This window comes from Anomaloglossus baeobatrachus (assembly GCF_048569485.1).
Source record: "Anomaloglossus baeobatrachus isolate aAnoBae1 chromosome 5 unlocalized genomic scaffold, aAnoBae1.hap1 SUPER_5_unloc_2, whole genome shotgun sequence".
Taxonomy (NCBI): domain Eukaryota; kingdom Metazoa; phylum Chordata; class Amphibia; order Anura; family Aromobatidae; genus Anomaloglossus; species Anomaloglossus baeobatrachus.
Window position 1 is genome coordinate 1,486,904 of NW_027441795.1, and position 72,089 is coordinate 1,558,992.

Here is a 72,089-nt window from a genome sequence, read left to right on the forward strand (position 1 = left end):
GCTTACACACACCACAGCGATGTAAGACAAATGAACTGTTATTTTTTCTCTCTGCTTATCTGTCTATCCATCTATTAACTCAAGCCAAGACAGTTACTTTTCTTTAATGACTGTAACTTCAAACTCTTATCTGAATAAATCCATAATATGTTTTTGCACCTATTCTCGCTCCAATCATTATATACTGGCTTTGCAGTTGTCTCCTTAAACCGGTTTTTTAACACTCCAGAATACTCAAATGCCTCTGCAAAATCTCTTTTACCACATTCGATCCATTATTATCCAAATGTTCTGATAAAGCGGATCGTTTAATCATCAGCCATTTTTTTAATGGGTTTCAGAGTGGACTACGATTTTAGCTCAAGGAGTATTGGTAGGCCGTTCTCAAACTTTTGTTAGGGTAGCCCCTGGAATGGAACCTATACCTTAAATATTTGGCTTTCAGGATGAATTCACCTACATCCGAGCAGTTATGTCTCAGATGCATTTATTGGCTCTTGGAGATGCCCAGTTTTAATGGAAGGGGATGTGAGCTGTCCCATCTTAACAAAGCATTTGTAGAGGTGGGTTTGTGATAAATCGTTAATATAGCTCCCATCAGGGACATTGAAATAAGAATATCCAAGAACGATTGTGACGGGGTATGCGACAGAGCAGTAAGGGACACCAGACCGATGAACAATCCAAGAAGATTTAATGAGGCAGGGAGCATAAAACATCCAATATACAAATGGTTTTTTAGAGTCCACACAAAGGAAACAGATCTGGGGCAATCCGACACCAAGAAGAATGCAACAGTCCTCAGATGCGTTCCCTAAATCCAGCAGCGTGGCAGCTGATCCTCAATATCCAATTGTCCATGTACGGGAAAAAAGGAGCTGGCCTTAGCACAGGTCCTCGCCCTTCACCCAACAAAGCATAACTAAACTAAAAAACGTGTCTGAATCTCCCACCTCTCCTTAGATCCACCCCCTTAACATTTGCTACTTGTAGCTACTAGTTAGAAAGAAGTTCCTAGACACAGTCTACGGAGATTGTGTACTAGGGAAGCCCCCTGCAGAGGAAAACAATGTATATGCAACCCCCACCAAATCAAGGACAGTAGCTACTGCTGAAGCCTGATTGCAATATGATACAGGCTGGGGGGATATAATGTTACAACCCCTTCCCCCCTCAATTTGTGTACGGACTAGTGACCTCAACAGGTTGCTTGTCAAGTACACGTAAACATGGCGGACCTGACTCAGGGCTCCTCTTGCCTGGACAATCCATCTGCATTTTGGTGTTGGCTGCCCCTTCTATATTGTATTGTAAAGTTATAGGGTTGAAGAGCCAGGCTCCATCGTAGTAAGCGTCCATTGTCCCCAGAGACTCTGTTTAGCCAGGTGAGGGGATTGTGATCAGTAACCACAGTGAATTCTCGTCCATACAGATACGGCCTTCGTTTCCTAAGGGCCTATACTACAGCCAGACATTCCTTCTCAATAGTTGCATAGACCACTTCTTGGTCCAGCAGCTTCTTGCTGAGGTAGGCAATGGGGTGCTCCTCCCCGGCTGCATTCACCTGGCTGAGTACAGCTCCCAGTATATAAGAAGAGGCATCCGTTTGCACAATGAATCTCCTCTTGTAGTCTGGAGCAGCCAGAACAGGGTCGCAGACCAGGGCGTCCTTCAGCCGGTTAAAATCCTCATCAGAGGCTGGAGTCCAGATCACCATCCGAGGCATTGTTTTCTTCGTGAGGTCTGTAAGGGGCTTGGCCACACTGCTGAAATGAGGAACAAATTTTCGGTAATAACTGGCAGTGCCCAGGAAAGCCATAACTTGTTTCTTGGTTTGGGGTACAGGCCAGTCCCTAATAGCCTGGATTTTGGCAGGTTCAGGACGTAACTCCTCCTACTCGATGCCCTAGGTATTGGACTTCACCCATCCCCAATTGGCATTTATCAGGTCGAATGGTTAGGCCTGCTGCGAGAATCCGGTCAAGAACAACAGCTACTTGATTCAGATGTTCTTCCCATGTGTGGCTAAAGATGGCGATATCATCCAGGTAGGCACAGGCGAAGTCGCCACATCCCCGAAGGATCTGGTGCACCATTCTCTGAAAGGTTGCCGGGGCATTTTTCATTCCGAAAGGCATGTTTAGAAATTCATACAGACCAAAGGGTGTTATAAAAGCCGACCTTTCTCTACCTTCCTCTGTCAGGGGAATTTGCCAGTATCCCTTACTGAAATCCAAGGTGGTGACGTATCGTGCCCCAGCTAGCCGGTCTAGAAGTTCATCAATTCGGGGCATTGGGCAACCATCACTGATGGTATGGTCATTTAGTCGTCTGTAGTCCACACAAAATCGAGTACTCCCCATCTTTCTTGGGTACTAATACAACAGGCGAGGCCCAAGGACTATGGGAGGCCTGAATCACCCCAAGCTGTAACATCTCCTCCAGCTCATGCTGCATGGTGTTTCTAACTGATTCTGGTACCCGGTAGGGAGCCTGTTGTATGGGACGGAAGCCCTGAGTGTCCACATGATGTTGGGTTACTGTGGTTCGACCTGGTCGGGATGAGAAAGCAGCCTGTCTCTGATGGAGCACTCCCAGCATTTGTTTTTTCTGTAAGGAATCTAAGTGATCTCTCAGAGGAACCTGTTCCACAGTGGATGGGGCTCTGGCTGCTTCAACAAGATCAGGTAATGGGTCCTAATCCTCCTGACCATCTTCTGAAGCCAGCCAACAGCTTGCTATCATAGGTAATGTCCGATCATGATACTCCTTAGTCATATTCACATGGACAGTCCTTTGTCTTAGACCCTGATCATCTAGAGCAAGAAGGTAATTGGTGTCATTTAGTTTTCTGAGAACGCGGAAGGGACCCTCCCATGTTGTCTGGAGTTTATTTTGCCGATGGGGAACAATCATTAAGACTTGTTGTCCCTCTACAAATTCTCGATAGCGTGCTTTGCGGTCATACCATGTCTTCTGTCTGGTTTGAGCCATCAGGCACATGATCCTGAGCCAAACTAGCAAGTTGAGCCAGGGTTTCCCGAAGCTTGAGGACATATGGAACAACAGGGGTTCCTGTATCTTCAACTTGCCCCTCCCAATATTCCTTTAGCAGAGTTAAGGGTCCTCTGACCTTCTTCCATAGAGTAGTTCAAAGGGGGAAAACCCAGTGGACTCCTGGGGAACTTCCCGATAGGTAAACAGGAGATGGGTTAGGTACTTCTCCCAGTCAGAATCCCTGTCAGTGAAGGCCCTTAGCATATTTTTCAGTGTTTGATTAAACCGTTCACAAAGTCCATTGGTTTGAGGATGATATGTTGTAGTTCGAATTGCTTGTACTCCACAGGTGCGCCACAGACACTGCACTAACTCTGACATAAACTGGGAGCCTTGGTCCGATTAGGATTCCCAAGTGAAATCTTCTCGGGTGAAAATAGTAACAAGGGCCTCGGCCACCTTGGCTGCAGAAATACTTGACAAGGCCAAAGCTTCTGGATATCGGGTGGCGTAGTCCACAACAGTGAGAATATACTGCTTTCCGGATTTACTTGGTTTAGCCAGAGGTCCAATGATATCGACAGCTACTCTTTGAAAGGGTTCTTCTATTATAGGGAGTGGTTGCAAGGGTGCCTTTTGGGTGATCTCCGGGTCGCCCTCTACGCTGACATATGTCGCAAGTTCGACAGAAATGCGCCACTGCTTGAGAAATTCCAGGCCAATAGAAAATTTGAGTCAATCGTCTCTCGGTGCGGGTTTTCCCTTGATGGCCGGCAGTAGGAATGTCATGAGCAAGGTGTAATAGGGAAATTCTATAATAGGAAAATTTCTGAGGAACAATCAGCTGTTTGCTATAAGTCCAGGGCTTATCTAAGGAGTCAGTGTTGGTAACTAGATATAGAAGTCCATTTTTTCTGATAATTTTTTCCCCATTTTCTCCTAACTGCCCTACTTCAGCCCGAGCTCTAAAGCTAGCCAGGGTGGGGTCAGTCTCTATCTCTTGTTTAAACTGAACTTTATCCCAAGTGACATTCAGATGAGTCCCACAAGAAGAATCACTCACTGGCTGTGAAGGCGTTTCGGGTGGCTTCATTTCCATTGATGGGTTGAACACGTCCACATCTGATGCTCTCTTTGCTTGACTTCTGGTTATCGCACCGACAAAGTGGCATTGAAGATCAGAAGAACGGGCGGCTGTGGCTCGCACCCCATAGACTACTGGTAGGGAAGTCAACATATCAGAGTCACTTGGCAAATCATCAGGGCCTGAATCCAGCTCTTCTCCTACTGAGTGTGTCTGTAGATAATGGACAGGCAAAGGGGGTCTGTAATTGTTCTGCCTCCGAATACCTGGACAGTGAGCTTGCAGATGACCAGGCTGCCCACATCGATAACATCTGCACTGCGTCTCACTCCTTCCAGTTTGCCTTCTGGAGAAGTAGGTAGGAGACCTTGGTGACTGATATTGAGGTGCAGGTGCTGGAGGTGGTTGTCTAGGAGGTCGAGGAACATTGGGCACTGAAGGACAAGGAACCTCTGGTATTGGGGAGCTGGTCATTTTTTCTCCCTCCACTAGCAGCTTCTTCCACTGAGGTTTGATAGTGAGCACCTCATCAGCTAGAGCAGCAGCTTGTTCCACTGTCTCTGGTCTCCTCTCACGCACCCATTCCCGGATCTCAGTAGGGCACTTGGCATAAAACTGTTCTTTTAGGATGACCTGGAGGAAGGTCTTCCAAGTTAAGGCCCCCTCTCCCTCCAGCCAGCGATGGCATACTTGTTTCAGTATGTGGGCATACATCTTGAAAGACACTTCCCAATCACAGGCTAATGTACGGAACTGAGTCCTATAAGTATCTGGGGTCACGGCATAATGTTCTAGAATGGTCTGTTTTATCTCCCCATACTCACAATTCCACTGAGGATCCATAGCTCTATAGGCGTCGGCAGCTCCACCCTCCAAGAGGCCCACCAGGTGTCTGACTCGCTCTCTTTCTGGGATTTCCATTAATCGGCACCGATGCTCAAAGTCCTGGAAGAAGCCCTCAATGTCACCTGCAGCTTCATTAAATGGCTTAAAGTTCTTGCGGGACACTCTGGAGAATTCACTCATAGTTGGTTCTGTGGTTACAGTTTGTCTGAAGCCTCTAGCTGCTTCCACAGCAAACCTCCTCTCCAGCAATGCCCTCTCTTGAGCTCTGCGAATAGCATCCATCTTATATTCAACGGTGACCTCATCTCCAAGCAGTGCTATCTCCTCCTCATACCACACAACCCATTGACTTTTTTGGGTATTTACCTGCAGCTCCCCTCTTTCCTCCCCTTGCTGTGGAAATCCTTCCTCGGTGCCATCTTGCAGGCAAGCGTTTTCCAATGCCTCAATTAGTTGCTCCTTAGAGAGTCCTTTGTAACCGACTCCTAATTCACGGGCCTTTGTTTGTAGTCTCCCCACAGTCCAGTTCTTGTATCCTGAGGTTCTGGTTTCAGACGTTGATGGGACGTTGTCCTGCGACAGCAGTAAGGGACACCAGACCGATGAACAATCCAAGAAGATTTAATGAGGCAGGGAGCATAAAACATCCAATATCCAAATGGTTTTTTAGAGTCCACACAAAGGAAACAGATCTGGGGCAATCCGACACCAAGAAGAATGCAACAGTCCTCAGATGCATTCTCTAAATCCAGCAGCGTGGCAGCTGATCCTCAATGTCCAATCGTCCATGTACGGGCAAAAAGGAGCTGGCCTTAGCACAGGTCCTCGCCCTTCACTCAACAAAGCATAACTAAACTAAAAAACATGTGTCTGAATCTCCCACCTCTCCTTAGATTCCCCCCCCCCCTGTAACATTTTCTACTTGAAGCTACTAGTTAGAAAGACGTTCCTAGACACAGTCTCCAGAGAGTGTGTACAAGGGAAGTCCCCTGCAGAGGAGAACAATGTATATGCAACCACCACCAAATGAAGGACAATAGCTACTGCTGAAGCCTGATTGCAATATGATACAGGCTGGGGGGATATAATGTTACAACGATAACTCCAGGGGATCAATAACCGACATAAAGGTCAAGCCAATAGAGTTGATATTAAGGTCTCTGACAAAAGATATAAATTCCTCTCGTGTTCCTTTCCACAACAAAAAGACATAATCAATATAGCGTACCCATAAATCAATATGGGCAGTATGACGACTTGTGGACTCAGCAAAGACAATGGTGTCTTCCCACCAGCCCAGGAACAAGTTGGCATAACAGGGAACACAAGGGCTCCCCATTGCAGTGCCCTTGAGCTGGTGGTAAACAGTGCCATCAAAGGTGAAATAATTATCAACTATTGTTATGTAGCTTTTGCCTAGCGGCATTAGATCAACTGATTTTTGGATATCATGTCTAATTCTCCAGTTTTACTAGTTTGCATTTTATTCCCCTGATGACTTTTTTTTTCACTTGAACCAGCACTCCTCCCATTTGGTACAGGCGTTTTTAATTAGCAGCGGTTCTGCCTTTTTTGCTCTCAGTTCACGTACTGGAAGCGTGTGGAAGGTGAGTTGTCCAGCTAATTTCACAGGGTGTTGGTGATGTGTGGCGGCCATTGTTGTGGTGGTTTTGTATCAGTGAGGCGGTGTGGCCTGGACTTATGGGGACTCAGCCTTGCAGCATGGGTGTTGTGAGGCATTAGGTCACCTGCCCTGCTGGGCACTGTCCCTTCAGCAGTGGTTGGCACACAGCGCCGCACCGTTTAAGGATTCATATAAGTTAAAGACCCACTCAGAGGTTCGCCGTGACGTGGCAGGGGGTTCATACAGTCTGATCACAATGTTAAACCAAGAACCTCATATTCAGACATTTAAATTTTTGCCTAGCGGCATTAGATGAACTGATGACTTTTGGATGTGCGGTTCATGTTTAATTCTCCAGTTATGCTATATGTGGAATAATTGTTATACAAAACAAAATGGAGTAAGGATGTTACAGTTGCTGCGAGCACTGGAGACTAAGTCCAGATTTCTTGCTACTGCACATGTGCGAGCGCCGGAGACTAAGTCCTATCTTGGAGCCATTGCACATGTGCGGGTGACATCATCGCTGACACGAGGTCACATGTCTCTGACACCTTCTATGCCGATTGGTCGCTGGTCATGTGCTTGTAATGCCTTGCTCGGTGATAGGCCAGCATGACGTCACTCCTGTCGTTCTGGCAGCGGATTGGCTCTGGTGTCCTCCATCTTGGATGAGGCACAGAGTCTATATAAGACCCTGACACACGCCGCATGGCGCTCAGTCCTCTTGGTTCATGCATAAGAGTAGACGCTCTGTGCGCGTTCCTCTAGGCATTCCTCTGTCTATGCTAGGTGAGCGCTACCGGCAGGGTAGCGTTCTTATACCTTACAGCTTCGGCTGCTGTCCGTATCCTTACCTCTTAGGGGAGCGGACATAGGCAGGTGCCTGAGGCACATGGTCTGGCTGGGCCTTGTGGTTCGACTCGTAGGTGGACGTTGCCGCTAGGGTAACGTTCCTTATACTGCGTCTGGCAGTTCGTATCCTCGCACACTAGGGGAGCGAACAGAGGTAGGAGCTTTGTGCGGCTTACGCTGCTGTTCGTCTCTTTTGCACCACTAGAAGAGCGGACCTAGGCAGGTGCCATATCTAGTGGTTCGTGTCCTCGCACACTAGTGGAGCGAACGCAGGTAGGAGCTTTGTGCGGCTTACGCTGCTGTTCATCTCTTTTGCACCACTAGAAGAGCGGACCTAGGTAGGTGCCATTTCGCACACATTGCCTTGGTCTCTGTGATTATTAACAGAGATCATTCCACACACCCTCCAAGTAAGGGAGGAATTGCTTTACTTACTTATTTTATCCTTCTGTGAGTTAACAGAGGTATTGCACTCTGCCATAGTCTGCAGCAGAGTCTTTGCACGGTGGACCCTGACTGTCTGATACTCCTTTAGGTTATCAGACAGCCCCCCGTAACAAAGGATGAGACAAGGTCATTGTGTGCACAGAACTGATGAAACCTTGCAGAGATGACTTACTTCACTGCTTTTATCCCTAATTCATGAGGAATGGATGAGTACAGAGCTTCAACAACAATACTCGCCAGTAAAGTACTCTGATCCACCATGATCCCTTCAGTCCGTTTCGTGAAGTCCATTATATTACATATATGAGACAGCGGCCTGCAACAAAGGGATTAAGAATCCAGATAAATGCCTACATTGTGTCCCATGTTAACAATACCTGATACTATAGCTCTGCCCCTAAGGTGAGATAACATCTTATGAACTTTGGGTAACATATAAAATGTAGATATGATGGGAAATCCGTAATGAGAAAGGAGGACTTATCTCTGCCAGTAAGGCTGTCAGTAAAACCTCCTGAAGATGTGCTTTGGCATCTGGAGTGGGATTGCCAATACATTTTCTATAGGTGCCCCTATCTTTAAGGATATCCTGGCAGATATTCCGATAGTGGTCCGTGTCCATGATCACTGTGTTGCCCCCTTATCGGAGGGCTTCACCACAACAGATTGATCTTTCTCTATGAACACAATGTGTACACTTCGCCTTTGGAAAGATTATGCCGCTCCAGATTTAGTCCATTGTAATCCTGTGAAGATATTGATATTTTTTTTTATGTCTCTAGTTACTAAATTCAAAAACATGTCAATAGCCGATAGATCCATATAGATCCATATATAAAGGGACATTTTCTTACTCTGATTATTAAGAGTTGTAAAGGGTCCCCTTCCACTTGCCTCTGCTAGAGGGGTTTCCAAATCAGCTAGTAATGAGACGCCGGGCCACATCGTCTGATTCCACAGATTCCCCTTTCTTTCTCCTCAACTTTCTGATAAAAATATTAAGGTCTTTAATAAATTCAAAAGTCACAAAATCACTGGTAGGTACAAAGCACAGCCCTCTACTGAGAATAGACATGCCTAAGTCACTCAGAGACCGGCCAGAGCGGTTAATAATCTGTGACTCTATTCCTTGTTTCATAGTGGGAAGTCTAAAATACCTGTGCGATTCAGATTGGTATGAATTGGTGATATCTGTTGTAATTCCTACCCCTGTGGAGACCCCTGACCGACTGCTGTCTAATGTCAAGATTGATTCTGGAAATGTGATAAATTTATAATCCTTTATAATGACCTAAGAAGACATTTGGAAACAAATAGTGCCGCCATATAGTAGTTGTCCAGTAACTGGTAATAATCATCTCATGTCCGGTCTATTGGGCTTCAATGCAGGAAAAAAATCCCACGTTACATTCCACACATGAAACTGTCTAGAAAAGACGGCGCAGGGAAATTGTGCCAGAAGTGAGGAGCGAATAATGGGGGAAGCGTGACCAAGAGTCGGTGTAAGCAAGAGACCGGGAGACCCTGCTACCAAGACGTACAAAGAGAGCGATGGACCCCCAGGACTGAGCTCAGGACAGAGAAACCAGAGAGAGCTGGACCCCCAGGACTAAGCTCAGGACAGAAAAACCAGAGAGCGCCGGACCCCCGGGACTGAGGGCAGGACAGAGAAACCAGAGAGCGCCGGACCCCCGGGACTGAGCTCAGGGCAGAGAAACCAGAGAGCACCGGACCCCCGGGACTGAGCTCAGGGCAGAGAAACCAGAGAGCACCGGACCCCCGGGACTGAGCTCAGGGCAGAGAAACCAGAGAGCGCCGGACCCCCGGGACTGAGCTCAGGGCAGAGAAACCAGAGAGCACCGGACCCCCGGGACTGAGCTCAGGGCAGAGAAACCAGAGAGAACTGGACCCCAGGGACTCAGCTCAGGGCAGAGAGACCAGAGAGCGCCGGACCCCCGGGACTGAGGTCAGGGCAGAGAAACCAGAGAGCACCGGACCCCTGGGACTGAGCTCAGGGCAGAGAAACCAGAGAGCACCGGACCCCAGGGACTCAGCTCAGGGCAGAGAGACCAGAGAGCGCCGGACCCCCGGGACTGAGGTCAGGGCAGAGAAACCAGAGAGCGCCGGACCCCCCGGGACTTAGCTCAGGGCAGAGAAACCAGAAAGCGCCGGACCCCGGGACTGAGCTCAGGGCAGAGAGACCAGAGAGCGCCGGACCCCGGGACTGAGCTCAGGGCAGAGAAACCAGAAAGCGCCGGACCCCGGGACTGAGCTCAGGGCAGAGAGACCAGAGAGCGCCGGACCCCTAGGACTGAGCTCAGGGCAGAGAAACCAGAGAGCACCGGACCCCCGGGACTGAGCTCAGGGCAGAGAAACCAGAAAGCGCCGGACCCCGGGACTGAGCTCAGGGCAGAGAGACCAGAGAGCGCCGGACCCCTAGGACTGAGCTCAGAGCAGAGAAACCAGAGAGCACCGGACCCCCGGGACTGAGCTCAGGGCAGAGAAACCAGAGAGCACCAGACCCCGGGACTAAGCTCAGGGCAGAGAAACCAGAGAGCGCCGGACCCCTAGGACTGAGCTCAGGACAGAGAGACCAGAGAGCACCGGACCCCCGGACTGAGCTCAGGACAGAGAAAACAGAGAAACCAGAGAGCACCGGACCCAGGGACTGAGCTCAGGGCAGAGAAACCAGAGAGCGCCGGACCTCCGGGACTGAGCTCAGGGCAGAGAGACCAGAGAGCGCCGGACCCCCGGGACTGAGCTCAGGGCAGAGAAATGGGGCTGCAAGGCCTAACCCAGATGTGGCAAGGGGGGAACACAATAATATACATGAGGCTTCGGTACGTACATCTCGTACACACACGGCTCTTCTCCGTACACCTCGTACACACGCGGCTCCGCTCCGTACACCTCGTACACACGCGGCTCCGCTCCGTACACCTCGTACACACGCGGCTCCGCTCCGTACACCTCGTACACACGCGGCTCCGCTCCGTACACCTCGTACACACGCGGCTCCGCTCCGTACACCTCGTACACACGCGGCTCCGCTCCGTACACCTCGTACACACGCGGCTCCGCTCCGTACACCTCGTACACACGCGGCTCCGCTCCGTACACCTCGTACACACGCGGCTCCGCTCCGTACACCTCGTACACACACGGCTCCGCTCCGTACACCTCGTACACACACGGCTCCGCTCCGTACACCTCGTACACACACGGCTCTGCTCCGTACACCTCGTACACACACTGCTCAGCTCCGTACACCTCGTACACACACGGCTCTGCTCCGTACACCTCGTACACACACTGCTCAGCTCCGTACACCTCGTAAACACACGGCTCAGCTCCGTACACCTCGTAAACACACGGCTCAGCTCCGTACACCTCGTAAACACACGGCTCTGCTCCGTACACCTCGTACACACACGGCTCCGCTCCGTACACCTCGTACACACACGGCTCCGCTCCATACACCTCGTACACACACGGCTCCGCTCCGTACACCTCGTACACACACGGCTCCGCTCCGTACACCTCGTACACACACGGCTCCGCTCCGTACACACACGGCTCCGCTCCGTAAACCTCGTACACACACGGCTCCGCTCCGTAAACCTCGTACACACACGGCTCTGCTCCGTACACCTCGTACACACACGGCTCTGCTCCGTAAACCTCGTACACACACGGCTCTGCTCCGTACACCTCGTACAGATGTGAAGCCCCGCCGGTGTTGTGTCGGTGCATTACCTTCAGGGACTCCACTCAGCTGGATCTCCGTCACTGGTAGGAAATCTTCTGTTTTTGATCGTGACGCCACTCTCAGTATTGCGGCCAGTAGGGACCGCCACTGCAGGTTGAGGGTCGCCTGGGGCTGATGGTGTGTGCAGTTAGATGTAGGAGCCTCCTGAGAGTGAGGCAAGCCCCAGGGCCCTGTGTAGGTTTGTAGTACCACAAGTCGCAGAATGACCACACAGGCAGGATGTCTTTCAGGGTTTTTACTCACTTCAGGTGGCAGGGTGAGTAACCCGGGCGTAGCTGAGATGAACCAGGTGGGAACCAGGTATCCTTCAGGCTGACTTTATGAGGGTGACTACTGACTCGCCTTCCTTAGCCCTTGGTGGTTTGGGGTGACCCCGACTTTGAGTCCCTATGGGGGTCACCCAGGGAAGATGCTGCAGCCTCTCTCCCCTTGTTGTTTGCCGTTTGCTTGTTCCCCGGGCCAGGCCACTCCAGCCTCTTGCCTCCTATGACCTATGGGCCCTCACTGCGGTTACGTGGCTGCGGCTTTTGTAGTGTTGTGGTGTGGGCTTTAAGAGCCCCACACCGGCAGGTTTAGCAGGGAAAGGTGAATCTATCCTCGCTTCGGGATCTGCCGCCCGGTTGGGCCTGGTGCTCTCTAGCAGTCTCCTTACTTCCCACTCCGTGCACTCTCTAGCTGAAGCTGGCTTTCAGGCAGCACTCCTAGTTGACCGTTCTCCCCCGTCTGTAGCCACTGCGCGGGCGCTGTTAGACAGCAACAGCCCCACAGGTCTGCTCCTCACTGAGCCCTATGGAGTTCTGCTCTAACTGACTCACTGCTCCTCCTCTCCTGTTCTTGCCTACGCCACCTAGCAACCAGACTCTCCACCACACCCCTTGAGAGGAGATGGAGGCTCTACCCCCTCCACTATTCCAGTGAAGGTGAAGGCTTGCCCCCTCCTGGGATCCCCAGGGGTCCTCTCATGGGTACATGTGTGAGACCTGATCACTATGCGCCTGTGTTCCACACCCCTGTCAGCCTTCTGGATTACCTGTGTTGTACTGTCCCCAGCATGGGTGCAGTACTCAGTGGTGCCTGACCAGGTCAGGGGCGCCACATTCCCCCTTAGTTATCACCAGCACGTCCTCGGGCTGCAAGACAACATTTTAAAATGCATAAAACATTAAAACATGTAAAACATTTTTAAAACCACCAGGTATCAGACATCACCTCCCTCCACCCACAAGTCCGTTAACCCACCCAAAACCCTCTCAGGAGGCAGGTCACCGGTCCTGTTGGTAACCAGGTCTGGGCCATCCGTTTCCCCAGACCTTTCCTCCAATCTTCCTCTCCCGTTGGCCGCGACTTCAGCCACTTCTGGCAGGATGTAGAGGCGGCTTTCATGGGCTGGTGGTTTCAGGGTATACCTGGCCTGGTGGATCCGCGCCGTCAGCCTCTTCTGGCAGGATGCAGAGGCGGCCTCCACAGTTGGTGCTGGCCAGGTACCCTCTTTGTGGTGGTGAGCCAAGGCCCCATAAACAGGCGTGCTCTCTGGTCGCAGGTGAGCCAAGGCCCTTTTCTACGGACGGGCCCCCCTGGTTGCAGACGAGCCAAGCCCCTAAACAGGCTGGCCCTGGTGGTGGTGCCACTGGTGTAACTATTTACACTGCGAGAGTTTGTGGCTATAGCAAGTTCATAGCCTTAAGTTTATTTCTCACAATAGTTTTTGTGGGCGCATTTCTTAAACGTTGCAAACAAAACTTGTCAAAACTGGTCAAAACAGTAACTTCTTACTTTCCTTTACTTTACTCCTCTTGTTCACTAGGGCGTGGGCACGTTGGGCACTGGCACCTGTGACTTTCTTGCTCTCCGTCGTCGTCCGTGGTTGTCTCATCTGTAGGATCTTTGTCTGTGGTTGTTGCATCTGTAGGATCTTTATCTTTCCTTTCTTGGTCTTCGTCTGTTTCTTTTTCTGTATCTGTTTCTTTATCTCTATCTTGTCTTTCTTGTCTTTCTTGTCTTTCTTGTCTTGGACATGGTGCTACGTCTAAGGCATAGTAGCCCCTTTCTCCTTGATGTAAGGTGAACTGTACTAAGTCCCCAACCTTCAAATTTCTGCCTGAATGTCCTCTGGGCAGGTGGGCTTGAACATCTCTTCGATTTACAAATATGCCCTCTTTTATTCCCTTTACTACAATGAAGCCGTATCCGCTTTTCAAATTGAAGTCCTCTACTACTCCTCTGTAAAGGGGTCCTCTAGCCTGGGCTTGGGACCTTCTTAGGCACCTTTTCTCCTCCAGGTCTCTGGCTGTGACCTCCCTCTGCTCTGGAGACTGTGGTGTTGGAGGACGCTTTGTTCTGCTGCGCCTTGTCTTGCGGGCTGGGTTCATGCTTGCAGGCTCCCAGGTGAGGTCTTTGGGCTGATCTTCATCTGCTGACGGTGTCAAGTCTTCCTCCTCCCAGCGGGAATAGGGCAGCATCTCCGGCTCTGGGTAGGGGTCTGCTGCGGTTGGCGTCGGAGTCAGCTCCTCAGCTTCCTGGCCTCCTCTCCCCCTTAGTTCTTCGCTGCACTCCTTTGGTGGCAGTGCTGGGGATGGGCTCTCTTCAGCTGGTCTGGGCGGTGGACTCTCTGGCGCGGCTGCAGGGGTTGCCTGAATCTCCTTGGGGGTATGCGGAGGGAGCAGGTACCGATCCACCATCTCCTGTGGGAACTGGGCCTCTAGGTCAGCCTTCAGCTTCCAGTATTCAGGGTCCTCTCCTATCAGGGTCTTCCTAGCAGGGACCTCTCTGGACTGGGGAGCGGTGTCTGCTCTGGCCTTGCAGGCCGGGGAAAATAGTGATGCAATCTCTTGGCGGGCCGCGCCCTGTATGGCGGCGGCCTGGTCTTGGCGGGCCGCGCCCGGCATGGCGGCGGCCTGGTCTTGGCGGGCCGCGCCTGGCATGGCGGCGGCCTGGTCTTGGCGGGCCGCGCCCGGCATGGCGGCGGCCTGGATTAGTGTCGCTGTTGCAGGGGGCTCTGTGCAGGCTGGGCTGGACGTCGCTGCAGCGATCGGAGCTTGGCGGGCCGCACCCGGCGGGGCTGCGGCCTGGTTCAGCATATCACTTGCGGCGCGGACGAGCGTCACTGCTGCGTTGGGGTCTTGGCGGACCGGGTTCAGCAGGGTGGCAGCCTGGGTCAGCGTCACACCTGCAGCACGGATGAGCACTGCCGTGGTGGTCGGGGCCCTGCGGGACAGGCGGGGCATCGCTGCAGCGGCCTGGGCTTGGCGGGCCGCACCTAGCGTGGCTGCGGCCTCACTCAGCGTCGCCGCACCGGGCGCCTCCTCTGGGACCGCGGTCGCAGCAGCCAGGGTCGGGGCTCTTGTTCTAGCCGGGGCAACACCGGACTCACCCATCGGGGTCTGAATCGTCGTCGCCGCTCGATCCGGCAGGCTCCGCGCGGCTCGCTCCTCATAGGTCCGGACCGCTGCAGCCTTCTCCAGAAGCTCCTTGCGTTCCTCATAGAGCCGTCGCATAATCCTGGCCTCCAGCTGATCACAGAAGAGGGCAAGCTCCCGGCACCACCAGGCAGCAGAGCCTGGTTCGGGGTATCCGTGTCTGGATTCCATTTCTGCTCTCCGCAGCAGCAGGTTTGTGGCTTCCCTTCTCTCTCGCCGTTTCTGGACGCTTCCGCTCTCATAGCCGGCAAGGTCAGAACTCTGCAGGGGATCTCTGGGTAGCCACACCTCTTCGTGGGCGGTAACTTCTCCCAGCGCGGGCTGCTGTTGTTTTTCAGCGCGCTTTTCATGGTGGCAATATGGCGGCGCTTCCAGTTCTGAACAGGTCTAGTCCTTATCCTGTTCGTGACGCCAGATGTGAAGCCCCGCCGGTGTTGTGTCGGTGCATTACCTTCAGGGACTCCACTCAGCTGGATCTCCGTCACTGGTAGGAAATCTTCTGTTTTTGATCGTGACGCCACTCTCAGTATTGCGGCCAGTAGGGACCGCCACTGCAGGTTGAGGGTCGCCTGGGGCTGATGGTGTGTGCAGTTAGATGTAGGAGCCTCCTGAGAGTGAGGCAAGCCCCAGGGCCCTGTGTAGGTTTGTAGTACCACAAGTCGCAGAATGACCACACAGGCAGGATGTCTTTCAGGGTTTTTACTCACTTCAGGTGGCAGGGTGAGTAACCCGGGCGTAGCTGAGATGAACCAGGTGGGAACCAGGTATCCTTCAGGCTGACTTTATGAGGGTGACTACTGACTCGCCTTCCTTAGCCCTTGGTGGTTTGGGGTGACCCCGACTTTGAGTCCCTATGGGGGTCACCCAGGGAAGATGCTGCAGCCTCTCTCCCCTTGTTGTTTGCCGTTTGCTTGTTCCCCGGGCCAGGCCACTCCAGCCTCTTGCCTCCTATGACCTATGGGCCCTCACTGCGGTTACGTGGCTGCGGCTTTTGTAGTGTTGTGGTGTGGGCTTTAAGAGCCCCACACCGGCAGGTTTAGCAGGGAAAGGTGAATCTATCCTCGCTTCGGGATCTGCCGCCCGGTTGGGCCTGGTGCTCTCTAGCAGTCTCCTTACTTCCCACTCCGTGCACTCTCTAGCTGAAGCTGGCTTTCAGGCAGCACTCCTAGTTGACCGTTCTCCCCCGTCTGTAGCCACTGCGCGGGCGCTGTTAGACAGCAACAGCCCCACAGGTCTGCTCCTCACTGAGCCCTATGGAGTTCTGCTCTAACTGACTCACTGCTCCTCCTCTCCTGTTCTTGCCTACGCCACCTAGCAACCAGACTCTCCACCACACCCCTTGAGAGGAGATGGAGGCTCTACCCCCTCCACTATTCCAGTGAAGGTGAAGGCTTGCCCCCTCCTGGGATCCCCAGGGGTCCTCTCATGGGTACATGTGTGAGACCTGATCACTATGCGCCTGTGTTCCACACCCCTGTCAGCCTTCTGGATTACCTGTGTTGTACTGTCCCCAGCATGGGTGCAGTACTCAGTGGTGCCTGACCAGGTCAGGGGCGCCACATTCCCCCTTAGTTATCACCAGCACGTCCTCGGGCTGCAAGACAACATTTTAAAATGCATAAAACATTAAAACATGTAAAACATTTTTAAAACCACCAGGTATCAGACATCACCTCCCTCCACCCACAAGTCCGTTAACCCACCCAAAACCCTCTCAGGAGGCAGGTCACCGGTCCTGTTGGTAACCAGGTCTGGGCCATCCGTTTCCCCAGACCTTTCCTCCAATCTTCCTCTCCCGTTGGCCGCGACTTCAGCCACTTCTGGCAGGATGTAGAGGCGGCTTTCATGGGCTGGTGGTTTCAGGGTATACCTGGCCTGGTGGATCCGCGCCGTCAGCCTCTTCTGGCAGGATGCAGAGGCGGCCTCCACAGTTGGTGCTGGCCAGGTACCCTCTTTGTGGTGGTGAGCCAAGGCCCCATAAACAGGCGTGCTCTCTGGTCGCAGGTGAGCCAAGGCCCTTTTCTACGGACGGGCCCCCCTGGTTGCAGACGAGCCAAGCCCCTAAACAGGCTGGCCCTGGTGGTGGTGCCACTGGTGTAACTATTTACACTGCGAGAGTTTGTGGCTATAGCAAGTTCATAGCCTTAAGTTTATTTCTCACAATAGTTTTTGTGGGCGCATTTCTTAAACGTTGCAAACAAAACTTGTCAAAACTGGTCAAAACAGTAACTTCTTACTTTCCTTTACTTTACTCCTCTTGTTCACTAGGGCGTGGGCACGTTGGGCACTGGCACCTGTGACTTTCTTGCTCTCCGTCGTCGTCCGTGGTTGTCTCATCTGTAGGATCTTTGTCTGTGGTTGTTGCATCTGTAGGATCTTTATCTTTCCTTTCTTGGTCTTCGTCTGTTTCTTTTTCTGTATCTGTTTCTTTATCTCTATCTTGTCTTTCTTGTCTTTCTTGTCTTTCTTGTCTTGGACATGGTGCTACGTCTAAGGCATAGTAGCCCCTTTCTCCTTGATGTAAGGTGAACTGTACTAAGTCCCCAACCTTCAAATTTCTGCCTGAATGTCCTCTGGGCAGGTGGGCTTGAACATCTCTTCGATTTACAAATATGCCCTCTTTTATTCCCTTTACTACAATGAAGCCGTATCCGCTTTTCAAATTGAAGTCCTCTACTACTCCTCTGTAAAGGGGTCCTCTAGCCTGGGCTTGGGACCTTCTTAGGCACCTTTTCTCCTCCAGGTCTCTGGCTGTGACCTCCCTCTGCTCTGGAGACTGTGGTGTTGGAGGACGCTTTGTTCTGCTGCGCCTTGTCTTGCGGGCTGGGTTCATGCTTGCAGGCTCCCAGGTGAGGTCTTTGGGCTGATCTTCATCTGCTGACGGTGTCAAGTCTTCCTCCTCCCAGCGGGAATAGGGCAGCATCTCCGGCTCTGGGTAGGGGTCTGCTGCGGTTGGCGTCGGAGTCAGCTCCTCAGCTTCCTGGCCTCCTCTCCCCCTTAGTTCTTCGCTGCACTCCTTTGGTGGCAGTGCTGGGGATGGGCTCTCTTCAGCTGGTCTGGGCGGTGGACTCTCTGGCGCGGCTGCAGGGGTTGCCTGAATCTCCTTGGGGGTATGCGGAGGGAGCAGGTACCGATCCACCATCTCCTGTGGGAACTGGGCCTCTAGGTCAGCCTTCAGCTTCCAGTATTCAGGGTCCTCTCCTATCAGGGTCTTCCTAGCAGGGACCTCTCTGGACTGGGGAGCGGTGTCTGCTCTGGCCTTGCAGGCCGGGGAAAATAGTGATGCAATCTCTTGGCGGGCCGCGCCCTGTATGGCGGCGGCCTGGTCTTGGCGGGCCGCGCCCGGCATGGCGGCGGCCTGGTCTTGGCGGGCCGCGCCTGGCATGGCGGCGGCCTGGTCTTGGCGGGCCGCGCCCGGCATGGCGGCGGCCTGGATTAGTGTCGCTGTTGCAGGGGGCTCTGTGCAGGCTGGGCTGGACGTCGCTGCAGCGATCGGAGCTTGGCGGGCCGCACCCGGCGGGGCTGCGGCCTGGTTCAGCATATCACTTGCGGCGCGGACGAGCGTCACTGCTGCGTTGGGGTCTTGGCGGACCGGGTTCAGCAGGGTGGCAGCCTGGGTCAGCGTCACACCTGCAGCACGGATGAGCACTGCCGTGGTGGTCGGGGCCCTGCGGGACAGGCGGGGCATCGCTGCAGCGGCCTGGGCTTGGCGGGCCGCACCTAGCGTGGCTGCGGCCTCACTCAGCGTCGCCGCACCGGGCGCCTCCTCTGGGACCGCGGTCGCAGCAGCCAGGGTCGGGGCTCTTGTTCTAGCCGGGGCAACACCGGACTCACCCATCGGGGTCTGAATCGTCGTCGCCGCTCGATCCGGCAGGCTCCGCGCGGCTCGCTCCTCATAGGTCCGGACCGCTGCAGCCTTCTCCAGAAGCTCCTTGCGTTCCTCATAGAGCCGTCGCATAATCCTGGCCTCCAGCTGATCACAGAAGAGGGCAAGCTCCCGGCACCACCAGGCAGCAGAGCCTGGTTCGGGGTATCCGTGTCTGGATTCCATTTCTGCTCTCCGCAGCAGCAGGTTTGTGGCTTCCCTTCTCTCTCGCCGTTTCTGGACGCTTCCGCTCTCATAGCCGGCAAGGTCAGAACTCTGCAGGGGATCTCTGGGTAGCCACACCTCTTCGTGGGCGGTAACTTCTCCCAGCGCGGGCTGCTGTTGTTTTTCAGCGCGCTTTTCATGGTGGCAATATGGCGGCGCTTCCAGTTTTTCAAGCGGACCGCCCAGGCACATGGTCACCTGTCTGAACAGGTCTAGTCCTTATCCTGTTCGTGACGCCAGATGTGAAGCCCCGCCGGTGTTGTGTCGGTGCATTACCTTCAGGGACTCCACTCAGCTGGATCTCCGTCACTGGTAGGAAATCTTCTGTTTTTGATCGTGACGCCACTCTCAGTATTGCGGCCAGTAGGGACCGCCACTGCAGGTTGAGGGTCGCCTGGGGCTGATGGTGTGTGCAGTTAGATGTAGGAGCCTCCTGAGAGTGAGGCAAGCCCCAGGGCCCTGTGTAGGTTTGTAGTACCACAAGTCGCAGAATGACCACACAGGCAGGATGTCTTTCAGGGTTTTTACTCACTTCAGGTGGCAGGGTGAGTAACCCGGGCGTAGCTGAGATGAACCAGGTGGGAACCAGGTATCCTTCAGGCTGACTTTATGAGGGTGACTACTGACTCGCCTTCCTTAGCCCTTGGTGGTTTGGGGTGACCCCGACTTTGAGTCCCTATGGGGGTCACCCAGGGAAGATGCTGCAGCCTCTCTCCCCTTGTTGTTTGCCGTTTGCTTGTTCCCCGGGCCAGGCCACTCCAGCCTCTTGCCTCCTATGACCTATGGGCCCTCACTGCGGTTACGTGGCTGCGGCTTTTGTAGTGTTGTGGTGTGGGCTTTAAGAGCCCCACACCGGCAGGTTTAGCAGGGAAAGGTGAATCTATCCTCGCTTCGGGATCTGCCGCCCGGTTGGGCCTGGTGCTCTCTAGCAGTCTCCTTACTTCCCACTCCGTGCACTCTCTAGCTGAAGCTGGCTTTCAGGCAGCACTCCTAGTTGACCGTTCTCCCCCGTCTGTAGCCACTGCGCGGGCGCTGTTAGACAGCAACAGCCCCACAGGTCTGCTCCTCACTGAGCCCTATGGAGTTCTGCTCTAACTGACTCACTGCTCCTCCTCTCCTGTTCTTGCCTACGCCACCTAGCAACCAGACTCTCCACCACACCCCTTGAGAGGAGATGGAGGCTCTACCCCCTCCACTATTCCAGTGAAGGTGAAGGCTTGCCCCCTCCTGGGATCCCCAGGGGTCCTCTCATGTGTGAGACCTGATCACTATGCGCCTGTGTTCCACACCCCTGTCAGCCTTCTGGATTACCTGTGTTGTACTGTCCCCAGCATGGGTGCAGTACTCAGTGGTGCCTGACCAGGTCAGGGGCGCCACACATACACGGCTCTGCTACATCCACACTGTAAACCCCTCCTGACCCCACACATAAACTTCCCCTCATCCAGCACCATGACAACCAGCACAGCAGAGTCCTGCATACACTGAGGAGCTGACCATGTGACCCCCTGACTCCTCCCCTCCATGTGACATCATCACAGGTCCTGTAAGCACAGAGCAGCCATATATCCGGTGCGCGGCTCTGCAGGACGAGGTAGGTGCAGGGTATTATATATCCGGTGCGCGGCTCTGCAGGAGGAGGTAGGTGCAGGGTATTATATATCTAGTGTGCGGCTCTGCAGGTGGAGGTAGGTGCAGGGTATTATATATCTAGTGTGCGGCTCTGCAGGTGGAGGTAGGTGCAGGGTATTATATATCTAGTGTGCGGCTCTGCAGGTGGAGGTAGGTGCAGGGTATTATATATCTAGTGTGCGGCTCTGCAGGTGGAGGTAGGTGCAGGGTATTATATATCTAGTGTGCGGCTCTGCAGGAGGAGGTAGGTGCAGGGTATTATATATCTAGTGTGCGGCTCTGCAGGTGGAGGTAGGTGCAGGGTATTATATATCTAGTGCGCGGCTCTGCAGGTGGAGGTAGGTGCAGGGTATTATATATCTAGTGTGCGGCTCTGCAGGTGGAGGTAGGTGCAGGTTATTATATATCTAGTGTGCGGCTCTGCAGGTGGAGGTAGGTGCAGGTTATTATATATCTAGTGTGCGGCTCTGCAGGTGGAGGTAGGTGCAGGGTATTATATATCTAGTGTGCGGCTCTGCAGGAGGAGGTAGGCGCAGGGTATTATATATCTAGTGTGCGGCTCTGCAGGTGGAGGTAGGTGCAGGGTATTATATATCTAGTGTGCGGCTCTGCAGGTGGAGGTAGGTGCAGGGTATTATATATCTAGTGTGCGGCTCTGCAGGTGGAGGTAGGTGCAGGGTATTATATATCTAGTGTGCGGCTCTGCAGGTGGAGGTAGGTGCAGGGTATTATATATCTAGTGTGCGGCTCTGCAGGTGGAGGTAGGTGCAGGGTATTATATATCTAGTGTGCGGCTCTGCAGGCGGAGGTAGGTGCAGGGTATTATATATCTAGTGTGCGGCTCTGCAGGTGGAGGTAGGTGCAGGGTATTATATATCTAGTGTGCGGCTCTGCAGGTGGAGGTAGGTGCAGGGTATTATATATCTAGTGTGCGGCTCTGCAGGTGGAGGTAGGTGCAGGGTATTATATATCTAGTGTGCGGCTCTGCAGGTGGAGGTAGGTGCAGGGTATTATATATCTAGTGTGCGGCTCTGCAGGTGGAGGTAGGTGCAGGGTATTATATATCTAGTGTGCGGCTCTGCAGGTGAAGGTAGGTGCAGGGTATTATATATCTAGTGTGCGGCTCTGCAGGCGGAGGTAGGTGCAGGGTATTATATATCTAGTGTGCGGCTCTGCAGGTGGAGGTAGGTGCAGGGTATTATATATCTAGTGTGCGGCTCTGCAGGTGGAGGTAGGTGCAGGGTATTATATATCTAGTGTGCGGCTCTGCAGGTGGAGGTAGGTGCAGGGTATTATATATCTAGTGTGCGGCTCTGCAGGTGGAGGTAGGTGCAGGGTATTATATATCTAGTGTGCGGCTCTGCAGGTGGAGGTAGGTGCAGGGTATTATATATCTAGTGTGCGGCTCTGCAGGTGGAGGTAGGTGCAGGGTATTATATATCTAGTGTGCGGCTCTGCAGGTGGAGGTAGGTGCAGGGTATTATATATCTAGTGTGCGGCTCTGCAGGTGGAGGTAGGTGCAGGGTATTATATATCTAGTGTGCGGCTCTGCAGGTGGAGGTAGGTGCAGGGTATTATATATCTAGTGTGCGGCTCTGCAGGTGGAGGTAGGTGCAGGGTATTATATATCTAGTGTGCGGCTCTGCAGGTGGAGGTAGGTGCAGGGTATTATATATCTAGTGTGCGGCTCTGCAGGTGGAGGTAGGTGCAGGGTATTATATATCTAGTGTGCGGCTCTGCAGGTGGAGGTAGGTGCAGGGTATTATATATCTAGTGTGCGGCTCTGCAGGTGGAGGTAGGTGCAGGGTATTATATATCTAGTGTGCGGCTCTGCAGGTGGAGGTAGGTGCAGGGTATTATATATCTAGTGTGCGGCTCTGCAGGTGGAGGTAGGTGCAGGGTATTATATATCTAGTGTGCGGCTCTGCAGGAGGAGGTAGGTGCAGGGTATTATATATCTAGTGTGCGGCTCTGCAGGAGGAGGTAGGTGCAGGGTATTATATATCTAGTGTGCGGCTCTGCAGGAGGAGGTAGGTGCAGGGTATTATATATCTAGCGCGCGGCTCTGCAGGTGGAGGTAGGTGCAGGGTATTATATATCTAGCGTGCGGCTCTGCAGGTGGAGGTAGGTGCAGGGTATTATATATCTAGCGTGCGGCTCTGCAGGTGGAGGTAGGTGCAGGGTATTATATATCTAGCGTGCGGCTCTGCAGGTGGAGGTAGGTGCAGGGTATTATATATCTAGCGTGCGGCTCTGCAGGTGGAGGTAGGTGCAGGGTATTATATATCTAGCGTGCGGCTCTGCAGGTGGAGGTAGGTGCAGGGTATTATATATCTAGCGTGCGGCTCTGCAGGTGGAGGTAGGTGCAGGGTATTATATATCTAGCGTGCGGCTCTGCAGGTGGAGGTAGGTGCAGGGTATTATATATCTAGCGTGCGGCTCTGCAGGTGGAGGTAGGTGCAGGGTATTATATATCTAGCGTGCGGCTCTGCAGGTGGAGGTAGGTGCAGGGTATTATATATCTAGCGTGCGGCTCTGCAGGTGGAGGTAGGTGCAGGGTATTATATATCTAGTGTGCGGCTCTGCAGAAGGAGGTAGGTGCAGGGTATTATATATCTAGTGTGCGGCTCTGCAGGTGGAGGTAGGTGCAGTGTATTATATATCTAGTGTGCGGCTCTGCAGGTGGAGGTAGGTGCAGGGTATTATATATCTAGTGTGCGGCTCTGCAGGAGGAGGTAGGTGCAGGGTATTATATATCTAGTGTGCGGCTCTGCAGGTGGAGGTAGGCGCAGGGTATTATATATCTAGTGTGCGGCTCTGCAGGTGGAGGTAGGCGCAGGGTATTATATATCTAGTGTGCGGCTCTGCAGGTGGAGGTAGGCGCAGGGTATTATATATCTAGTGTGCGGCTCTGCAGGTGGAGGTAGGCGCAGGGTATTATATATCTAGTGTGCGGCTCTGCAGGTGGAGGTAGGTGCAGGGTATTATATATCCAGTGTGCGGCTCTGCAGGAGGAGGTAGGTGCAGGGTATTATATATCTAGTGTGCGGCTCTGCAGGTGGAGGTAGGTGCAGGGTATTATATATCCAGTGTGCGGCTCTGCAGGAGGAGGTAGGTGCAGGGTATTATATATCTAGTGTGCGGCTCTGCAGGAGGAGGTAGGTGCAGGGTATTATATATCTAGTGTGCGGCTCTGCAGGGGGAGGTAGGTGCAGGTTATTATATATCTGTGTGCGGCTCTGCAGGTGGAGGTAGGTGCAGGGTATTATATATCTAGTGTGCGGCTCTGCAGGTGGAGGTAGGTGCAGGGTATTATATATCTAGTGTGCGGCTCTGCAGGTGGAGGTAGGTGCAGGGTATTATATATCTAGTGTGCGGCTCTGCAGGTGGAGGTAGGTGCAGGTTATTATATATCTAGTGTGCGGCTCTGCAGGTGGAGGTAGGTGCAGGGTATTATATATCTAGTGTGCGGCTCTGCAGGTGGAGGTAGGTGCAGGGTATTATATATCTAGTGTGCGGCTCTGCAGGTGGAGGTAGGTGCAGGGTATTATATATCTAGTGTGCGGCTCTGCAGGTGGAGGTAGGTGCAGGGTATTATATATCTAGTGTGCGGCTCTGCAGGTGGAGGTAGGTGCAGGGTATTATATATCTAGTGTGCGGCTCTGCAGGTGGAGGTAGGTGCAGGGTATTATATATCTAGTGTGCGGCTCTGCAGGTGGAGGTAGGTGCAGGGTATTATATATCTAGTGTGCGGCTCTGCAGGTGGAGGTAGGTGCAGGGTATTATATATCTAGTGTGCGGCTCTGCAGGTGGAGGTAGGTGCAGGGTATTATATATCTAGTGTGCGGCTCTGCAGGTGGAGGTAGGTGCAGGGTATTATATATCTAGTGTGCGGCTCTGCAGGTGGAGGTAGGTGCAGGGTATTATATATCTAGTGTGCGGCTCTGCAGGTGGAGGTAGGTGCAGGGTATTATATATCTAGTGTGCGGCTCTGCAGGTGGAGGTAGGTGCAGGGTATTATATATCTAGTGTGCGGCTCTGCAGGTGGAGGTAGGTGCAGGGTATTATATATCTAGTGTGCGGCTCTGCAGGTGGAGGTAGGTGCAGGGTATTATATATCTAGTGTGCGGCTCTGCAGGTGGAGGTAGGTGCAGGGTATTATATATCTAGTGTGCGGCTCTGCAGGTGGAGGTAGGTGCAGGGTATTATATATCTAGTGTGCGGCTCTGCAGGTGGAGGTAGGTGCAGGGTATTATATATCTAGTGTGCGGCTCTGCAGGTGGAGGTAGGTGCAGGGTATTATATATCTAGTGTGCGGCTCTGCAGGTGGAGGTAGGTGCAGGGTATTATATATCTAGTGTGCGGCTCTGCAGGTGGAGGTAGGTGCAGGGTATTATATATCTAGTGTGCGGCTCTGCAGGTGGAGGTAGGTGCAGGGTATTATATATCTAGTGTGCGGCTCTGCAGGTGGAGGTAGGTGCAGGGTATTATATATCTAGTGTGCGGCTCTGCAGGTGGAGGTAGGTGCAGGGTATTATATATCTAGTGTGCGGCTCTGCAGGTGGAGGCAGGTGCAGGGTATTATATATCTAGTGTGCGGCTCTGCAGGTGGAGGCAGGTGCAGGGTATTATATATCTAGTGTGCGGCTCTGCAGGAGGAGGTAGGTGCAGGGTATTATATATCTAGTGTGCGGCTCTGCAGGTGGAGGTAGGTGCAGGGTATTATATATCTAGTGTGCGGCTCTGCAGGTGGAGGTAGGTGCAGGGTATTATATATCTAGTGTGCGGCTCTGCAGGTGGAGGTAGGTGCAGGGTATTATATATCTAGTGTGCGGCTCTGCAGGTGGAGGTAGGTGCAGGGTATTATATATCTAGTGTGCGGCTCTGCAGGTGGAGGTAGGTGCAGGGTATTATATATCTAGTGTGCGGCTCTGCAGGTGGAGGTAGGTGCAGGGTCTCTGTTATTTTGGGGGTCATCATTATCATTAACCCCTTCATGTCCAGTTTACTCCGGTTCTTGACCAGGCACATTTTCATATTGTTTTGTACATGCAGTTTAACCCCTTTACGACCGCCGTATGGATAAAACATCAGTAGTGAAGGGCACTTCTTCCATATCACCTGTCACCAGATGTTTATAATACCCAACGGTCGGTACGGAACAACACGTAGAACGCGTCATCCACATTAACTTAAGAAGGAGGACAAAGACGACCAAAAGAGGAGGCGCGGGACCTGGAGAACGGAGACTCCCATCCGACCAGTCTGCTCCGCACCGACCGTTAGGTAAGTATTTTGACCATCCGGTGACATTGGTGTTGGATAATCTCAGCTAGCAGGGGTAGCGAAGACCCTGGAGATCACAATTTGGCCATTTTTTTCCGGTCCCTGGAGACGTGATCACCGGTATACACCGTATATAGATGATCACGTTACAGTAAATGGCGGCTCCAGTAATAAATGATTTCTCTCCCACCAAGCATGATAAAATATGTCACATGGGAGATATATCCCCTCCCCCGGTGTGGCCAAAGTGCCCACCATTCCCCTCCCCATACTGATCATCTAAGATGGTGGCCGCACGCTGCATTCATCCTCCTCTGATTTCTGTCCCATGTCACATGTCAGATGCAACAGAAAAGTCCTCCCCAGGTCCAGCCAAGTCATCACCTGTCACTCCCCGGTCCTCCCCCGGTCTCCCGATACCTGCTGCTGCCCCGGTCCCCACGATCCCTCCTCATCCTCTCACCTGGCTCCCTGTACACAGTGACACTGAGCTTACTGCAGCTCATACTGTTCTCGGCTGGAACCGAGGTCTCAGGTCACTGCAGCCACACTGCTCACATGGAGGGTCTGCACTTCCAGAAAATGGGAAAAGTGTTCACTGAGCGTGCCCACATATTCTGGAAGGTCCACAATCATCGTGGGACCTCCAAAATAGACTGTGGCGGACTGGATTTTTTTTTCTTTTCAATAAGTTGGTGAAAGAGGGAATGTGTTGGGGAGTGTTTATTCAAATACAAATTTTTTGTTGTCCTTTTTTTTATTACTTATTGGGTTCGTGATGTCAGATATCTGATAGATGCCGCAACATTACTAACCCCAGGGCTTGATGCCAGGTGACATTACACAGCTGGTATCAACCCCATTTATTACCCTGTTTGCCACCGCACCAGGGCAACAAGATGAGCTGGGGCGAAGTGACAGGATTGGCACATCTAATGGATGCGCCACTGCTGGGATGGCTGCAGCCTGCTATTTTTAGGCTGGGAAGGGCCAAGTAACCATGGCCCTTCCCACCCTGAGAATACCAGACTCCAGCTGTCAGCTTCACCTTGGCTGGTAATCCAATTTGGGGGAACCCATGTTTTTTTTTTTTTTTTTAATATTTATAAATAATTTTAAACAAACAGCGTGGGGTGCCCTCTGTTTTGGATTACCAGACAAGGTGAAGCTACCTACTGTAGTCTGCAGCCGTCTGCTTTACCCTAGCTGGTTATCAAAAATGGGGGGTACCCCACTTTTTTTTATTAATTATTTATTTTTTGGCTAAATATATGGCTAAACACCCTTTAGTTTCACATGGAAGTCACTAAAGGGTGCCAGCTTAGAATATGCAGGGGGTGGGACATTATATACAGTGCCTACAAGTAGTATTCAACCCCCTGCAGATTTAGCAGGTTTGATAAGATGCAAATAAGTTAGAGCCTGCAAACTTCAAACAAGAGCAGGATTTATTAACAGATGCATAAATCTTACAAACCAACAAGTTATGTTGCTCAGTTAAATTTTAATAAATTTTCAACATAAAAGTGTGTGTCAATTATTATTCAACCCCTAGGTTTAATATTTTGTGGAATAACCCTTGTTTGCAATTACAGCTAATAATCGTCTTTTATAAGACCTGATCAGGCCGGCACATGTCTCTGGAGTTATCTTGGCCCACTCCTCCATGCAGATCTTCTCCAAGTTATCTAGGTTCTTTGGGTGTCTCATGTGGACTTTAAGTTCAGAGTAGAGCTGGGCTCAACTGCGGGTATGGGGGAGGTGCTTAAAGGGAAAGTAGTTACAATAGTTAAATTAATCCCAAGCACACAATCAATTGCAACAGGGTAATGCAAAAAGTGATTTTTATTATAATTATGCAAGCAGAAAGAGAATGCCACTACCGAAAAAGCAAAGACAAAGTCAAGCCAACGTTTCGGCCTTCACAAGGCCTTTATCAAGGACTTGCGTGTATCAAGAAGTGACGGGTATAGACGGATTAGACGTCAAATGGGTAAACCACAGGTAGGGCGTTCTGCTCTCAAAGCACAACTTGCCAGCGTCAAGGAGGCATGAAAGGTGAGTGGGTGGATGGAGGAAGTGCCTTACAGGGCACAACGGCAGGGGGACAGGGTCCCAGGGGTGCTGGCAGCAGGCGTGTGGCAGTAGACTGCCACACGCCTGCTGCCAGCACCCCTGGGACCCTGTCCCCCTGCCGTTGTGCCCTGTAAGGCACTTCCTCCATCCACCCACTCACCTTTCATGCCTCCTTGACTCTGGCAAGTTGTGCTTTGAGAGCAGAACGCCCTACCTGTGGTTTACCCATTTGACGTCTAATCCGTCTATACCCGTCACTTCTTGATACACGCAAGTCCTTGATAAAGGCCTTGTGAAGGCCGACACGTTGGCTTGACTTTGTCTTTGCTTTTTCGGTAGTGGCATTCTCTTTCTGCTTGCATAATTATAATAAAAATCACTTTTTGCATTACCCTGTTGCAATTGATTGTGTGCTTGGGATTAATTTAACTCATGTGGACTTTAATCTTGAGCTCCTTTCACAAGTTTTCAATTGGGTTAAGGTCAGGAGACTGACTAGGCCACTGCAACACCTTGATTTTTTTCCCTCTTGAACCAGGCCTTGGTTTTCTTGGCTGTGTGCTTTGGGTCGTTGTCTTGTTGGAAGATGAAATGACGACCCATCTTAAGATCCTTGATGGAGGAGAGGAGGTTCTTGGCCAAAATCTCCAGGTAGGCCGTGCTATCCATCTTCCCATGGATGCGGACCAGATGGCCAGGCCCCTTGGCTGAGAAACAGCCCCACAGCATGATGCTGCCACCACCATGCTTGACTGTAGGGATGGTATTCTTGGGGTCGTATGCAGTGCCATCCAGTCTCCAAACGTCACGTGTGTGGTTGGCACCAAAGATCTCGATCTTGGTCTCATCAGACCAGAGAACCTTGAACCAGTCTGTCTCAGAGTCCTCCAAGTGATCATGAGCAAACTGTAGACGAGCCTTGACATGACGCTTTGAAAGTAAAGGTACCTTACGGGCTCGTCTGGAACGGAGACCATTGCGGTGGAGTACGTTACTTATGGTATTGACTGAAACCAATGTCCCCACTGCCATGAGATCTTCCCAGAGCTCCTTCCTTGTTGTCCTTGGGTTAGCCTTGACTCTTCGGACAAGCCTGGCCTCGGCACGGGTGGAAACTTTCAAAGGCTGTCCAGGCCGTGGAAGGCTAACAGTAGTTCCATAAGCCTTCCACTCCGCATGATGCTCCCAACAGTGGAGACAGGTAGGCCCAACTCCTTGGAAAGGGTTTTGTGCCCCTTGCCAGCCTTGTGACCCTCCACGATCTTGTGTCTGATGGCCTTGGAATGCTCCTTTGTCTTTCCCATGTTGACCAAGTATGAGTGCTGTTCACAAGTTTGGGGAGGGTCTTAATTAGTCAGAAAAGGCTGGAAAAAGAGATAATTAATCCAAACATGTGAAGCTCATTGTTCTTTGTGCCTGAAATACTTCTTAATACTTTAGGGGAACCAAACAGAATTCTTGTGGTTTGAGGGGGTTGAATAATAAATGACCCTCTGAATAAACTTTTCACAATTTAAAAAAAAAATAAAAAAAAATAAATTTTCTTTTTTGCTGCAGTGCATTTCACACTTCCAGGCTGATCTACAGTCCAAATGTCACAATGCCAAGTTAATTCCGAATGTGTAAACCTGCTAAATCTGCAGGGGGTTGAATACTACTTGTAGGCACTGTATGTGTTTTACATCTGTCTATCCATCCATCCTACTTTTTAGGCTAGCTGCCCACGATCAGCGTTTGCAGCGTTTTGCATGCAGAGTGTTTTTGCTGCGTCCAAAACGCTGTGCTGTGCAGTACAAGCGCATTGGAAGGATTTTTTTTAATCTCCTGCACTGTGCTTGTTTTTTTCCATAGCATAATCTGACCTGCGGCACGGCTTCCTGAGCTGCAGGATTTCAATTTGTGCTGTGGACACAAGAGTGTTGTCCGCGGGGAAAGTAGAGCTAAAGTCCGTAGCAGCCTGATCCTGGATCGTGGGCAGCTACGTTCTCCAGTGGACAATACTCGCATCTCTGAAGGAGGCTGACACTGCGCCCTAGACGCCGTGACACCAGATCGTGGGCACATAGCCTAAAAGTGAGAAATTTGTCACTACAGCACCATTTTTGTAAAGTACCTGTGGGTTCAAAATGCTCACTGTAACCCTAAAATCCTTGAGGGGTTTAGTTTCCAAAATTGGGTCATTTGTGGGGGTTTCTGCTGTATAGGTACCTTAGGGGCCCTGCAAATGCGACATAGTGCCAGCAATATATTTAAAATTTTCCAAAATTCACATGGTGCTTCTGTTGAGAGCCCTCCCGTTTGTCTAAACAGAGGTTTTTAGCCATATGTGAGGTATCCCTGAGCTCATAAGAAATTGGGATAACAAACTGTGGGGTCCACTCTTTGATGTTGCTTCTTGAAAAAGTGAGAAATTTGGTGCTAAAGCAACATTTTTTTGAAAAAAACAACCTGTTTATCAAATTCTGTGAAATACCTGGGGATTCAAAATGCTCACTATACACGTAGATAAAATCCTTGAGGAGTCTAGTTTCCAAAATGGGGTCACTTGTGATGGAGCTCCAGTGTTTAGGCACCTGATGGGTTCTGCAAACGTGACATGGCGTCCGCTAATAATTCCAGCCACTTTTGTAGTCAAATGACGCTACTTCCCTTCCGAGCCCTGCTGTGCGCGCAAACATTTGATTTCCACCACATATGAGGTATCTGCATATTCAGGAGACATTGCACAATAAATTGTATGGTGCATTTTTTTTCCTGTTACCCTTGTGAAAAAAAGCTTTGATGTCACTTTGCGACTTTGATGCCCATTTTGTGCCAGTTTTATACTTTTTTTTGCTGCTTTTCAGTGTATTCACGTCAGGCCTACGCATTGTATTGTATTTTATTATTGTAATTTTTTTAGGTTTGTTGTTAAACCTGTAAAAAAAAAACAACAAACTTAAAACAGAAAAAAATCCAAAACTAAATCAACTTCAGCACTGAATAAGAAACTGGATGAATAAGAAACCAACTTCAGCATTGTGTCTGATGTGGAGCGATACCGGTTCGAAAATAAGGGAAATGTCTGTTTGTAGCACATATATACCCCCCTCCCCCCCACAGTGACTGACACCTGTTCAGCATTGGAACCTGCTGTCAGTCAGTGCCGAGAGCGCGTATACAACCACTGATCACTGTATACTGAGCGGTGACTAAAACTGCATTGGGACCATCCCTATAACTGAAAGCCGGACACTGTCATATTATATGTTTATGATCACATGTAAATATTTCTTAGCTATTTAGTAACGCTTATTATTTTGTATATATGGCTGTTTTTTATCTGGTCAGGGCTAGTAACAGAGATTGGATTGACAGTGGTATTTTCCTATATTTCACACATTTGGAAGGGGGCGGGGGTCAGTTCAGTTTATTTTTATTTTCATCTTCCTTCCCTTGTAACTGGGGCTGATATAATCACTCAGCGGTGACCACATGGCCTCTTTGGGGCCTATATGGGGGGAAAAAAGCACTATTAGCTCTTTCTTCCCTGTTTCCTCGAAAATAAGACCTACCCTGAAAATAAGCCCTGGTAGGATTTTTGGGAACCTTTTTGAGTATACTTAAAATATAAGCCATAATCCAAAAATAAGTCCTAGTTGCGGTTCCATAGGAAAGTGTCCAAGCATCTAAAAAAGTTAAAGAATACAGCAGGACTTTTATCAAAGAAGGCAGACACCCCCAAAAGAAAGCAGATACCCCTCTCCCCCCATACAATTATTGCACTCACCAGACCCCAAACAATTACAGTTGGCAAGTACCGATGGTGGATGGGCTCTCACACAGAGATCTGTGTCACTGTCAGGTCCCTCACCATTCCCGCTGCATTGCACCGCAGAGCTGAGTATACAGGGACAGAGAAGGCAGAGACAGTAATAAACCGTCTCTGCCTTATCTAGAGATGGATTGAGTTCCTCTCCTGATGCTACATGATTGTGTGTAGCTGCGCGGCTCTTTTATTTTTCCTCCCACATTGCCGTATGAAGAATTGTTTTTTTTTTTTTTTTAAATGACTCATAGTTTTTAATTTTACCATAAAATATACTGGAAATTAAGCAAAAATGCAAAGTGCGGTGAAATGGTTAAAAAAAAGGTAATTCCATTATTTTTTTTATTGTTTTTACTCCGTTCACGATGTGCTGGAAGTGAGCGGTCAGCGTGATTCTCCAGGTCAGTGTGATTACAGTAATATCACACATTTATTATTATCTCAGTGGTGACTAGAGATGAGCGGACCCGTGGACGTTCGGCTTCTGCTGATCCAGCTGAACATTTGTAAAGATCGGTTCTGGACTTGGAGTTGACCTGGACTTTATTTGGAGTCACTGATTGGCAGTTCGGGTCTCCGCCCACATGCAGCCATAAACAGATCACTTCCGGGGGAGGGCGGGTTTTTTCAGTTTTATTTCTTGGTGCACAATACATCCGATCACACGAGAGCGGTTTCCATACGTAAAGCTCCTGAACCCAAACCTGAACTTTGCTATTTTGGAAAAATCTGAGTTTGTACCGAACATGGAACTCCAGGTTCACTCATCTCTAGTAGTGAATAAAAATCAGACTTTTGTAAAAAAAGAACAAAAAAACAAACAACATAAAAAAAATCAGTTTGTGTCTCTATCTTCCGACATCGGAGTTGAGCAAGGGCTTGTTTTTTGCTTGATGAGCTCTCGTTTTCATTGATACCATTTTAGGTGCAATACTTTTATGGGTCGGTTTTGCTACTTCATTTCATGTTGACATTTTTTTTTACTGCCCAAATTATATCTTCCCTCCATTATTATCTCCATTAATTTTCCATATGGACTCTTCTCCTTCACATTCAGGTTCTTACAATATCGAATCCTCTCAGTGATTTGATTCTATATAAGAGAATTCTCCTGATTGCCCCGTGAAGGATGGATATGGACAGGGACAAGATGGCGGAGAGGATATTACACCTGAACCTAGAGATCCTCTTCCGGCTTACTGGAGAGGTGAGAGATTCTGATGACGTCACATTACATCATTCTTATCTATGGGAATAACAGATGGACAGAACTGGAGAGGTGAGGACTCTGGAAATGTCTGGAGTGAGATTTATTACTGTGTCTCTCCATAACCAGGATTACACAGTAGTGAAGAAGACCTCTAGTGAGCGCTGTCAGGCCCCTGTGTCTGAGGGATGGGGAAGACCCCTGAGCCCAATCACGGGGCCTCCACCTCACCCCCCGATACATGAGGACATCAATGACCAGAAGATCCTAGAACTCACCTACAAGATGATTGAGCTGCTGACTGGAGAGGTGACACTGCTGGGAATGCTGGGACATTATACAGTAACGCTATGAAGGGATCGGGGGTGACGGTATCATTGTATGTGTCAGGTTCCTATAAGGTGTCAGGACGTCACCGTCTATTTCTCCATGGAGGAGTGGGAGTATTTAGAAGGACACAAAGATCTGTACAAGGACGTCATGATTGAGGTTCCCCAGCCCCTCACATCACCAGGTAATAGACAGGACTAAATACACACGGCCTATAATTATCTGTATGTAAGGAATGAATTCAGTCCCTGTATGTGTCTCCTCCAGGTCTATCCAGTAAGAGGACAACACCAGAGAGATGTCCCCGTCCTCTTCTCCCACAGGACTGTAAACAAGACCCCGATGTTCCTCAGGATGTGTGTCCTCCAGCTCTATCCAGTAAGAGATATCTACTCATGCACTTTCTGCACTAATTTTGTGTTTACATTTTTAGACTTTCTGCTCTGTTTTTTTCAGCTGTATTTTCTTTGCTTCTGCTTCTTCTGCTGTTTGCTTCTAATGTCTTCTCTATATTGTTATGATGGCAACTTATCCCGTTCAGCCCCTGGGCTCTTTCCGTTTTTCCGTTGTTTTTTTTGCTCCCCTTCTTCCAAGAGCCGTAAGTTTTTTATTTTTCCGTCAATCTTGCCATATGAGGGCTTGTTTTTTGCAGGACAAGTTGTACTTTTAAATGAAACCAAAAGTTTTACCATATAGTGTACTGGAAAACTGCAAACAAAATTGTGATCGTACAATAGTTTTTGGGATATTTTATTCACCATATTCACTATATGGTAAAACTGATGTGTGGGTATGATGCCTGAGGTCAGTGCAAGTTTGTAGACACCAAACATGTATAGGTTTACTTGTAGCTAAGGGGTTAAAAAAAATTCACACGTTTGTCCAATAAAAGTGGCGTACGTTTTGCGCCATTTTCCGAAACCCGTAGTGTTCGCATTTTTCGGGATCTATCGCTCAGTGACGGCCTTTTTTTTGCATCTCGGGCTGACGTTTTTAACTGTACCATTTTTGCGCAGATGCTACGTTTTGATCACCTGTTATTGCATTTTGTGCAAAACTTGTGGCGACCAAAAACGTAATTTTGGCGTTTTGAATTTTTTTGCCGCTACGCCATTTACCATCAGATTAATTGTTTTTATATTTTGATAGAGCGGGCATTTCTGAACGCGGCGATACCAAATATGAGTATATTTTATTTTTTTTTAACCCTTTAATTTTCAAAGGGGTGAAAGGGGGGTGATTTGAACTTTTAGGTTTTTTTAAACTTTTTTTTTTACTTTATTTTTTATTTTACTAGTCCTAGGCGGCTATATGGATCAACAATCCGATCGCTCTGCCCTATCTGTAGATCTCAGCTACAGAGCTGAGAACTGCAGATACGCTACTTTACTCTCTGTGCTAGCACTATGCCGGCACTGAGAGGAAGTGACTCATGTTAGCTACAGGCGTCATCACATGACACTGTGCTACCATGGCAACCACCGAAAGTCACGTGATCACGCACGGTGAAGGTGGAGGCGGCGGTAAGTGAACGTAATGGCTGCGCGCATATACATCTCGCTGCCAGACTTTGGCAGCGAGATGTAAGGGGTTAAATGTTGCGAGTGGATTGCGATTCCACTCGTAACATGCAGGCACACATGTCAGCTGTTGAAAACAGCTGATATGTGCGCGGATCGCCGCGACCTGCCCACGGCAGGGGGCGGGAATTAACCTCACACGATCCATGACGGATATATCCGTCATGGGTCGTGAAGGGGTTAAATACCTGCAAGGGGGTTCATGAATATATCGCGGGAGGAGGAGGGGACGCTACGCTCACCCACTGCTCGGGTCCGGCTGCTGCTGCTCGGTGGTGGCTCGAGCGGTGGGCCGGATCCTGGGGACTCGAGCGGCGTTCCTCACCCGTGAGTGAAAGGGGGTGGTGGTTTGGTTTGGGTTTAGGGATATTGTCCGTGACGCCACCCACGGTTGTGGTGAGATTGGTGACACCACCGCTGCTCTGGACGGGGATCCCGGGAGCGATGACAGGGATCAGCTTGGATGTTGGTTCTTCCCTCCGTGGGTAGGGGGGTTGGTTGTCCCGGGGCCCGGTGAGGGAGGTAGGGATGTATGGCAGGCGGGTTACGGGGCCTGGTGAGGTGCAGGGTCGCGGGGGCAGCGCTGTGCCGCACGGCACGGTGGTACTCACTCAGCCAATGACGAATGCAAAGTCTCCGGGAAAACAAACGGCTGGATGGACGGGTCCCACAGACGGCTGCGGTGTTTCTCCTCCCGGCAGGTTGATGGTGACTGCCTTTCCCTGCACCTGTGTTGTGTTTACGGTTCCAATGGCTTCCCACCGGTAACCCGCTCCCCAGCTTGGATGGAGGCTGAGGGGCCCCGTTTGCCAGCAGGCTCTGGCCCTGGGAACTGTAGCCTTGGCGGTGACTGTGTTTCCCTCTACGGTTTGAGCGGCTGCCTTCAATCGGGTCTTGACTGCTGGGAAACCCCGGAGGTTCCCTTAGCTAACGGATTTGACAAATTCAACGGCGACTCCTAGCCTTGTCGGGGTCCGTAAGCCCTGCCGGATGGTGCTGGCTTCTCTTTGCTCGCCGATCCGGTACCGCCGGGCCACCGCCCGGCCACGGTCCTTACGGTTTGCTCCAATAAGCCTCTCCTGCAGACGGTCACCACCGTCTGCCAACCTTGCTGTTCCGTCCGGGCCACACACCCGGACCGCCTTCAGACTGCTCCTCTACCACTTTACTTCCTCACTTCTCCAACTTCAAAACTGATCTGCATCCTTTTCCCGCCTCCAGGACTGTGAACTCCTCGGTGGGCGGGACCAACCGCCTGGCCCACCCCCTGGTGTGGCCATCAGATCCTGGAGGAAGGCAACAAGGATTTGTGTTTGGCTTCGGTGTGCCTAACCGGGGTGTGTTGGTGTAGTTCTGTGACGACCTGGCTTGTCCAGGGTGCCACAAATACCCTGTTTCCCTGAAAATACGACCTACACCGAAAATAAGCCCTAACATGAGTTTATGGGATTTTTGGAGAATGCTTGAAATATAAGCCCTGCTCCAAAAATAAGCCCTAGTTACAGTCAGGAGTTTGGAGGAGTCAAACTGTGCAACTTCTCAGGAACCCCACTCTCTTATGGACCCCATCAGTTGTATTCTAAGGTTGATTGTTTAAGGACCTTTGATAACTTCAAAGTCATGTGACATGATGTAACCAAAGGTCTCTTAATTACAGAAGTCTAAACTGAACAGGACACAGGCGGGCATGCAGGACTGGCATTAGGGGAAAGGGAGAGCAAACTGGACAATTTCACAGGGCCCCCATTCTCCTAGCGGCCCCAGTGTTTATATGCCAAATATAGGACTGCTTAAGGACCTTTTTGACATCACGTCATGTGACCAAAGGCTGGTGTGTGTGTATGTGTTAAAGAAGTTGTCCAGTTACCAAAACTGATTTTTTTTTTCTGATAAATCTTGCTAATATGTGCCCCTCAACACATCTATTATGTTTTTTCAGCAAAATTACCTTTTATTGTGCACTAGCAGCACATGCTCATTGCTGGCTCCAGCTCTGATGGGGTTAATCTCTCCTCTGACTTCCTGTGTTCAGTTCCTACAAGTCCCAGAACTCTTTGTGGCTCTAGGGCGGTGTCTAGCTTATCTAACACACCCATTGTGTCTAATACACCCACTCTGCTCTCCGACCAAACCCTCCTCCCTGCCTCTTCCCAGTTGATGCCCAGAGAGAAATCACAGATACAGCAGCTCTGCACAGCCAGGGGAAGAAAGTGTGTGTGTGCGTATATACTGTGTGTGTGTATAGTGTGAGTGTGTGTGTGTGTGAGAGTGTGTGTGAGAGTGTGTGTGTATGTGTACAGAAATTATGATTATTAGTCTGCGCAACATGTGAAAAAAATAATTGGGGAAAAAAAAGTGTCGGGGTGATGAGATTGCTTTTTTCCCTCTTCCCTAGTCTGTGTGTCGTCCGTATCATCCGCAAACCGCATATGACCGGATCCTGTGGATTAAATGTGCAGCGCATGCAACCGTTATTTTACCGCATCCTTCTGCAGCGGGACACAGAATTTATCGTCCGGCGCTGGAGTCAGCTGACTCCTGATCTCACAGCCCGCACACGCTGCAATGGCTGCAGGTGGGCTCATTCACATGACCGTTCCGTGTGTCCTGGTCAGTTCCTGTTTTTTTGCGGCCCCACAGACAGGACCATATTTTCAATGTCTTTTGTGTATGATCGGATGGTACACGGTAGCACTTCCATGTGCATCCGATCCTACAAAAAAAAACACATCGGATGCCGTATGTCCGCTCCGTTATTATGGAACATGTCCTATTCTGTTCCGTAATAACGAACCGTGACTCAATACAAGGCAATGGGTCCGCAAAATTCCCGGAAGCAACACGGAAGCACTTCCATGTGACTTCCGTCGGGTGCCCGTGCAGTCAGTGTCACGCTCCAGCCCCAGCCCCGTGGCTGCCCGCTCAGCAGTGTCAGCAGCGGCCCGCACTGCAGTGTCAGCAGTCACGGGGATGACCAGCGCTACCGTCAAGAGGTTAGCAATTTCATTACCTACGGTGATGAAGTCCTGCCCTCCTGACGTCAGCGGTCGTCACTGCCTTCTATGCCCGCCGCTTGTCACATCACCTTTCGCTGTCGACCCGTTACTGTGACTAGTGGTGACGTCACGGGCCGCTTGCGATACTTGGTTTGTGAAGGCGGCGGTCATTGAACTCAGTGACAGCGCTGCTGTCAGGAGTTCAGCGATCATCGCAGGTAATATACCTCGCTAACCTCCTGATAGCAGCACTCGTCATGCCCTGCAGTGACCTGGGCTGACCTATTGATGTTAGCTCAGGTCACTGCACGGCTCTCCCAGCAAATAGGGAACATTCTGTTCTTCATTGACTGGGACATTGACTATGGTATGGATCATCGTGGGACCCCCTTGGATTACACCAGACCTGGATTGTTTTTCTTTCTAATAAATTGGTGAAAGAGGGAATGTGTTGGGGAGTGTTTTTTCAAATAAAAATGTGTTTGTTGTCTTTTTTTTTTTTTATTACTGCCTGGGTTGGTGATGTCGGGTATCTGATACACGCCTGACATCACTAACTCCAGGGCTTGATGCCAGGTGACATTACACATCTGGTATTAACCCCATATATTACCCCGTTTGCCACCGCACCAGGGCAACGGGATGAGATGGCGCGAAGCACCAGGACTGGCACATTTAATGGATGCGCTAGTTCTGGGGCGGCTGCAGCCTGCTATTTTTAGGCTGGGGAGTGTCCAATAACTGTGAACCTCCCTAGTCTGAGAATACCAGACCACAGCTGTCCGCTTTACCTTGGCTGGTGATCCAATTTTGGGGGACCCCGTGTTTTTTGTTTTAAATTATTTAAAATAACAGCATGGGGTGCCCTCTGTTTTGGATTACCAGCCAAGGTGAAGCTGCGAGCTGTGGTTTGCAGGCTGCAGCCGTTTGCTTTACCCTAGCTGGCTACAAAAGATAGGGGGACCGCATGTCATTTTTTTTTATTATTTATTTATTTTATGGCTAAATACAAGGCTAAGCACCCCTTAGTGCCACATGAAAGTCACAAAAGGGTGTCAGCTTAGAATATGCAGGGGGTAAGACATTATATATGTATTTATCTATCTATCTATACATTCATTCATTCATTCATTCATTCATCCCTCTATCCCTCTGTCTCTATATCTATCTTATCATCTCTATATCTACTCATCTATTTATCTTTCTTGCTGCTTCCGTTTTTTGCGGTCCGCAAAAAAAACGGAAGGCACGCAGATGTCACTCGGATGCCACTAGGATGCATCCATGAAAAAAAGGACCGTTTTTTTGTGGCCCGCAAAAACGGAACGGTCATGTGAATGTAGCCTTAACAGCAGTCGCTGCCTGCTGCCGGTCACATGTGACCGTGTGCGGGCTGTGTGTACAGGACTTCAGCTGAGTTCAGATCAGCTGACTCAAGTATCGGCCGATTAGGCTGGGGCCACACGGGGATTACTGCGATCCCCTCGCATTACACTCTGCTCACGCTCAGTACAGCAGAGCTGAGTGTCATGCGTGTGTCCCTGCGACTGAGGTCCGACTCTGCGAGCAGACCTCAGCTGCGGGGGCGGACCAGCACTGAGGAGTGGTGGGAGGGATTTCTCTCCTCCGTAGTCCAACGATGTACCGCAAGTGCAGTGCGATTTTTCTCTCACCACATACACTTGAATGGGTAAAAGAGAGAGTCTTGCATTACAGTTGTAGCATGCTGCGATTGTTTTCTCGGTCCAATTAGGGCGGAGAAAATAATCGCTCATGTGTGCTGACACACAGGCTAATATTGGTCCGAGTGGAATGCGATGTTTGATCGCACTCCACTCGCACTGTTTTTCTCGCCGTGTGGCTTAGACCTTACTTGTTCTATGTCCCCCTGCATCCATCGCAGCGTGTGCAGGCTGGAGTTCAGCTGAGTTCAGATCAGCTGACTCCAGTGCTGGAGTGAACTCCGCTGACCTCACAGCCCGTACACGCTGCAATGGATGCAGGGGGACACAGAACAAGTAATTGGCAGACACTGCAGTCATCTGATTACTTGGGATGAATTGAGCAGTAAAATGCTCTGGTGCTCGATGGGCGAAGCCCATGTCGATTTTTTTTTTTTTTTTTTTTTTTTAAAAATTCATTAAAAATAAAAAATAAAAAAAAAATCACATTGTTTGTGGGCTCCCGCTGCATTTTCTATTGTTAAGGGTAACCCAAGCAGCTACTGGCTGCTAACCCCAGCTGCTTGGTGTTACTTTCACTGGCAATAGAAATCCAGGGAAACCTTTTTTTCCTTTATAAAGGTTTTTGCCTGAAAACTTTTTTAAAAAAATTAAGTGGGCTTCGCCATATTTTTGTATGCTAGCCAGGTACAGCAGGCAGCTACGGGCTGCCCCCAACCCCCAGCTGCCTATTTGTACCCGGCTGGAAACCAAAAATATAGAGAAGCCCTTTTTTTTTTTTTTTTTTTATTTCATGAATTTCATGAAATAATTAAAAAAAAAAATGACATGGGCTTCGCCGAATTTTTGAGTCCAGCCAGGTACAACTATGCAGCTGGGGATTGGAATCCGCAGTGAAGGGTGCCCAAACTTTCTGGGCCCCCCGCTGCGAATTGCAGTCCACAGCCGCCCCAGAAAATGGCGCTTTCATAGAAGCGCCATCTTCTGGCGCTGTATCCAACTCTTCCAGTGGCCCTGGTGGCAGGTGGCACGCTGGGTAATAAGGGGTTAATACCAGCTATGTTTTACCAGCTGGTATAAAGCCTGAGATTCTTAATGTCAGGCCAAGTTTGACCTGGCCATTAAGAATCTCCAATAAAGGGTTTAAAAAAAAAAAAAGACCACATAGAGAAAAAAACTTTATTAGAAATAAATACACAGACACAGTAGGGACTCCATGTTTATTACTCCCTCTCACCCCTCCACAATGGAGAGATTTCTGTACTGACCATGCCAGGAGAGAGCGAGGGAAAAGAGAGAGCGAGGGGGGGGGAGGAAAAGAGAGCGAGGGGGGGAGGAAAAGAGAGCGAGGGGGGGAGGAAAAGAGAGCGAGGGGGGGAGGAAAAGAGAGCGCGGGGGGGAAGAGGGGGGGAGAGAGCGAGGGGGGGAAGAGAGCGAGGGGGGGAAGAGAGCGAGGGGGGGAAGAGAGCGAGGGGGGGGAAGAGAGCGAGGGGGGGAAGAGAGCGCGGGGGGGGAGGGCGAGGGGGGGAAGAGAGCAAGGGGGTGAGAGAGCGAGGGGGGAAGAGAGCGAGGGGGGGGGGCGAGAGCGAGGGGAGGGGGAAGAGAGCGAGGGGGGGTTAGAGAGCGAGGGAAGAGAGGGGAGAGGAGAGAGGGATAAGAGGGGGACAGAGAAGAGTGGGGGGAGAGAAGAGAGTGGGGAAAGAAGGGGGGGCAGAGGTGCTCTGTCACCAACTGTCTCCACTCTGTGACTTGTGGTGCAGGTGACATAGTGCAAGACAGTTGGTCCCATGCAGCAGGACAGATGGCAGAGCACAGCGGTGACATGCCTGTCAGTGTCTTGCTTCTGGGAGGAGCAGATGATCACACTGCCCGACACCGGCCGCTCTCCTGACATCGCAGCAGAGCGGGCGGGTGGACAGTGTGATCACATACTTACGTGCAGGGGGGGATTCAGCTGAAGAACCCCCCTGTACTGCACACTGGCGCCCCGTGCCTCACCATCTGCGGGACGCCGGCTCCACACTGACGTCCTCCGGATCCTCCCCTCGATACTGGGCTGTGATGTGCGGTAGTCACCGCCCACAGCACTGTCACTCAATCTGAGTGGTGCCAGCCTCCTCTGACGTACCCGTCTTGTTTGAGAGCCCGGAAATGCCGGGACGTCAGAGGATGCTGGCGGCCACAGCTCCAGGGGGTCATGTGACCGGCACTGAGCGTGCAGGATAGCGCCGCTCAGTGCCAGAACTGGAAACAGAAGCCAATGGAGAAAACGCCTAGAAAGGTAAGTAGAACTCCTACAGAAAATAAAAAAAAATGGGTGAACCACCCCTTTAACGCCAATTTTAACCAGCTTTGTCAAAATGGGCAGAGCTTGGCCAGAAGAAGGGTGTGATGCCACCGCTTCTCTAATTCATAACAAACTGCGGCGTTTCCTATGCCAGAAATCTCACTCCAGTCCCTGACATCAATTTTCATTGTACATCGCCGGTCTTGATGAACTGGAGCCCTAATGTTTATCTGCACAGACCGCAAGACCCTGCTACCTGCTTTGGTTACAAAGCCTAAGGTTAGGCCATCAACGTTATAGTCCTGGACAATCCCGTTAAATATCCGGCATCTGTCTGTAACTATTTTATGTTCGTCTTGAAAAAAAAAATCTTTGAAATTGTCTATGTTGTGGATCAATGTTACAAGGAGTTTTTTGCAGGTTTTGCCAACTGTCATGGCAGCGTCAGGATCTCTGGAAATGATAGATTCTGGTACTCTGCATGTTAACTGCTCTGATGTCTCTGAGCAGCGCAGGGAGACGCAGGCTTCGAACCCCAGGCTTGGGCAGGCTAACAAGAGTTATTCTCTGCTGGGTTGCTTGTTATGTCTTTGATCACATGCTATAGAGGAGAAAGTATCTATCGCTCCCCTTCTATATATGCTGGCTGGACTATTTCATTAATGGCTCATAGACTCGATTGAACTTTGACTGTCACTGCGTGAGTGTCGCATCGCATCAATCTCCAGACAGCAGCGGGTCGGCTCCTTGTGTTTCCATGCAGCTGAAGCGCTCCTGTCCGGAGATCAGTCCGTGCGGGGTGATGCCCATGCAAGACGCAAGTGCAATCATCCCCTCGCTGTCACACTGCTTCTTGCTCTGTACAGAACGATGTAGCAGAGCTGACAACGCTCTCTGCTTTTCACTGTGTATAGACTGTGTCTGTACAGAGTGATGAAGCTCACAATGCTCTACCTGTGGATTACGTCGGATTAAGGATTTTTTTTTTATAAAGATGGATTCTCTAACTGTTTTTTTTTTTTTGTTATATTTCTAATAAACTTTCTCTTTTATTTTTTTTTTTACTGTTTACTAGAAATTCATGGTGGCCATGTCTAATTTGGCGTGACACCATGAATTTCGGGCTTAGTACCATCTGAGAATACAAAGCTGGTATTAACCCCTTTATTACCCAGCGTGCCACCACCACCAGGGCCACTGGATGAGCCAGGTAAAGCGCCTGGAAAAGGCACTAAGGAACAATGCACCATTTCCAGGGGCGGCTGCAGGCTGCCGAGAATCCCAGCCCCCAGCTGACTTGCTGTCATTTACTGGCAATCAAAATACAGCGGGAACCCATGCATTTTTTTTTTTATTTTTTTTTTAAATAATTAAAAAAAAAAAAATGAATGGGCTTCCCTGTATTTTGATTGCCAGTCAGGTAAAGCCAGGCAGATGGGGTGGAGGTGGCAGCCCGTAGCAGTCCGCTTCATCTGTGCTGAGTATCAAAAATACCGCGGAGCGCTACATCATTTTTTAAAATCACTTATTTTTATACAACTATATATTGTGTACATTTTATTTATAAAAAAAAATAAATTAAAATATATATACACACAGCTCTGGCAAAAGTTAAGAGGCAAATGCAAAATTTTCAATTTTTCTGATTTTTTCTGTTTATAGGTACCGTATTTTTCGCTTTATAAGACGCACCCCAAATTTAGAGGTAAAAAAAAAAAAAAAAAAGGTAAAAAAAAAATAAAAATGGGGTGCGTATTATACTCCGGTGTTGTCTTACAGGAGAGGGGCAGCAGCAATGGTGGAGCGGGCTGACAGGAGGCAGAGGTTGTGCTGGCAGGCGTGGCGGCGTCCGTGGCAGCAGGTGCGGTGGGTCAGTGGTGGCATTCGCAGCGGGTCAGTGGTGGCAGGCGCGGCGGGTCAATGGCGGCAGCAGCGGCGGCGGGTGAGTGGTGCAGTAGGCCGGTGCGTTGAATGTCTCCGCATTCCCGGTTCAAATGATGGTGCCTGGAGCAGCGCATGCGCAGATGGAGCTCTCATCCAAGGGCTTAATCTACGCACGTGCTGACTCCAGGAGTGGCGCGTGCGCAGTTGGAGTCTTCATCTAAGAGCTCCATCTGCGCACGCACTGACTCCTGCCGCCATCATTTGAAACTGGGACCGCAAACACATTGGGAAACCTACCGCACAGCCGCCCGCACAAAGTGGCAGCCAGCAGGCCACCCACACAGAGAAGCAGTCAGCACCGACAGTCACCCAGCTGCCGCCAGCACACAGGCACCCAGCGGCCGCCCGCCCGCAAACAGGCACCCGGCTGCTGCCTGCACGCAGCCACAGGCACCTGGCCGCCTGAACGCACCTGATCGCCGCACAGACAGGCCCTCCCAGGTTGCTATATTCGAATTTTAAGATGCACCCCTCATTTTCTTCCCAAATTTTTGGGAGGAAAAGTGCGTCTTATAATCCGAAAAATGCGGTATATTTTTGAGTAAAATGTAAATTGTTGTAAAATAAATACAAAATTTTTTGGTTTGGAAATTTGGAAACGTTGTCAGTAGTTTATAGAATAAAAGAACAATTTACATTTTACTCAAAAATATAAAGAAAAAAAATAAGAAAAACTGAAAATTTTGCAGTGGTCTTTTCATTTTTGCCAGAGCTATGTGTATGTATGTATGTATGTATGTATGTATGTATGTAGTGCCCCACCCCACCCAAAAAAATATATATATTATAGAAGTTTTATAAAAATAAATAATTGAAAAAAATGACCTACATAAAGCAGATGGCTACGGGCTGCCACCCCCATCTGCCTGGCTTTACCTTAGCTGGCAATCAAAATACAGGGAAGCCCTTTTTTTTTGAAAAAAAAAGTTTTTTTGCCAAAAAAAAAAAAAAAAAAAGACGTGAGTTTCGCCATATGTTTGTATGCTAGCCAGGTACAGAAGACAGGTACGGGCTGCCCCCAACCTTTAGCTGCCTATTTGTACCTGGCTGGGAACCAAAAATATAGGGAAGCCATTTTTTTAATTATTTCATGAAATAATTAAAAAAAAAATTATGTGTTCTTCGCCCAATTTTTGTGTCCAGCCAGGCACAACTAGGCAGCTGGGGATTGGAATACACAGCGCAGGGTGGCCCAAGCCCCCCCCCCTGCTCCCCCGCTGCAAATTGCAGTCCGCAGCCACCCCAGAAAATAGCGCTTTCATAGAGGCGCCATCTTCTGGCGATGTATCAACTCTTCTAACGGCCCTGATGGCAGGTTACAGGTTGGGTAATAAGGGGTTAATGCCGGCTTTGTTTTACCAGCTGGTGTTCAGCTCAAGATTCTGAATGTCAATCAAGTTTAACCTAACCATTAAGAATCTCCAATAATGGGTTAAAAAAAAAAAGACACCACACACCGTTCTTTCCTGGTTCTCCTCTTACCTCTAACCGCTCATTCACTGTGTCCTTTGCCAGCTTCTCTTCCTCTCCTCTTCCCCTTGCGGTTGGGGGTTCCTCAGGGTTCAGTCCTAGGCCCCCTCCTGTTCTCTCATACACATCCCCTATTGGATAAACAATCAGCAGATTTGGTTTCCAGTACCATCTCTATGCTGATGACACCCAACTGTACACATCTTCTCCTGACATCACCCATGCACTATTACAAAATACTACCGATTGTCTGTCCGCTGTCTCCGACATCATGTCCTCCCTCTATCTAAAACTGAACCTGTCAAAAACTTAACTTTTCCTGTTTCCTCCCTCTCCTAACTTTCCGAAACCCAATATTACCATTTCTGTGTGTGGCTCTACCAGGGCTGTGGAGTCGGAGTCTCGGAGTCGAAGCTCATTTTGGTGGAGTCGGAGTCGGTATAAAATGCACCGACTCCGACTCCTAAAATATATAATTAATTGGGGACAGTAGTGCAATGCAGAATGTGCTGAATATTTTTTCATAGGAATTTGGGAAAGTTATGAAATGTCCTATAAAAATCTGTTCTATTTCTGATCTAAGGCTACATTCACACACAGCGTTTTTGCGACGTTTTTTGAGGATACGTTTGTCAGATGCAAAAGCAGATCAGCTTTTTAAAAAACTGCATCACCTGAAAGGTTTTTGAGCTCATAAATAATGCTTTCAATAGCAAAAGCAGATTAGAAAAAGGCCACACAAACTGACATATTCATTCTTTGTGAGGATCCTCACAAAACGATGTGTCTGAATGTCCTATCTTGAAACCCATTGCCTTTGCTGGATGCCAGAGTCACTACATACAACTAAATTATTTTGCCATCAATGTTCGATATGTTTGTGACAAGAAAGAAATTGTTAGCAAGACACTGGCAGTAACAGGTACTAAAGCTCATCACATCAGCCAGTTTCTCCAGGTTTTAGTGGAAAAAGTTCTGCAAGACTACGAACTCAAAAAAGAACAGGTTCTTGCTATTGTAGCGGACAGTGCTTCAAACTTGATAAGTACAATTAAACTGATGAATGAGAGTAATGAACAACAGCTAGAAGAGAATTTAGGATTTTTGTATGTGATGGAAGGCCACAGTGCTGTTCATGTAACTGGGGAACAAACAGATATTACAACAGAAGAACAGCAAAATGATACTTTAGTATTAGATGATCTTGTTGAAGCTGCTTCAAAACACTTTCATATTCATCACATGCGCTGTGTTGTGCACACGCTGCAGCTGGCAATAAGAAAGAATCTGCAAGAGGGACCCTGGTTTCACACATCCGGCTTTTCGCCTATTTGGCGCATGAAGCGCACTCCAGTACAGTGTATACAGCACAGTGGGAGCGCGACAAATGCCGGTCACATGCTGTCATGTGACCGGAGCATGTGACCCGGAAGTTGTACTGTGTCGTACTGTACTGGCGTGCGCCGCATCCGCCAAACCGGCGAGAAGCCGGATGTGTGAAACTGGATGGACATGCTGGAAATCTGATTGAAAAAGTGAAGAAATTGGTTATTGCTGCCAGAACCCCTAAAATTGATTCCATGTTGAAGAGACGTGCTGGGAAAGGGGCAATTGTTGATCAAGCCACTTGGTGAGGCAGTACTTATTTAATGACTGAGCGATTGCTTGAACTAAAATCGTTTCTTATAGATATGGTGAACCCTCAAGTAACATTAAATGAAGGTCAATGAACACAGGTGGCTGAATTGAAGGAATTGCTTAATCGCCCATTTACCGTGACTAAAAAATTACAAGCTGAGGATTTAACTCCTGGCATTTTCATAAGGGAGTGGAAGAACTTGCTATTTTGCCTGTCCCAAAGAGGAGGTTTAATCGCAGATGGCATTTCTGCTTCAATGCAACGGAGAGAGACACAGCTATTGGAAAATAAAATTCTTCTGGCAGCTGTTTATGTGGACCCAAGTCATCTTATACTGCTTGATGATCAACAGCTTACTAAAGGAAAAGAAGCTTTGACTGAGGTAGCAGTTAGGATGAGCGACTACAGGACTACCGACGGGCCTCTAGCCTAAAAAACCAATTGGCCCCCAGCAGGCTTAGGGACTTTTCTATTCCCTCCATTACAAATAAACCTATGGGTTCCTATAAATGCTTTGCTAAAAATTGCCTATGTTGTAAAACTATTCAGCATGAGAGGGTCAGTTTCGGTTTGGCCCCAGGTGGGGGGGATTTTCTTATAAAAGGACATCTCACTTGTCAATCCGATTTTGTCATTTACCTGATAGAGTGTGATTGTGATAAGCGTTATATTGGGAGAACTACTCAGGCACTACATAATAGAATTAACTCCCACAGACACAACATTAAAGTGGGTTTTATGCTTCATGGACTATCCCGACATACTACTCTATATCATGACAAAAAAATCAAACTAAAGGTCACCCCTATAGAATATATACCCCCATACATATCTAATCGGATAGAGGTTCTTAATAAGAAAGAAACATATTGGATTTATAAACTCAATACGTTAAAACCTCGTGGCCTCAATGAGGTCACGGATCTATTTTATTAAATACCATCGGGTTGTTTGTTTATATATTCATTTTATATTTATATTCATATATGTTTTTAGCGCCTTAGTGCTTTTTACATTATATATTTTTTAATTTTTATGTTTTTATTAATTCTTGTAACATGGTGTATAGTTTCATTTTGTGCATCCTTTATAGGTTTTTAGCTATGTTTTATGCCAGGTCTATTTTATGCTTTTACTATCATCATGCATCATATCTATAAGTTTTTTTTGGGACACAGATTCATATCTGTTTTTTTATTAGCAATAATTGCCTCGAGCACACAATATATATATATATATTTTTTTTTTTTTCCCCTTCCCCTTCCTACTTGGGGGCGCTCTTCTAAAATTTAATATGTATGTATATATTTATATATTTTCACTTTGATTGCATCATTAGCAGACATACTATACGGTGATTGCATCACCCACCCTTTATTATCACATTTTTTACACTCCGTTATTTTCTCTCCTACAATTTTTTGTAGTAGAGGTACATCTCTTTGATCCCCGGCATCACTGGTAGCTCACCACGATGGTTTGCAGTCTTGCACTTGGGACATATGGTTTTTCTGGTTCCTAGTCTCGCTTTTCTATCCACACTGATCCTATATTTTAATATACATTATTTGATCTGACGCTCTGCAGGAGCTTCCTTGTTCTTTCTTTAGGTGTCCTCTCTATATATATATACATTTATTTCCTCCGGCTATTATACATGATCTAGTCTATTCAGATCTGATTAGTGCACATTTATTGTTGTTTTGCTACATGTCTTACTCCATTCACTCTAATTCAAATGCTATCCACTTGCTCCCTGACTCTCAGCGCTAGCGCCGTAATTTTTCTTCTCACGGTCCTGCACTCATTTTCACCTTCTGGTTCTGGCACTTGCTTTTTGCGCATGTGGAAGGTTGTTTTTTTGTTTTTTTGTTTTTGGGTTTTTTTTGTTTTTTTTTTTTTTCCCACACTCCTGAACTTTCTTGAACTCACTCACTACATCATGTTCCTAAGCGGTTCCTTGATCCTTGGACTTTTTTCCATCTGGAACCTAGGCTATGGATTTTTTTCTCTTATATATTTTTTTCACGGATTCAGGGCATTTTGACTGTTTCTTTTCTTCCATCACCCAGCAACAGTAATTGCCTTGTTGGCTGCGTGGTCTCATGCTCTCACTGATCTATCCTATATTCCTGGGTTTTCCAGCACTGACATGTCTAAGTGAGTTCTAGGCTCATTTCATGTCCTCCCTGCACATACATATGTATATTTTTTGAGAGATAATCATGATCACACATAGATCTATTATTTTTGGTGTTTTTATGTTTTGAGTAATTTCATTATTTCACGATCTGAGATATGTGTTATCGCCACTATAATTGATTTTATTTTTCACATCCTTCATAAAGTTACTTGTATTGCATCATGCTTCACTGCAATGCACCCTTTCCCGCCTTTTTTTTTTTTTTTTTTTTTGTTAGGGGCGGTCCTGTGATGTCATCAAATGTATTTATACTGTGTTAGTCTCCATTATGGTAGATTTGATGTGTTCTTATGCCTGATGGTCCTGAGGAAGGGAGCTGAGACTCCAGAAACGCGTAGACCTGTGCAAAATAAAGATCCATTAATCTGAATACCTGAGAAGTGATCATTGGCGCGGCTCAAATAAACCCTATTTTCCTCTATTGTTCTCTGTTATCTGCCGTCTGGGTTGCTGCTGCCCTGATCAAAACCTTCCATGCCTGCATAGTAGTTGTGACTTTCACAACTTCACTTGGTGAGTATTACTGCTCCCTGTCTCTACCCCGTGTGTTATTGGGGTAAAACCCTATTGCGCTTCTTCTCCACAGCTTTTTACTCATAGGCGCAAGAGGACTTGGGGCCTGACAGTGCTACTGCTGCCATATCTTCATCCTCATCAGATGAGGAGTTTAACTTTGACAAGTATTTGGATGACATAGAGCAGGCAAAGCGTTGCCGCAAGGAAAAAGATTTCACTCCGTTTCCTATAGCAAGCAGATTGACCAGATTTCAGTAACATTTTTCACTTGCTCTCAAAGAAATAGAAAAATTCAACTGTTCATCAAAACTGACTGTGCATGAGGCAATTCCTTTATACCCGGAAATTGTTAGAGATGTTGCCAATGTGTCTACGGCTTTGCCTCCAACCCAAGTTACTGTAGAAAGGTTGTTCTCTATCCTTAAAATTATTAGGTCAGAATTGAGGTAATCTGCGAAGGAGGATCTGATGGAGGCAATTCTATTTCTTAGAACAAATTCATAGACTGCACAAATGTTATTTAGTATGTTTTTGTTGAAAACTGTTTTTTGCCACTTGCATAGTGTATTATATAATAATAGTATATAATAAACTACTTAAGTGGCAAAAAACAGTTTTCATCAAAAACATACTAAATAATAACATTTAGTATAATGCTTATATTTAAGTGAAACATTTATTGTAGTACAATGTGAACATCAGACATTTAATCATTTTTATGATACAATAATCAAGATATTTAGAACATAAAATATATTTATTGGAATACAACTTTAGAACACAAAAAACTAATAAATTGTAAATATGTAATACAATATGTAATATATATATATATATATATATATATATATATATATATATATATATATATATATATACACACACATACACACACAAGATATATATGTAATCTACTGTATATTACATAGTGTATTACATGTTTAAATTTATTACAGTTTTTTGTGTTCTAGAGTTGTATCCCAATAAATATATGTTATGTTCTATCCAAATATCTTGATTATTGTAACATAAAAATTATTAAATGTCTGATGTTCACATACACATGTTCATGCACTACAATAAATTTTTCACTTAACTATAAGCAATATATGTCAGAGTCGGTGCAAGGGAAATTGAAGAGTCGGAGTCGAAGGTTTGGCTTACCGACTCCACAGCCCTGGGCTCTACCATTATGCCTCAGCAGCACGCCCGCTGTGTTGGGGTTATATTTGACTCCGATCTCTCCTTAACTCCCCACATTCGTTCACTTGCTCGTTGTTGTCAATTCTACCTCAAAAATATCTCTAGAAATCAACCTTTTCTTACCGTTGACTCTGCAAAAACTCTTACTGTCGCTCTCATTCATTCTCGCCTGGATTATTGTAATTCCTTACTAATTCGTCTCCCTGTTACTAAACTCTCCCCTCTCCAATCCATTCTGAATGCCGCAGCCAGGATCATTTTCCTCTGCAACAGCTTCACTGATGCCTCTGCTCTTTGCCAGTCATTGCACTGGTTGCCTATCCGTTACAGAATCCAATATAAACTTATCACTCTCACTTACAAAGCTCTCCACGGTTCCGCACCACCCTACATCTCCTCCCTCATCTCTGTCTATCACCCCACTCGTTCCCTCCGCTCTGCTAATGGCTTAAGGCTGACATCCTCAACAATTCGAACCTCCCACTCCCGTCTTCAAGATTTCTCACAAGCTGCGCATATGCTCTGGAACACACTACCAAGAACAATCCTATTAATTCCCAACATCCACACCTTTAAGCAGGCCCTTAAAATGCATTTCTTTAAACTAGCCTATCACCTCACTGCCCTGATCTAATCTAGTCCCTTTCTGCCCTTCAAAAAAATTTACTTCCAGTTCTTGTCCCCTGTACCTGTATAAATTCTCACCGACGGGTTCATGCAGCTGCTTTTGAATACCCTATTGAATCGATGGCTGGACCAGATATGACAAGCTTTTCTCCCCCCCATTCACCTTTTTGTGTCTCCCCTATTTCCTCATAGAATGTAAGCTTACGAGCAGGGCCTTCACTCCTCCTGGTATCTTAATTTTGTTATTTTGTATTGTCTCATATTGTCTGTACATGTCCCCTCTTAATTGTAAAGCGCTGCGGAATATGTTGGCGCTATAGAAATAAAACATTATTATTATTATTATCACTTTATTAGAATTAAATACACAGACACACTTAGGGTCTCATCTTTATTACTCCCTTTCACCCCTCCACGATCCTGGTCTTCTGTCACTGATCTAGCTCTGCTATATCAGAATGCACGGGGGATGGGGGGGGGGGACGCTGCTGCTCCTGCTCCCGCACTGTCTAATCACTCAATGAGTGATCAGAGGCTGCGGGTTGGTAAGCAGTGATGTCACCGCTGCCACCGTTGCCATAGTAACCTAACAGGTTACTATACTATAGTGATGGTGATCTCTGATCACCTGATTCCCTGCGCCGCTAATCATCACCGGCTGTGGCAGCCAATCCCTGCATGTGGGCTGACTGTGTAAAGAGCGCCAAGATGCACGGAGGGGGTTGCTGAGCATGTACCCGAGCATCTCGCCGGTACACAGCGGTCGCCGAGTTTACAGAGTACTGAGATGCTCTGGCAAGCACAGTGTACCGGCGAGCATGCTGACACTACAGGACCTTTGCACGATGTCATAATCATGTGACCCAGTCTGTAGCCTATGAGATAATACAACATTCCCATATGACTGATCACATGGCTATGTCACGAAAGGTCCTTTTGGTTACCGGGAGAACACCGCGATGATCGTACTCAGAAGCAGCGGGAGACAGAGTGCAAGACACGTGCGGGACCTGTAAGTAATGTTTATTATTAACTGTATTCTTTATTTTACATCCCCTCCCCCCCGCCCCATCCCATAACTGTAAAGTCCAAGATCGGTGATTGGACGCAAGATCGTGTTATCTCGATCCTGATGTACAAAATCATCGACGAGTCTCCCCGATCCTGACCATCGGGGGATCGCCCATCAATACTCTTAACACTAGAACAACTGAGGTAGTCATTTTGACTACTTTGCACCATGTATTTCTATATAGGTGTCACGAGTCCAGTAGTTCTAGCGATAAGGCCCCATTACACGCAACGACATTGCTAACGAGATATCGCTGGGGTCACGGAATTCATATCCAGTGTCATTAGCGCCGTCGTTGCGTGTGACACGAGCGACCGCTAACGATCCCAGGTTCCGCAAATATCGTTGATTGTTGACACGTCGTTTCTTTCCCAAATATCGTTGCATTTTTGGGACGCAGGTTGTTTGTTGTTCCTGAGGCAGCACACATCTCTACATGTGACACCCCGGGAACGACGAACAACAGCGTTTCTGCGTCCTCCGTCAACGAGGTTGGAGTGCCATTTATGCGGCTGCTCTCCACCCCTCCGCTTCTATTGGTGGCCCGCTGTGTGACGTTGCTGTGACGCCACACGAACCTCCCCCTTAGAAAAGAAGCTGTTCGCCGGCCACAGCGACGTCGTTAGTAAGGTATGTGCGTGTGACGCGCACCACCGATATTGTCCGCCACGGGCAGTGATTTGCCTTTGACACACGCACGACGGAGGCGGGTGTGATCGCTAGTGATGTTGCTGCGTGTAAAGCAGCCTTTAGATGTCGAAATTGGACAACAGATTCAGAATAAAAATTTTTCTAATTTAATAACTGATGTTATGGTTCAAAAAAATGTACTTTCAAGATATCATTAAAAAATAACATTGTGTTTATTTTTAGCAGATCACTGTATTGAGAGTTCAGATGGAAATCTATTATCTTCAGAATTTAAAACCGATGAAGAAAGTATCACACATGATACATATGAAGAGCATGCTGTTGTCCCGAATATACCTCCAGTCGTTCCTCAGAAAGCTTCATCAGATCTTTTCAAACAAGTCCAAAATTCCGATTTATCACAGAATTGTAAGCAAAATAAAAGTTACAGAAGGGATGTGGAACATGAAACGGCTCCTATAAGGGTGAAACCATTTTCATGTTCAAAATGTGAGAAATGTTTTACCAGAAAATCACATCTTAATATCCATCAAAAAACTCACACAGGGAAGAAGCCATTTTCATGCCCAGAATGTGGAAAATGTTTTACTCAGAAAATAACCCTTGCTAACCATCAAAAATATCACACTGGGGAGAAGCCATTTTCATGTTCAGAATGTGGGAAATCTTTTATTCGGAAATCAATTCTTGTTCAGCATCAAAGATCTCACACCGGGGAGAAGCCATTTTCATGTTCAGATTGTGGGAAATGTTTTAATTGGAAATCAGAACTTGTTGTGCATCAAAGATGTCACACAGGGGAGAAGCCATTTTCATGTTCAGACTGTGGGAAATGTTTTATTCGGAAATCAATTCTTGTTCAGCATCAAAGATCTCACACTGGGGATAAGCCATTTTCATGTTCAGAATGTGGGAAATGTTTTATTCAGAAATCACACCTTGTTAGGCATCAAAGATCTCATACAGGGGAGAAGCCATTTTCATGTTCAGAATGTGGGAAATGTTTTAATTGGAAATCAGAACTTGTTAGGCATCAAAGATCTCATACAGGGGAGAAACCATTTTCATGTTCAGAGTGTAGGAAATGTTTTATACGGAAATCAGACCTTGTTCGGCATCAAAGGTCTCACACTGGGGAGAAGCCATTTTTATGTTCAGAGTGTGGGAAATGTTTTATTCAAAAATCAGAACTTGTTAGGCATCAAAGATCTCACACAGGGGAGAAGCTGTTTTCATGCCCAGAATGTGGTAAATGTTTTTCTAGGAAATCAGGTCTTGTTTACCATCAAAAAAAATCACACAAAATAAACCATTTTTATGTTCTGAATGTGGCAAATGTAATTCTCAGAAATCACATCTCGTTAAACATGTGAAGAAGCAGGGAACAGGGAAGGAACCTTTTTCATGTTGTGAATAATTGAAATGTTTAAATGGTAAATCAAGTCTTGACCACATCACAAAACCAACAGAGCAGAGCAGCCATTTTTGCTTTCAGAATTTGCCAGATGTTTTTATCATTAATCAGGTCCTGTTGTCAGATGAGTCACACGGGAGAAGCCATCATGATGTACCATAATTCAAAGGGTTTTATCCTAAAATCGGCTATAGTTCCTTAAGTAAGAATTTGTGAGGGAAAGAATCATTTTCTTTCTTTTTAGAAATTATTGTATTTTTGAACCATAAGACACACCTAGGTTTTGACGGCGAAATATAGGGAAAAAATGAACGCAAAAAATGTGGTCATGAAGCACTGTTATGGGTAGGATCTGCTGCTGACACTGTTACGGGGATAAAATCCCCTAATTCTGTACTAATGTCCCCCATACTGGGCCCCTTCCAGGTACTGTATATGTGTCTCCCATACTCGTATATAGGTCTTTCATCCTGGTATATATGTTGCCCATCTTTATCCCATCCTGGTATATATAATCCCCATCCTGGTATATATGGATCTTGTCTTAGTATATATGTGCCTGTAACGGTGAAAATGTACATAAGATAAACTTGTATGTTTGTTAATGAAGTATTGTATATATATGCTATAACTTAAATGGCCACTAGTTGTCACTAGAGAGCAGCCACTCTGCTAGACAGTAAGGGCTTACATTAGATTTCCCTGGTAATATAAACAGATAGAGACAGTTAAAAGTTCAGTTGAGATCTGGAGACTGCATGAGCAAGAAGAGCGTGACAGGAAGAAGGCTGCGAGAGAGGGAGAAGGTTGTTGAACTCCTGTGTTCTGGACAAATAGGATTGCCTAAAGACCAACCCTTGAAGTCCTCCAAGTTGCATAAATTGTTATTGTTTATTCCGGGCTGTTGTGGCCCATAAGTTGTAAGAGAACTGGTTTTGTAAATATTTTTTAGACTTATAAAGAAAACTGTTATTCACCTTCTTTGTGTCATTGGGTTTTCTATAGTGCCATCGTACCTTAATAGTCATAGCGACCGGCGTATTTGGCGTAGTCAGCAGGATACGTTGCTCGCTATGGATGACCCTGAGCAAATGGGAGACACTGCAACACCCCTGTTGTACTTCACCCCCTTCCCCTTGGTGACCAGCAGTGAGCATCTAATAGGGTGCTCTGCAATGGGCGCGGTGCTAAATCACCTGGCTAAGTTCGATGGGTATACCATACTGTTCAGTGATTGGGTCTGCTGGCTGAAGAACGTCATTGCCTTGCACAGCGTACACCCCAAACTGTAGCCCGAGGTCGCACTGAATGCTCTGGAGTGAGATGCCTGCAAGGTTGTTCTGCTGAAACCAGAAAGCCAGCGGAAGACAGTAGATGAAATAATTCAGATCTTGGAAAAAACTTTTGACCATGTGGCAGCGGCTGAACAACTGCGACTACAGTTTTTCGCTCAGATCCAGAGGAGCAGAGAGAGTCTGATTCAGTATGGCATCGCATTGGAAGAATTGCATCAGGAGATTAAGAAGAAGTCGAATGTAACGGTGGGCGCTGAGGCCGACGTTGATCGCATTTTACGTAATCAGTTCATTGAGGGGATCCAAAATGAAATGTTAAGGAGCGAACTACTGTTGAAGGCAAGGAGTACCCCTGGTGTTACCTACGCTGAAATACAACAAGAGGCAGTGGTGCGGACCCTGGAAGTGAAGTCTGCTCCAAAATGGAGTCGCATGCAAACAGTTGACACAAGGGAATTCAGTCGAGACTCTGTCTAAGTACCAATGCAACCAAAAAGAAAGGAGGAAACACTGGCACTATTCAGTGAGCTAACCGCTCAATCCACTTATTCCAGGCTTAGAGACGCATTATATGGCAGTAGAATCCAAAGCATATTGGCCCCGGTGCTCATTCCAATAGACCACAGTTCATACAGTCCATGAAAAAGAGACGGAATGCACTCAGCAAATATGCGATAAAAAAAGCTCTTTTATTCAACCATCAGATCAGGGTGAAAGGCGTGAGGGAGGTGGGAACACACGCCTTTCCCCCTGACCTGATGGTTGAATAAAACAGCTTTTTTATACCGCATATTTGGTGAGTGCCTTCCATCTCTTTTTCATGGACTCTGTCTAAGTATAGCTTGCAGAAGACTGTGGAAGGTCTGGCAGAACAGATGCAACAAATGCGGGCTCAGGGGATGCCACCAACATACCCAGCACCGATATGCCCCTATACTCCCATGCCTGGACAAATGCCGCCTCCTATGGTGGAAATGCAGTCACGGCGTTATACACAATGAGGAACAGCGGCCGGCCCCAGAACAGAGGTAGCAAGCGGGATGAGAGGGCTTATCCAGTGTTGGAGATGCGGAGGGGCAGAACAGAAGAAACTGCGACAGCAGTAAAAGGGAAGCCCTTGCTGTAGCTAGGCATACGGAGAGGCAGAACTGAGAACCAATGCCCGAACTCTGCTGAGAAGATCTGATTGCGGAGAGTCCTGTACTAGAGGTACAGTTTGCTTGGAAGAAGTTTGCGTGTCTGGTAGACACTGGATCAGAGGTGACAACTATGCTGGTGGAATATTTCCAGACGTACTTCAAGGAAGCTGCTAAACCAGAATCGGGGCTTTTATTTAGACTGAAAGCAGCTAAAAGTGTAGAGATTCTAGTAGCGGGCATCGCATAGATGAAGGTGCAGCTGTGCGGACAGAAGCTGGGAACCAAGGGAGTGATACTAGTGAAAACGCAGGCAAGGCCAAATCTCCCAGTGGTCCTAGTGATGAACATCCTGAGGGAACTGGATTCTCTTCTGTTCGAGCGTGATGGCCTAGGATACAGGAAAAGAGCGACAACTCACAAGGTCACGCAGAGGGCCCTACAGCAGATGGTCCGTTCGTGTGGCATACAGCAGAGTTCAGCGGGAGGAAGAGCAGTGGGAGTGGTGTACGTCTCATGTGGCCCCGCTGTCACTATGTCTCCAGATCAAAAAAAGCTGGTGTTGATGCCGGTGGGGACCCATAGGTAGCTGAATGGTGTGGAAGTAATTCTGGATTAGTGAGACAGTCCGAAAGCATGGGAGTCTTCATGATCGCCAGGACGCTGGCCACTGTACAAAATGGGAGGGTGCCGGTGAGGTGCCTGAACTTGCAGAGCCATGAGGCGACTTTGGTAGCGGGCTCAAAACTGGCTGATATGTATGTTTGCGGTGAAGTTCTCCACAAGAATCAGTTCACGTTTAAAGGAAACTGCCAGACTGCTTGGACTCTGTCGATGCAGGCAGCAGAAGAATAGTCACCCACGCCCATGTGGAATGGTAAGAAGAGCATAGAGCTGATGGGGATGGATACAACCCAGCTAATGCCGGAACAGGTGTAACAGCTACAGACTACCCTATGGGAATAGCAGTCCGCCTTTTCCAGGAGTGATGAAGACTTTGGCTGCACAAAGGCAGTAGAACACGAGATACCCACAGGGGACGTGGCCCCAATCCGAGAGAGATATCGCCAGATTCCCCCGAATCTTTATCAGGAGGTCAAGAGTATGTTAGTGCAAATGTTGGATAATGGCGTGATCCGCCCGAGTCAGAGTCCCTGGGCTGCGCTGGATGTACTGGTTCGGAAGAAGGACAGGTCCATACAGTTTTGTGTTGATTAACACAAGCTGAACGCGCAGACCGTGCGTGACTCATACCTGTTGCCAAGGATTGAAGAGTCTGTCTACTCTGGGAAAGGCAAAATACTTCTCCACATTGGACCTGGCTAGTGGCTATTGGCAGGTACCCATGGCAGCTAAGGATCGTCAAAAAACAGCTTTCATCCTACTAATGGGACTCTGCGAGTTTAATCGAATGCCTTTCGGACTGACTAATGCCCCGGCCACATTTCAGCGACTGATGGAGTACTGTCTAAGCGATTACAACTTTGAATCTGTGTTGATATATCTAGACGATGTAATTATATTTGGAGATTCGTGTGAATATCACCTAGGGAAGCTCCGGCAAGTGCTACACTGGCTAAAAGACAATGGACTCAAGATCAAATGTGCCGCCCCTGCAGTGGTCGAACCGCTCGGATCCGGGGTCTGCTTTTGCTCGACGGTCTCCGGACCCAGGGACTCGCGGCCACTTCAAATGGAAAGGGGGTATTTAGAGGGGATAAGAGTTCGTGACATCACACGTGGTTTGCGGTAAGGGGAGTACCGCCGCTTCCAATGGGAGTACCCGGGGGAGATGGAGTGGGGAAGAAAGATGACGTTCCCCCCACGGGTAGGGGAGGCCCCAGGACTCCAAATGGTGGAGGTGAAGGGGAGCACTATGCTAGTTGGAAGCAGGGGAGGACAGCGTACTCACTCATGCTGTGTTGGTAGTGATGCAACCGCAAAGCAGACTCTGACACAAAGGTAAACCAAGTCTCCGGGTGCCGCTGCCTCCCTGGGGGAGCTCGTCCGGGAATCCGCTCCCTTTAATGTTGCTAGTGGTCTTGACTTGCCTCCTTGCACTAATTTTAGGTGTTTTCGTGTGACCCCCTCGGCTTGCAGCTTTCAGGGTCCCGCTCCCCACTATTAGGTAGAGAAGCTGTGCTCTCGATGGCTGACACTTGGGATTTCAGTGGGCTGCATGGGTTGGAAAGCCCTATCCTCCTCGTTGTGTTGGTGCCTTCATTCTCTGAGCTCTTGGGGACAGTTCATAGAGATACTATCCTCCACATGTTAATTATCAGGAGGTTGTGTGAAGCTACTCCCTGATCTAGGATCCATTGCCTTGCCGTGCTCGGTACCGGTTCGGTTACAAGGTACACAGGTGCCGACCGTTCTCGAAAACTAAGTCTGGCTCCTTTCTCCAATACCCTGCGACCGGGTCTCCGACTCCTCCTGTCCCAGACCACCGTCTGCGACCTAGCCAAAGTCTCCCAGGGAGCTCCAACTCCCACTAGCTCCTCACTCTCTGAGGGCTACCACTGTTCTGACTGTGTCCCTTCCACCAGTCTTTAATCAACAAAACACCTGACCATATATTCATGCCACTAAATTCAACTGGACCAACACAAGCAATTGTCCCCAATCAGGAAACAAGTCAGTGGTTCATGGTTAAAACATTAATTTTATTACATAATTAAATAACACACATTAAAAAACAGAAAAAATCCCGTAGGACACTATTGATTCCCAGAAACCATGTTACATCCAGACATGAGTGGAGCTATATAACAGGTGCTTCCATAAATGTGGCAGAATACCATAACAACAGTGCTGCTAGTAAAACCATACATGCACTAGTATACACATTATATCCATAAGGCTGCCCATATATATAGAAAGAGTCTGAAAGCTACAAAGTATACAATGCCCTGTTATAGCAAACACAGACAGACACAAATCAGGCTAATAGTGCTGCTAGTGAAACCATACACGCACTAAAATTAACATTCTGTTCATAAACTGCCTATATATAGAAGAAGTCTGAAAAAATACACTGCCCTGCTACAACAGACACAGATAACGTAAAGTTCTTGAAAAGTTAAAAAATTTGGAAAATAATTTTGTTTAAACCGGCAGACAAAGGTGGAAATTTGGTTGTTTGGCCATCGGAAATGTACGAAAAGCAGGCATTCAAACTACTTAATGATCAGAGGTGCTATAAGAAATTGTGGAACAATCCTATTCCATCTTTTAAAGAGGACTTAATTAGGATTCTGGAAAAAGCCTTTGAAGAAGGCATAGTCCCAAAGAAATGCCTGGAGTTCGTTATTAATCTGCACCCACGTACGCCCACACTCTATCTTATCCCAAAGATTCACAAGGACCCCCAGGACCCTCCGGGTAGACCAATTATATCTGGTAATGGGGGTCTGTGTGAACACATTGGTGATTTTTACTTAAAGCCTCTTGTGACATCCTTGCCGTCATATTTGAGGGACTCCACATCTGCCTTACAAAGACTTAACCAAGTTAATCTTAATGAAGAGTTATGGTAATTATGGTTACGGCAGATGTGGAGTCCCTTTATACTTCCATCAGACATGAAGATGGTTTGAGAGCTACAGCTTTATTTCTAAATATGAGCAGTTTGGACAAGCCGCTGATTAAGTTACTTCTTACATTACTGGAATTTGTACTCACACACAATGTGTTTTTATTTAAGAAGAAATACTATCTACAAGCCCAAGGTACGGCTATGGGGGCATCATGTGCCCCCTCATACGCCAACCTTTTTTTTTTGGGTGCCTGGGAGCGAAACATTTTTTTGAATGAGATAATATCGGACATCATACATGTTAAGGAATGGATGAGATTTATAGATGACGTGTGGTTCATCTGGGAGGGATCAATTGAACATCTTGATTCATTCATCACTGCGCTCAATGATAATAATTTGAATATTAAGCTTACTTATAAGTATGGGCGTAGTGTTGAATTCTTGGATATTAAAATCAATGTTTCTGAAGATGGTCAGTTGATTACTAACATGTACAGAAAACCCACGTCCACAAATTCCTTCCTCCATGCCTCTTCGTTGCACCCAGAATCTACCAAACGGGGCATTCCAGTTGGCCAGTTCCTACGAGCCAAGAGAATTTGCTCTGTTTTTTAATGTGTGTTATTTAATTATGTAATAAAATTAATGTTTTAACCATGAACCACTGACTTGTTTCCTGATTGGGGACAATTGCTTGTGTTGGTCCTTCCACCAGTCTGTCTGACCCCCTAGGCGGGTGGCCCTATTCCAGCTAGACCACCCACTGATGTGCCTGCCTGGGTGTGGTGTAAGGTGACTAGGGTTTGAATGCTGGTGGAAGCAACATCGAAGTTTAGGATCCCAGAACCATGGAGGGTGGGTTCTGCACCAGGAAAAGAGGGTGCAGTTCCCTGTGACACCCTGAATAGTTTGGGGGCGTCACACAAACCCAAGAAGTATTGGTTGTTTCAGACCCAGACTGAATATCTGGGACTTGTGTCAGCGCTTGGGGTGCGTCCGGCCGAGAGCAAGATACAGGCTTTCCAGGAGTGGCCCACTCCCAGAACTGTGAGAGACGTGCAGGCCTTCCTCGGTTTGGCCAGTTACTATCATCAGTTTGTGAAAGACTTTGCTAAGATGTCTGAACCATTGAATGAGTTATTGAAGGGGACATCTCAGGGCCCCAGGAATCAGACTATCCAATGGATCGATCGACAACAACAGGCATTCGATCAAATTTGGGCCGCTCTCGTACAGGCACCTCTGTTGGTATATGCTCGCTTTGACCGGCCCTTTACTCTGTATACGGACGGAAGTCTGCATGGGCTGAGAGCAGTGTTGGCCCAAGAGCAAAAGGGACGGTAGAGGGTGGTCGCGTATGCCAGCAGGTCCCTACGGGACACTGAGAGCAACCCTGATAACTATAGTAAGTTCAAACTGGAGATGTTAGCCCTGGTGTGGGCCATGTCCGAAAAATTTGCTGAGTGTCTGTCGGAATCGGAGGTTCTTGTGATGACAGACAATAACCCGCTAGCGCAGCTGGAGAACGCCAAACTGGGAGCGTTAGAACAGCGATGGGTGGCGCGAATGTCCAAATTTAATTACCCGATTCGGTTCCGATCCGGCAAAGGGAACTCCAATGCGGATGCCCTGCCACGGGTAATGCGAGATGCGCCAGGGTGTGAGGTGGACGAAGATCTTGAGGATACCGAAATTCCTAACCTGAGGTGATTACCTGAGTTTGTAAATCTGGCATGTTCAAGTGGGGTGGTGACACGAGTAGTCAGATTGCTGGGGAAGACTCGTTAAGAATGGGCCGATCTACAGAATGCAGACCCCTGGCTGTCATGAGTAAAGGGTGGGTGAATCAGAAAATTTGGCCTGATGTGAAAGCTAGAGCTCAGCTGAGCTCGGAGAAGCAAAAGTTACGGCAGTGGGATAGACTGACAATAACAGAGGGAGTGTTGTATCGCTGGATCTACTTACCGGCTGAGTTATGGTACTGATGGCAGGTAGTAATCCCATCCTTAGCAGCCCCAGCCATTGCTCGTGAGGCCAATACCCAGGGTGCTCACCTTGGGCCTGAGAAAACTTATTGATGGTTGCACCGATCTGTATACGCTCCCAGCTTGGAAGCAGTTGTAAGGGAGGTGTGTGCTAGATGCCGCCCTGCGAGTTGAATAAGTCCCCTGAATCAAGTGCCCCTGTTCAAACCATCATGACTTTCGCCCCGCTGGAGGTGTTAATGGTAGATTACCTGACGATTGGGTATTCTAGGAGTGGGCACCATTCGTGCCTGGTGATGACTGATCACTTCACAAAATTCAACGTGGTTGTCCCCACCAGGAACCAGACCGCTGAATCCGCAGCGGAAGTGATCTGTAAGCATTTTATCCTGACCTTCGGGTTTCCCCAACGGCTACATTCAGGTCAAGGGGCCTGCTTCCAGGGTAAACTCGTGACTGAGTTGCTGCAGGTCACACAATCGCGGATGAAACCCTACCATCCGCAAGGGAATAGGGCCTGTGAGCAGTTCAATCATACACTGCTACAGATGTTGAGGACACTTGAACAGCAACAGAAGACGAGGTGGACTTAGTTCATCCCAGAACTTGTGTGGGCCTTTAATAATAGAGAAAAAGGAGCTAGCACGATGCATGAAAATGGCATGCATCATATAAAAAGTGCAAATTCACAGATTTATTCCAACTGTACTATAATATAAATTGAGATTTTTACATGCTGGGACCTGGGCTGGTCTCTATCCACAATTGCCTCTTTTGCAACCTAGAAGCGGTTATATACAGGTATGTGTGCTCCATTATGGTTCTGCTTTTAACTTTATCTAGGAGGCCGCATGGCACATGAAATACATAATATAGTGTAGGACCCCCCTATTGAGATTTGCCGTGACGTTGGCAGGGGTGGCTCAAAGAATTGATCAATTATTTGCTAAAAACCTCAATTTATATTATAGTACAGTTGGAATAAATCTGTGAATTTGCACTTTTTATATGATGCATGCCATTTTCAGATCGTGCTGGCTCCCCTCTCTATAACAATAGAATCCTAGCACTACCAGGTTTACACCTTACATGATGATGTTTGGGCGGCCTCGGAGGAAGGTCGAGGAACTAAACCTGTCAGTACCTGGGGAACTCGAGTATTGCACAGCCAGTGAATGGGTTCAGAGTCACCAATGGAAGCTGTGGGAAATCCACAGGATAGTGGGGGAACAAGTGCGGGACCATCCCCATCAAGATCGTGGACCAGTGCATGGAGATGAATTCGTAGTGGGCGAAAGGGTACTTGTACGGGTTACTCGCCTGGGTCGAAAGTTGGCTGACCAGTGGGAGGCTACACCTTACCCGCTGGTGGACAGACCATTTACAGGGGGAGTGTGTACACTGTGGTCCCTGAAGGATGTGTCGGGCCCCATCGTATGTTGAACTGGAACTGATTGAAAAGGTGTATCTCCGACACACCCACATGCCCACCTGTCTCGCCTGATCCAAGTCACGGGTCGGCCAAATAACCTTGTGTGCCACTGCTGTGATGACTTCAGCAACGTAGCACTAGACGACCAAGGTCTGGCATTGCAGATTCCAGTTGCTCCAGAGCTACCTCCAAGTGTTGTTGCTCCGACAGACACAAAAATTGCCCCCACAAACACAGCAGGTACTGACTTACGAAGATCTGAAAGGAGTACGGCTGGTGTTCCTCTGGTACGGTACAACCCTGCAGAATATCTACTGCATGTAAGATGTAGAAAGTGATTTGTCGGGACACCAAATCTTAAGTGGGATGGAGTGTAACAGGGTGAAAATGTACATAAGATAAACTTGTATGTTTGTTAATAAAGTATTTTGTGTGTGTGTGTGTATATACATGTGTATATGTAAGGTCCTGGTGGTGGAAACTCTGGGCCGTGCACCGGACTCCTCCAGCGGAGCAACCCGGAGCTAACCCCTATACAGGGACTGTCCGGTCACCCCACCAGAGGGCCTTGATGCACGGTAGCCGAAGCACTAGCTGTACAGGCACAGTCCGTTCCAGAAAGAGGAAGGAAGATGTCCCTGAGGTCACAGGGGTCCAGATGGTAGTCCCGATAAGGCTCTGGTTCAGGTGCCGGGTGGAGATGACAGGTGGAACCGGATCTAGCTGGACGAAAGGGCGGATGTCACCACGTGAAGCTGGGGATCGGAGCCAGGTCCGGGCTGAAGCAGATGGTGGAGTCCTCAGCCGACAGTCCCCGACAGGAGTTAAGCAGCAGTCGTGGTTAGGACCGGTTGGCGTGGCAGGACGGGCTCTGCGAGACAGACAAGAGTTAATACTGGACAAGGCAAAAGGGGACCTGAACTCCTAGCTTACTAAACACGTAGAACAGGCCCCACCCACCTGGAAGAAGAATCCTCTTATACCCTGTACCTGCCAGCCAATATCCTGTTTCTGGACGCTGGCCCTTTAAGAGAGGGTCAATGACCGCACGCCCTAACGTGCATATGCGAGGCCTGAGACCAGGGAAGGAAGCGGCGCCGAAGAAGCAGGAGTGCCGGGCAGAGTGTCCTGCGATGCAGAGGGGCGCCTGGAGCGGGGACGCATGGAGGACACCGGCGAGGGAAAGGGAGCAGGAGGACCGGGGACAGGAGTGGTGAGCGGGGAGCGTGCCACGGGGACCGGGAAGCGTGACAGTATATATATATATATATATATGCGGCACGGTGGCTCAGTGGTTAGCACTGCAGCCTTGCAGCGCTGGGGTCCTGGGTTCAAATCCCACCAAGGACACCATCTGCAAGGAGTTCGTATGTTCTCCCCGTGTGTGCGTGGGTTTCCTCCGGGTACTCCGGTTTCCTCCCACACTCCAAAGACATACAGATAGGGACTCTAGATTGTGAGCCCCAATGGGGACAGTGTTGCAAATGTATGTAAAGCGCTGTGGAATTAATAGCGCTATATAAATGAATAAAATTATTATTATTATTATTATATATATATATATATATATATGCTATAACTTAAATGGCCACTAGTTGTCACTAGAGGGCAGGCACACTGCTAGACAGTAAGGGGTTACATTAGGTTTCCCTGGTAAAGTAAACAGATAGGGACAGTTAAAAGTTCAGTTGAGATCTGGAGACTGCACAAGCATGAAGAGAGTGACAGGAAGAAGGCTGCAAGAGAGGGAGAAGGTTGTTGAACTCCTGCGTTCTGGACAAATAGGATTACCTGTTTCTTTCTTTGGAGCTCCTACTGCCCCTGACGAGGGGAATTCATCTGAGCGAACTTTTCTCCAGAAACTGCTTGGATAAGATCATCTAAAAGTGAATCACAAGCAGTCTGAGGGAGACCGACGCCATCTTGGGTGAAAGACTTCTGTGAGTAGCAACTGACCTGAGACCAATCGGTGTACTAATAGTCAGTTAGGGACAAACGGATAGGAAGAGGACGAATTGAAGGAAGACTATTCTTTGAAAGACTGTTCGCTGACAAGGAGCTTTGCTTGCTTGTTTATCCGGAGGCATTTGCTCTGACCCGAAATTTATCAGACGTTAAGCTGTGTTGTGCTGATAATAACAGACTATTCTGCCTGTGCTTCATCACACTGTATTGTGAGCATTGCATAGAGGTACATGTACATAAATTTATATATATCAGGCTACCAAGATACACCCCTGTGTCCTGGTATTAAGACTATTAGTTTGTGTGTGCACAGCGACCTGTCTGCAGTCTCAAGAACATCTCCAGACTATCTGTGGCTTCCAGTACCTCAGCTACCTGCTGAGGTCTCCAGGACGTCTGCGGCTTCCAATACCTCAGTTACCTGTCTGCCTGTGGGTGTCAGTACCTCTGCAGCCTGTCTGCAGTCTTCACGACTTCTGCTGTATGCCTGTGACTGGTAGTGCCTCTGCTACTCGTCCCAGGTTTTCCAGGATATCTGCTACATGTCCGTCCACAGCTTTCAGTCTCCTGTCTGCCTACAGCTTCCATTATCTCACTTTGTGAGCCCCTGACAGAAAACCAAGACCATGGCTCCCAATGGCGCAGTTATGAACTCTTTTGGGAGAGTCCCTTTGAGGGGGTCCTGTCACACACCTGTCCTGGGTCTGGTCTCTTCTCCCTACACCCCGATCTGCTAAACTTTCTCATGCTCCACATTGGGCTTTGCCAGTATCCAGCGTGCTCATGTGTGGAGCTTCCTAGGCCTAAATAAAGCCGATCAAGACATAAACCTGTGCCTTGGTAGTAAGACTCTTAGTTTGTATGTGCACAGCGACCAGGTCCTAATGAGTGTTTTAATACAAGAGTTAGTGGCATAAAGGACCGGATCCTTCTGCCCACTGGGATTTCTACTGCTCTATATCAAAAAGCTAAATCGTAGTGGGCTAATATCTATCCTGTGACTTCTCCCAATCAGTTTCAGCCCATTGCTTTTAGTCTTTTCTTGTGCCTATGAGAATAGGGCTGACCTCGCTACAGTGTGAAAGCCCTTGAGATATTTGTAGAGAGGTATTAAGTTTCCTCCGTTTTAATATTTGCAAGGTAAACATTCCCAAATTCTGTAACCGTTCCGCATAGGACATGGTTTGTAGACATTCATCTTTCTGGTTGCTCTTCTCTGAACTTGCTCCAATTTTTTTAGGTATTTTTTAATACGTGGTGCGCAGAATTGCAGATGAGGTCTGACCAAAGAGTAGAGAGTGATAATTGTGGTGCCCTGGCCTAGCCAGGTCGTCACAGGGACTACAACAACACACCCCACACCCCGAGATAGGCACATCAGTCACACACAAATCCTTGTTGCCTCCCTCCAAGGGCTGATGTCCACACCAGGTGGGATGGAGCCAGGCGGTTGGCCCCACCCACTGAGGAGTTCACAGTCCTGGAGGCGGGTAAGGAAGTCAGAACAGTTAAGGAGAGTGAAGAAGGAGGGAAGTAGTAGTTGAGGAGCAATCTGACCGTGTCCGGGTACATGGCCCGGGCACCAAGAGCAAGGTTGGCAGACGGTGGTGGGCGTCTGCAGGAGAGGCCGATCGACGCGGATACGTAGGACCGGGGATTGTCGGTGGCCCGCCGGTACCTAACCGGGGAGCGAAGAGAAGCCAGCACAAACCGGCAGGGCCTACGGACCCCGACCAGGCTTGGAGTCGCCGTTAAACTGGTCAAATCCGTTAGCGACTGGAACCTCCGGGGTTTCCTAGCAGCAAAGACCCGATTGAAGGCAACCGTGCAAACCAAGAAAGGGAAATACAGCTACCGCCACAGCTAGAATTCCCAGGGCCAGAGCCTGCGGGCAAAAGGGGCTCCTCCGGCACGTATCCAAGCTGGGGAGCGGGTTACCGGTGGGAAGCCATCGGGACCGAAGATACACAACAGGTGCAGGGAAAGGCAGCCACCACCAACCGTCCGGGAGTAACCACAGCAGCCGGCTGCGGGACCCGTCCATCCAGCCATTTGTTTTACCGGAGACTCTGTATCCATTCTTGGCTGAGTGAGTACCACCGTGCCATCTGGCACCGCGCTGCCCCCGCGCCCCTGCACCTCCCCAACCCTGCCTCCCCCGTCACCTCACAGGGCCCCGGGACCACCAAATCCCCCTACCCACGGAGGGGAAACAAACATCTCGGCTGCTCCCTGTCATCGCTCCCGGGATCGCGCCACCGAGCAGCCAGCAGCAAGCAGCAGCGCCGGACCTGAGCGTTAGCGAGAGCGCAGTGGCGGCGGCCTCCTCCCCGCCCGCGACAACTTGGCGTGACGAACAGGATCTTACCGTTCTACCGGCTGGTAGAAGTGCGCCTTGGGTCCCGCCGGCGGTGTCCGGCCGAAAAATTTCAGAAGCCGCCATCTTGGGTGCGAAGATTTTCCAGCTCGAGCGTCTTCTGGAGCAGTGGAGGCGCGAAAACCGAAGCTCCGACCCTGAAGAGGAGGTGCTGAAAAAAAGACCAAGGGGGGGCGGAAACAAGAGGTCTGCGCCCGACGAGGCCGCTGGAGGAGCGGCGGTCGCAGCCGCAGCTGCGCCCGCGAATGAGAATGGGCCTGGCCGTGCTCCGGCCGCACGAGCAGGGGAGGTTGCGGCCCCTGCCATTGCTCAGGTGATGCCGTTCTCCTTGCCCTATGTGCCCGGAGCTACCTGGTTGCCGCAGTACGACGGGAAACCTGATGCTTTACAGGTCTTCCGGAAGCAGCTTAACCCGGGCCTAGAATTGTACCCCCTGACCGATGAGCAACGTGCAGCGGTAGTGCTGGGGCAGCTAACCGGCTGAGCAGGAGGCGGAGACCTGAGCTGAGGGGGACCGGTCCTCTGTGGCCACCATCTTCGAAAAGCTGCAGATTGCCTTCGAGACCCGCACCGAAGCCGAGCTGCGGATGCAGTTTTATCAATGCCGACAGCGGCCTGCAGATAATATTAGAGACTTGCGCCTGCAAACCGCCCTCCGCACACTGAAGCGGGTGGATACCATTAATGATGCGGACAGTAACAAAATGTTAGTCGAGCAGTTCGTACAGGGGATGGGATCCCCGGAGGACCGCAAGCAGCTCCGGCTGTGGGCCCTAGAACACCCCAACGTGGACTTCGCCGTGCTGAAGGAACGGGCCATCAAAGCTTTGCAACCCACAGCATCTGACGTACCTGAAGCGGCCCCATGGCCAGCTGAGAAGGCTCCCATCGTGGTAGCCCTTTCTCTCCCCGCCCCCTCGGCGCCTGCAACCCCTGGCGGAATGATGGAGAAGCTGGCTGCCCAGGTCCGTCGCATGGATGGAGACCTCGCCAAGATCCTCGCCGCACTCCAGCCTCCGACAAGATCCCAGCCCCCGGGGAGGATGCAGCTCGCCGACAGCCCAGAGGACGTCCTCTGGATGCAGAGGAGAAGGGCCAATGACTCATGGTAGGGACCTCCAATTTGTTACAGGTGCAGCAAGCCCGGCCACTACTCCCGACGGTGTCCGTTAAGCGAGCAACCCCTGGGCCCACGGGCCAATCCTCAGGAGTAGAACCCAGTGGCCCCCCCCGACTGGCGGGACCGGTACATTGGGGCCCGGCCCATCATCCCCCTGGCCGTGGACGGCGTCCCGCTGATGGCACTCCTGGACACTGGATCCCAGGTAACTATGATACCCTACACACTGTATCAGCGGTATTGGGGAACTGATGAACTTGCCCCTCCAGACAGTAGCATGACATTGGTCGCAGCCGATGGACTCCCCTTGACCCAAGTGGGGTACAAACAAGTGGCCATGACCGTAGGACGGGCTGAACTGCAGCACCAGGGAATGATTGTGATAATGAATGAGCCCAGCGATAATAACCCGAAGGTAGTGCTAGGGACTAATGTGATGGAGCACTGCATGAGTGAGGTGTTGACCCTACTGCGGAATCTAGCTGCCACCGCAGCGGGAGGCTGACAGAGGGCTGTGCAGCGTGAGATCCGGGCCTTGATGTATCGGCAGCAAATGAACTCAACAGCAGGAGAGATTGGGGGAGTGAGAGTGATGGACGCGGCCCCTTTGATTGTGCCTCCCAGGAGCGAGATGATTTGGTGTAGGGCAGCGGTAGGTCCCCAGGGGCGAGACTACCCCGCCATGGTAGAGCCCATGCCCTCTGAACACTGGCCCGCAGTAATGGCCGCCCGAGGGGTGGTGGACGTCAAGAAAGGGGTGCCCGTAAGGGTGTTAAACTGTGGGGAGGAGGAGGTGAGGCTTTCCCGGTACGCTACCCTCGCCAAGTTGCTCACTCTAGACCCCCACACCATCCAGGAGGCCGTTCCTCCGACCTCACCGCCTACTGCCAGTCCTCACCCATCCCCGGGGCGGTTAGATGAGTGGTGTCAAGAGTTACACGTAGGCACTGATGATACCCCTACACATCACAAAGAAGGGGTATACAGGGTGGTACAGGAGTATGAGCGAGTTTTCAGCAAACATTCATTAGATTTTGGACGGATCAAAAGGGTCCAACACCACATCCCCACCGGTGAACATCCCCCTATTAAAGAGAGATATAGACCTATTTCCCCTGCACACTACCAATGCGCCAAAGACATGTTGAGGAACATGAAGGAGGCGGGAGTTATTAGGGATAGCTGTAGTCCCTGGGCCGCCCCGTTGGTGCTGGTCAAGAAGAAGGATGGCACCATGAGGATGTGTGTGGATTACCGAAAGATTAACCAGATAACGCATAAGGATGACTACCCTGTGCCCCGTATTGAGGAGTCCCTGGCCGCGCTGAGAACCGCTAACTACTTCTCTACCCTTGACCTCAACAGTGAGTACTGGCAGGTGGCCGTGAGAAGACCGCCTTCGCTACCCCCATGGGACTCTGAGTTCAACAGCATGCCGTTCGGGCTGTCCAATGCCCTTGGAACCTTCCAACGGCTGATGGAATGCTGTTTGGGACATCTGAATTTTGAGACCGTCTTGTTGTACCTGGACGATGTAATTGTGTACTCACAGACGTATGAAGCCCACCTGGAGCACCTAGCTGAGGTGTTTGCGTCCCTCGCCAAGTATGGGATGAAATTGAAGCCCTCAAAGTGTCATCTCCTGAAGCCCAGGGTGCAGTACCTCGGACATGTGGTGGGTGCGGAAGGCGTCGCCCCAGACCCCGAAAAGATTACTGCCATTCAAGACTGGCCGAGGCCGACCACGGTGAGAGAAGTGAGACCGTTCCTGGGTCTGGTGGGCTACTATTGCCGCTTCATTAAGGGATACACGAAAATGGCTGCCCCCATGCAAGACCTCCTCGTGGGACAGACCAAGGGTGGCAAGTCCCCTGGAACCCCGTTGGTGTGGGAGGAAAAGCATGAAGAGTCCTTCCGTCAGCTGAAGACGGCTTTGACTGGGGAAGAAATCCTGGCGTACCCAGACTACAGTCTCCTATTCATCCTCTACACCGATGCCAGTAATGTAGGCTTGGGAGCGGTCTTGTCCCAGATCCAGGACGGAAGAGAGAAGGTGATCGCTTATGCTAGCAGGAAACTCCGACCTACGGAAAGGAATCCTGAGAACTACAGCTCTTTCAAGCTTGAGCTCTTAGCACTGGTGTGGGCCATCACCGAGCGATTCCGCCATTACCTAGCAGCGGCCAAGTTCACCACTTATACGGACAACAACCCGCTAACCCATCTGGATACAGCTAAGCTTGGTGCATTGGAGCAGCGGTGGGTGGCCAGGTTAGCTAATTATGATTTCACCATCAAGTACCGAGCCGGCCGTAAGAATGCTAATGCAGACGCACTCTCCCGGATGCCCCACCTGTTGGGAGAAGGGCCGGATGATGATGACCTCGAAGAGATCGAGTTGCCTGCGTTCCACCAGCCGCCAGGTTACATGTCCATCAACAACAGGTGAACTTAGATCCGCTGCCTAGCCAAGGGTGGCAGGAAGCCCAG

General features: G+C 49.0%; 1 protein-coding gene across 1 annotated transcript; it reads left to right on the forward strand.

Moving 5' to 3' along the window:
- Positions 1–20,664: 20,664 nt before the first annotated feature.
- Positions 20,665–55,680, forward strand: LOC142258948 (uncharacterized). The gene is given in 7 exon segments (XM_075331500.1): positions 20,665–20,722; positions 32,988–33,137; positions 33,267–33,446; positions 33,528–33,651; positions 33,735–33,845; positions 53,560–54,630; positions 54,633–55,680. Coding segments are annotated over 6 exon segments (1,686 nt in total). The 5' UTR covers positions 20,665–20,722; positions 32,988–33,059; the 3' UTR covers positions 54,755–55,680.
- Positions 55,681–72,089: the final 16,409 nt, after the last annotated feature.